This window comes from Canis lupus, chromosome 34, assembly GCF_011100685.1.
Source record: "Canis lupus familiaris isolate Mischka breed German Shepherd chromosome 34, alternate assembly UU_Cfam_GSD_1.0, whole genome shotgun sequence".
NCBI lineage: Eukaryota > Metazoa > Chordata > Mammalia > Carnivora > Canidae > Canis > Canis lupus.
In genome coordinates this window covers 11286751-11350248 of record NC_049255.1, presented here as the reverse complement: position 1 = coordinate 11350248, position 63498 = coordinate 11286751, and the positions used below count along the sequence as shown (strand labels likewise).

At 54.4% G+C, this 63498-nt stretch overlaps 1 protein-coding gene across 3 annotated transcripts; it reads right to left on the bottom strand.

Annotated features, from left to right (window-relative positions):
• Window positions 1-13178: 13178 nt before the first annotated feature.
• Window positions 13179-59563, bottom strand: LPCAT1 (lysophosphatidylcholine acyltransferase 1). Of its 3 annotated transcripts, none has more exons than XM_038583355.1 (14): window positions 59417-59563; window positions 41968-42110; window positions 35887-36101; window positions 31267-31379; window positions 30119-30179; window positions 29741-29799; window positions 27737-27771; window positions 26637-26691; window positions 24052-24134; window positions 20908-21033; window positions 20171-20324; window positions 18342-18440; window positions 17249-17387; window positions 13179-15364 (listed from the first exon to the last, which is right to left on the bottom strand). In XM_038583355.1, the coding sequence occupies exons 1-14, from the start codon at window positions 59561-59563 to the stop codon at window positions 15180-15182; spliced, it is 1614 nt and encodes a 537-aa protein (XP_038439283.1). In that variant the 3' UTR covers window positions 13179-15179. The 3 variants fall into 3 exon arrangements, with proteins under 3 accessions (XP_038439283.1, XP_038439285.1, XP_038439284.1); XM_038583357.1 differs by lacking the exon at window positions 59417-59563 and adding an exon at window positions 45573-45745; XM_038583356.1 differs by lacking the exon at window positions 59417-59563 and adding an exon at window positions 43597-43706.
• Window positions 59564-63498: the final 3935 nt, after the last annotated feature.

Genomic DNA, 63498 nt, shown 5'->3' with positions numbered 1-63498 from the left:
CCGGGGCGCGGGGGCGCTGCGGGGAAAGGGTTTCGGGACCAGCCCGGGAAGCCGCGGCGGTCCGGACAGGCAAGACCACGTCCCGAGTCCTCGGCCCCCACGCGAGGCCAGGGCCCCGCCCGAGATGTGCAGCGGCCTCGAGGTGAGTGAGTGGCGCGGGGCCTCGCGCTGGGGGGCCCAGTCTCGGGCGGTTCCTCCCTCCGGTGCACCCTTTCCTTTTCCCACTGCATGTGCTGTGGCCGGCGGTCCACACCTGCCCCCAGCACGGGGCCAAGGAAACAGAGGGCCACCAAAGATGTTCTTCTAAATAAAGGAGGCAAGGTAGAACCGAGGGGTCAGACATGTGTATTAAATACACTTTCACACATTTATTTCCCTCAGTTCCGGAGGCTGGAAGTCTGAGATCTGGTGCTGGAGCCGGCTGGGTCTGCTGAGCGCCCCGGCTCCCCTCCCGGCTGGTCCTCACACCAAGGGGCAGGGCTGCTGGGGAGGAGATCACTGGGGCGGGGGTGGGAGGTAGAGCGCACTGCCTGGGCTTTCCTTTTAAGGGCACGAATCCCATCTTGGGGCCCCACCCACAAGACTTCCTCTCAACCTAATTGCCTCCCACCTTCTAATGCATGTCTCAGGGGTCAAGGTTTCCACGCAGAATTTCAGAGGAGCTCAGACATTCAGTGTATGTAATAGTTCCAGACTGAGGTGTTTGTGTTCTTTAAATTGAGCTGTAGTTCTAGGATTTCATTTCCTTTCTTGGGATTTTGTTGTTGTTGTTGTTGTTTGTCCCTTGAGTTAATTATTGCCTGTTTTTTTTTCTCATTAATTTTCCACGTTCCTATCATTAATTCAACTCCAAACTCTCCAACAAATGTACAGATCTCCTTTAGATTTGTTAAAACAGGGGAGGCAGTGGTGATTTAGAGCCTCTGCCTCTGCTCCCTTATGGACAGCTGGCCCTCCAGTCTCACCGCCCAGCCTGTGTCCTGGCATTTCCCATGACCGTGACTCTGGGAACTCCTGCAAATGCTTTCCTGAACCGTATCCTGGTTTCTAGGATGTATGTGTGCTGCATTGTATTTTATCATCTTGGCCTCACCACCACCAGCGTCTCAGATCTCCTCCGCACCACGAAGGACAAGCTAGGAATTCTATCTTCTAAAATCCCTGCCCCATATAGTACCAGGTTAGAATTTGCCGACAAGAGACAATCATACCTGATAAGGTAGTTGGAAGAGAAGTAGAAGCCATTATTCCCCAGAGGCATCCTGTCAGCTCTGATGGGAGGTGAGAAATTCTTAGCAGCTTCCCGGAGAGCTTTTCAGAACCACCTGCTTTGCCTGAGGCAGTTGCTGGTCATGGCTGCGCTCCAGCCTCAGGTGTTGATCTCTTAACTGGAGTAACTCAACTCAAATCTTGGTCTATGCAGCTATTGGTGCAGCGAATGCCTCCCACCTCAACAATTAGTGGGAAAGACTATTAAGACCAGATTCCTTTCACCTGGCAGAGACAGCAGCAGCACACCGCCCCCCTACTCTCCACCCCCCTGCCCCCCCACCATCTTATCTCAGAGCTAAATCAACTCTCCAGGTCACTGTCATGTCTAATCCAGAGATATTTATTGTCTGCCACTTCACAGCATATGACATTGTCTATACTACACCACTGACTTCATGCTGAATCAACTTGGTGAGCAAGAAATAAAAAATATCAAGATGCATTGGTAAGACATGTGCTTGCTAGAGATTGGGAAAAAAATATAAATCTACACATAAATATAATATATAATGTATAATAATATATAATATACATATAAATCTATACATAAATATATAACATATATATAAATTCCAAAACTTGCCATCTTGGTGAAGTTTCTTTCTATGGGTTCGTAGAGATTTGGGACTGGTCAAGATACAAATCCAAAGTGAAAGATAGCTTGTTGCATCTGGCTGTTCTACTTTTTTTTTTTTTTTTTTTAAAGATTTTATTTATCCATCTGAGAGAGATAGTGAGGGAGGGCATGAGCAGGAAGGCAGGGAGAGGGAGAAGCAGACTCCCTGCTGAGCAGAGAGCCTGATGCAGGGCTTGATCCCAGGACCTTGGGATCATGACCTGAGCCAGCTGAAGGCAGACGATTAACCCACTGAGCCACCCAGGTGCCCTGGCTGTCTTACTCCTAAGGAAGAATCACCATATGTGGCGAGCATCTTTGGGTTTGGGGGCTTCTAATTGGGAATGCTTCTATGAACCATTTACCGAATTATCCATAATGTGTTCAATTTTAGCCCAGAGCAAGAAAAGTTTGTAAAAGAGTCTGGATTATTCTCAAACTTGAGCATGCATCTAAATCACCAATATAAACTTTATTGTGCATTAAACACAGATCCCTGGGTCTCACCCTCAGAGATTCAGATTCAGTAGGTCTAAGGTGGAACCTGAGAACTTTCATTTCTAAGAAGTTCCCAGGTGCTAATGCTACTGGTTCAGGGACCCCACTCTAAGCAATATGGATCTAGCAGAATCAGTGGGGGTGTGGAAGATCTCTGGAAGATAGGGATGCTGGGTGTAGCCTCTGGCATGCCTCTGCAGGGGACCCAAAGTGCAGACACTTAGAGTTTTGGAAAATAGCCAACTATTCTTCTGAAAATACTTATTCTCCTTGTGAATAAGTAAGCTCCTGAGCCATAATAGAAACTCTCCGAACTCCTCCTAGTTAACCACATAACTTGAGCAGCCCATCATAAACTAACCCACAAACCCATAAAGCTTGGTATTGACAGCAACTTGCCATCATGAAATGGAATCAATATATACAAAATCAGGCTCAAGTAGGTGCTGAAGACACACTAGACTGCATGAACAAGTGCCCACTCTTGTTGCACAAATACCACCCTTTAACCCCCACCTCTAGCTTCATAGCTGCCTGAGGAAGCATATGGATCCCATATGTTGTACGCTGTATACTGACCCCACCAGGGGGTAGCAGGCTGTAGCCTTTCAGGGGCACTCAGAAGGCACAGGTAGGGGAAATGTTCTCAGTGGGCAGATAATCAAGCAGTGCATCAGGCTATTACTTAGCTAAGAGGGAGAGAGGTCTCAATGGACTCACAGGCATTGGCTAATGGTTTGGCTATATAGTAAGAGACTTCAAAGAAAATTAAGAAATTGATGAGAAAATCTTAATTGAAAGCATAATTATGCAAAAAATCTTAAGGAATCCTCAAAACAATTACTAGAATTAATAAGTGAATTTGTCAAGGTCATAGGATGTAACAAAATTCAATTATATTTCTCTATATACCAGCAGCAATCAACTATAAAATACAATTTAATTTCATTTATAGTACACCTGAAACAAAATGCTTAGGCATAAAATATGTGCAAGACGTGTGCGTGGAAAACTAGAATACATTGATGGAGAAACTACAAAGGCCTAAATAAGTGGAGAGGTATACTATATTCATGGTTGAAAGGCTCACTATTAAGATGTTATTTCTTCTCAAATTGATATACAGATTCAACTCAATCCTAACTAGAATTCTAACTTGCTTTTTTAAAAAACATTTTTTTTCTTAGAGAGATAGCAAGTGTGCATGCACGAGTGGGAGGGGCAGAAGGAGAGGGAGAGAGAAAATCTTAGGCAGGTTCCAGACCCAGCATGGAGCCCAATGTGGGGCTTGATCTCACAACCCTGAGATCATGACCTGAGCCAAAATCAAGAGTTGGACACCTAACTGGCTGAGCCACCCAAGTGCCCTGATGTGTTCTCTTTTTAAAGATGGCTTTATTGAACTATAAATGACCTACAACACATATTTCAGGTGTACAGTTTAATGCATTATTTGTGTGGCTGTGGAAACGTGCATAAACAGGATGATGAATATATTCATCCTTCTCAAACTGCCCCCTGCTCCTTGGTGATCCATCTTTACCCCACCCCATCCCCACATAGCCGTTGATGTGGTAGCTATATATTCATTTATTTTCCTAGAATCTTATATACGTGGAACTATACAGTAAGTATTGTTTTTTTGAATCTGTTCTCTTTCACTCAGCATATCTGAGATGACTGTGTCTTTCTGTGAACCATTAGTTAATTCCTTTTATTGCTGAGTAGTGTGCGGTGTATACTTAGAACATCATCCATTCATCCTTCGCTTGTTGATGGACATTTGGCTGTTACAGATAAAACCACTATGAACATTTGTGAACAAGTCTATGTAGGGACATATGCTTTCATGTCTCTTGGGTAAATACTTAGTCATGGAATGGCCGAGTCATCTGGTAAACTGTGTTTAACTTTTTAAAAACTGACAGTGTTGAAGTGGTCATACCATTTTATGTTCCCATGAACAGTGTATGAGTTTCCATTGCTCCACAGCCTTGCAACACTTGGTATAGCCAGTCATTTTCATTTTGGCCATTCTAATAGGTGCGTACTGGCATCTCATATCATTTCTCTAGTGGCGGAGATGCTTTAGCAGTCTTCCCAGGGTGGTTGCCATCAAGGTTCTTGTCTGTGTCTGTTCAAGTATTTTGCATGCTGGATTGTTACATTATTCTTGAGTTTTGAGAGTTCTTTACATGCTTCAAATGTTCTTTGAGTTCTTTATCGGATGGGTACTTTGCACATACTTCCCCATCTTGGATTGTGTTTTCATTCTCTTTTGTAGGCTTCCAAAGAACAAGTCATTAATTTTGATGAACCCTGTCATCACTTTTTTTCTTTTTAGATCTTGCTCTTTAGTGCTGAGTTTGAGAAATCTTTACTAACCCAAGATCACAAAATTTTCTACCAAGTTCTCCTTTAAAATGTTTACAATTTCAGGTTGTGCATTTGGGAATATGACACATTTTAAGTTAACATGGTCTGAGGTATGGACCGAAGTTCATCATTTTACAGGTGGACACCCAGCTGTTTCTGCTCCATTGTGGAAAAGGCATCTTTTCTCCACTGCACCTTTGTTGAAGAATCAGTTGACCTATATGTGTGGGTTTATTTCTGGGCTGTTTCCTTGATCTGTTCCTCTATTTTTTTTTTTAAAAGATTTATTTATTTGAGAGAGACAGAGAGAAAGCATGAGCAGGGGGAGGGGCAGAGGGAGTAGCAGACTCCTTGCTGAGCAGGGAGCCCAGTGCGGGACTCAGTCCCAGGACCCTGAGATCACGACCTGAGCCGAGGGCAGACACTCCACTGACGGAGCCACCCAGGTGACCCTATACCTCTATTTTGATGTCGGTTCCACTCTTGCTATGGATGAATTGTGTCCCCCTTCCCCGCCCCCACCCCTGCCAAAAATGCCCTAACTGCAGGGTGACTGTATCAGAGATGGGGTCTTTGGGAGGCAAAGCTAAATGAGGTCATCAGGGTAGGGCCCTAATCTGGTAGGACTGTGGCCTCATGGGAAGGGGATGCTCCCTCTCCCCGCCTGCCATGTGAAGATATGGCCAAATAGCGGCCCTCTGTGAGCCACCAAGAGAGCTCCCACCAGGGACCGAATTGCATGACACTATGGTCTTGGACTTTCCAGCCTCCAGAGCCAGGAGAAGATAATTTGCTGTAGTTTGACCCATGCAGTCTATGGTATTTTTGTTATGGTGGCTCAGCTGATTAGTGTAGTGCTATCTTGCTTACTGTTGTCCTGTAATGCATTTTTAAGTCAGGTGATGTAAGTCATATAACTTTGTTCTTTTTCAAAGTTGTTTTGTCTATTCTAGGTCCTTTGCATTTTTATATGAATTTTAGAATCAAGTTTCCAATTTCTATAAAAAGCCTGCTGGGGTGCTTTAGGTGGAAGCTGTCATTGATTTGTGGCCTTTATTCTTTTCAAATCTAGGCATTCAGGGCTGTAAATTTCCTTCTAGGTTCTACCTTAGTTGAATTTCCTAAAGTTTCACATGTTTTTGTTTACATTCAGTTCACAATATATCCTCATTTCCCTTTTGATTTCCTTTTTGAACCATTATTTTTATACCATGTCCATTAGTTTCTAAATATTTGAGGATTTTCTGTATATGTTTTATTCTTTTCTGGGTATATTTCTTGTATTGGTACCTAATTTACTTGCTTCCTCATTGGAGAACAAGCTTGAATCCCAAGTATATTAGGATTTGAATCCCAATTTATATTCCAGAATATGGTTGACCTTGTGGGTGTTTCACGTGCGTTTGAAAAGAGTACGTATTCTGCTATGACTGGGTGATATGTCAACGTCAAATAGGTCAAGTTAGTTGTACTGTTTTCAGGTTGTCTGTATCCTTATGCACTTTGGCGCCCTTGTCCAATCAGGGTTGGGAGACAGGTGCCGAGAATCCCCGGTGTGATAGTGTGAACCGGCCCATTTTTCTTGGGGCTCCATGCGTCTTTGCTGCATGGATTGTGGAGCTCAGTGTGGGGTGCACTCACACATAGGACTCGTCTGTCCTCCTGGAGAGCTGAATCCTAATAACCCATGCTCTGAAATCGACTTTGATGTTAGAACCACCAGTCCACCTTCTCTCGTGTGGAGTTGGCATCCATCCTTTCCCCTCTAACTCGTTATTTCAAGGGTGTTTCTTATAGGCATCATGTTGGGTCACACCTTTGTACCCGATCTGGTGGTCTCTGCTGTTATGGTGGGGAGGGGTGTTTAGATCATTTACATTTAATGTGAATGCTGCTATGGTCCTCTGCCGTCTGTTTTCTATTTTCTTTTTCTTTCTTTTTTTTTTAAAGATTTTATTTTTTCATGAGACACATACACACACAGAGAGACAGAGAGACAGAGAGAGAGGCAGAGACATAGGTAGAGGAGAAGCAGGCTCCATGCAGGGAGCCCGACGTGGGACTCGATCCCGGGTCTCCAGGATCACACCCTGGGCTGAAGGCGGCACTAAACTGCTGAGCCACCCGGGCTGCCCTGTTTTCTATTTTCCCTGTGTATTCTCTGTTCCCTATTTCTTCCTGGATTGAGTAGTTCTGTGAAATTCAGTTTCCCCCTATTTGGTTGGATCATTAGCTACATCTTGCTGCTGTGTCACTTTAGTTGTTGCTTTAGTGCTTGTCGTCTGCACCTTGCACCTGACTTGGTCTGCCCTCAGCGACTTGCTGCCACCGGCCACATCTTATGAGGACTCTACCCTCCTCTTGCTGTGGTGGTGCTGCCTCTGCATGCTGTGAACCCAAGAATCTGGAATCAATTTTGCTTTAGACAGCCAGTCACCTTTTACAAAGATTTCAATAATAGGAAGGTATTTCCCATTTCTGGTCCTCCCTCTCTGTGTAGATTGTCTTTCAAAAATGGTACTGTTTTCCTTCTGTTGTAAGTACTTATTTTGGGTGCCTGGGAGGCTCAGCGGTTGAGTGTCTGCCTTAAGCTCAGGGCGTGATCCTGGGGTCCTGGGATTGAGTCCTGCATTGGGCTCCCTGTGAGGAACCTGCTTCTCACTCTGCCTGTGTCTCTGCCCCTCTGTCTCTCATGAATAAATGAAATCTTTTTTAAAAAGTACTTATTTTAATATTTCTTGGAGTTAGGGTCTGCCAGTGATGAATTCTTTCAGCTTTTGTAAACCTAAAGGCATCTTTATTTCTGTTTTGAAGGATATTTTTGCTGAGTAAAGAATTCTAGGTTGGCAGTCTTCTGTTTCTTTCTCTATTTTAAAGATGTTGCTCCACTGTCTTTTAGCTTGTATTGTTTTTAACGAGAAATCTGCTCTTCTGCATATCTTTGCTCCTTTGTATGAAATGTATCTCCCCACCCCTTTGGCTGCTGACTTTCTCTTTATCACTCGTGTTTAGCATTTGATTATGAGGCGCCTGGTATGGTTTCCATCATGGTTCCGGTGCTGAGAGCTCACTGGGCACGTTGGATCTGTGGGTTTATGGTTTGTATCAAATCTGGGAAGTTATTACTTAGAATATTTTTTCTTTGCCGTTTCCTTTGGGGACCCCAGGGCATGTATGTCAGGCAGCTTGAGGTCCCACTGCTCACTGATGCAAAGTTCAATTTTTTCTTTTCTATTTCATTTTGAAGAATTTGCATGGTTTTACCTTCAAGATCACTTGCCATGTCTTCTGCCCGTGTCAAATCCACCCTAATCCCAACTTGTGCATTTGCACTTTAAACCCTGTAGTTTTCATCTCTAGAGATCAGATGCGTGTCTTTTAAAAGATATTTTTCATTTCTCTGCCGGGCACATTGCACGTTGGCTCTGCAGTTTCTGAGCAGGTGATACAGCTGTGTCCTGAAACAAACTGTCAACTCCTGGTCTACAGGTTCCCTCACTCCAGTCATGGCCGGGACTGGCCCTGCTGATCGGAGATCTCTTTCTGCCTTCTTGCATCCTGGTGATTTATGATTGGGTGCCAGGCATTGTGAATTTTACCCTGTTGGGTGCTGGATAGTTTTGCATTCCTGAGACTATTCTGGAACTTTGGGGCTACCGGTAACTAATGTAAACCCGTCTGGTCATTCTTCCAGGTGTCGGTTTTGAGCTGTGTTTGGCTGGATAAGAGCAGTGTTTTGTCCGGGGCTGAGATTCCTCACTGCTGAGGCCAAACCCGTCAGTGTTTCCTACTTGATGGCCTGTTCCAGGACGGAGGGTAACCCCAGTCTCCGTTTCTTCTGACTAGAAGCAAAATTATGGACTCATTAACTTCCATTAAGTTTAAAATAATGAGAACCTAACCGGCTGTTGACAGCATCACAGGCAGAGCCTGGCCCGGCTTATCGTGCAGGAGCTCCTGCTCGGCTCTGCGGTGGACGCTGGTCTCTGGTGCAGGCAGGTGGGCTCCCGAGCCCAGTTCTGCTCCCACAACGTGGGCAGAGTTCACGTTACGCCGCTTCATTTTGATGAGGGTACAAACTCCGTGCGATTTAAATATTTTGAAGTTTCCTGAGATGTACTCTGTAGCCGAGGGTGTAGTCTATTTTGTTAACTGCTTCTTGTGCACTTGAAAGAGCAATTAAGTCAATTTGGTAAATGGGGTTCAAATTTTCTACATAATTATGTTTCTTTTCCTGCTGGCTCTATTGATTACCCAGAGAACTGTGTTAAAATCTCCACCTGTAGTTGCTGATTTGTTTATATCTCCTTTTAATTGTCAGTGCTTGTGAAATACACTTTACGCTGTGTCATCAGGTTCCTATACTCTGGGACTCTCTTGTCTTCCAGTGGAACGGAGCCGTCGGTGGTCGTGCGAGGGGATCCCCTCGTCTCTATGTTCATCAGTGGACGTCCTCATGGTCATGTTTGCATGTTGTGTATATGTCCCATTTAAAAATTTTTCAATAGGATTTTAAACAGCAGTATAGTTAGTTTTCTAAAAAAATTCAGTCTAGTAACTTACTAAGTTTTTTAGTCTCTATTTGGTGAAATTACTAGGATGGTTGGATTGAAATTTACTATGGGCTACTCATTTTCTGTGATGCCTGTCCTTTGTTGCTTTTTCTCACTTTCCTGCTTACTTTGGATACATTTTTTATTCTATTTTATTTTATTATTTTTTTAAAGATTTCATTTATTCATGAGAGAGAGAGAGAGAGAATGAGAGAGAGAGAGACAGGCAGAGCTCCAAGCAGGCTCCATGCAGGGAGCCCAATGTGGGACCGGATTCCTGGACTCCAGGATCACACCCTGAGCTGAAGGCAGATGGTCAATCGCTGAGCTACCCAGGCATCCCACTTTGGATAAATTATTACCTAAAAAATATCATATTTTGTTTCTTGTATTGGCTGCTTATTTCGATGTTGTGTTTTCTGTGGGGGGCTTTCTGCACCTGTCAGAGTCTCCTTCACATCCCCCGGACCTTGTGCAGAGCATCTCCATGTGTACGGTTCTCTGTTCCATGATGATGTTTCCTTTTTCTCTGGCTGCTTATAGGGCCGTCTCTTTAGAAGTGGCTCTCAGAGTTTGTGTTTTTATAATGTGCCTTGCCGTCTCTTCGTTATGGTTAATTTGCTTGTGGCTTATTGAGTTCTCGGATGTCTGAGTTTATAGATTTGTCCTGACCTTACCCTTTCTGGGGCCTGGTCATGTGTGAGGGACACAGAATCTCTCCTCCGGTCAAGTCTCCTTCCGGCCTGGGTTTCACCGGGACCACACACGGCCGTTTCCTTGTGGACACATTCCTCGAAGCGCCTGGTCTCTGGAGCCCGGTCTGGGGCAGGACGCACGGGCTGGAGGTCAGCCGCCTCTGCTTCCAGCCAGCCCAGCGCGTGCTGGAGGATGCTGGTTCCCGGGGCGCTGGAGGGGGGTGTGAGCTGAGGCTCACAGGTCACCACCGCAGGAGTGCCCCAGGCCGGGGGGTCACCCTGGGTCCCCCCTCGACAGAAGCAGGTCGGGGACGCAGCCCCCCGGGCGGTGCCGATCCCCGGGTGTTGGGATGATTATGCTGGATCCTCCCTCACCGAGGGGGGATGTGTCCTCGTTTTCATTTGCTCCTTCTAGAAATGGACTTGTCTCCCCTGCCCTCGGCAACTCTGCCAGCACCATCTGCAGACTTAATGAGGGGTTCCTTCCCCGCTGCCCGTCGTGCATGACACTGCGAAGGGCCGTGACAGGCATGCGCTGGAGTCGGCCGCTCTTAGCGAGCTCCCCCGGCCCCGGGGCGGCACCTGCGCGCGCGGCGTGTCCGAGGGTGGTGCCCGCTGCGGCAGGCTGGGCTTTGAGCTGTGCACCAACACGTGCGGGAGGTCCCACAGCGCAGCGCACGTCTGACACGGGCTGGCTCTGCTGACACCCGGTAGTTACTGCCGGGCGGCCGGTGCTGCTGTCTTTAAAACGTTCCCTGGCTTCCGGGCGGTCCCTCCTCTGCAGGACACATCTCCCTGTCTGTTGAGCCCAGCTGCCCGCGGTCCCCTCGCTGAACCGGGAGCAGGGCTGCTGTTATTTCCGTGGACCCTCAGCCCCTAGCACGCGGTGTCACCACCCTCCCGGGGGGAGGGGAGGGCTGAGCTCTGGGGGCAGCGCCAAGAGGATGCCCTGGGTGGCGCGGCGAGGACCTGCCCCAGGTCAGCCTGCTGCCCCTGCATCTGAGCAGCTCCCCCTCCTCATCAGGAGCCCATTTCTGCTTCTCTATGAAGCTTCGGGTTTTCCCACATTAAGTCATGACTCCCAAGGGTGGACCCTACCCATGTGGGGACACAACTGGCCCCTTGTTCTGAAGCCCTGATGGTCAGCGGCTATTTGGGACTGCCCCTGCTGCTGACCCACAGGACGTGGAGAGAAGGCGGGAAACAATGCTGTTCTCTTTGGAGCCTGGTGAGTCCCCCGGGCACTCCGTCACTAAGGTTGTGGCTCATAAAGGTCCAGACTCCTCGGAACGAAAATCCTCCACTAGGTGCAGAGCCCTCAGATCCCAGGGCCTGGCTGGAGCTGTGGACACCTGCAGCGGGGGACAGGGAGGGAAGTTGTACGGGTCCCAGGCCCATAGGCAGGTGTAAGGGGAGGCTGGTGACATGCATGGGATGGCTTCCTGGCTTGTGCATGTGGCGTCTGCACACGAGAGTGCACACATCAGCTGTCGACTGTTCACCCGCCTGCCCGCATCTTGCCTCCCCCTCATCCTGTGCAGGAATACCAGCAGGGGCCAGTGGTGACTGTGGCTTACTCTCCACATTGGAGAACAGTCAGCAGGGTGTGTGGCCGTAGTGGCATTAACTCTGTCCAGGATGGATGCGAAGATCCATGGGACAGCATGTTCTTGGGGAGAGGGTGAAGCACATGTTTGGAGCAGGGTGGGAACCAGAGGGGATGGGCGGTGCCCTCGCTTGTCTGGGGCCCTGCTCAAGAGCCAAGGGTTAGGGACACGTTCCTACTGGGGCTCCTGGGTTGGATGAGCGCAGGCAAGGGCGCAGCAGGGCCTGGTCGGGGGTGGGGGGGTGGGGGGGGTGGGCAGGGATGCCTCTTCCGCCTCCAGCCTCTGAGGGAATCCCAGGAGCACCTGGGGGGCCCTCCTCCTCCTCCCTGCATGTGTCCTATGCATGCCTGTTCCCACCCGGATGCAGGGGAGCTGAGCAGGCCCAGAAGCCACCGCCGCGGGCGTGGTAGGCACGTACCTCATACCTCGTTACTGCACAGTGTGGCTGCAGTCCCCACACCGCCCCAAGCCCGTGGCGGCCGCCACCGCCTCCAGCCCCACTGGGAAGCAGGTCCAGCTCTGAATGTCCCTGCGACCCCTGCAGAGGCGATGTCCAATTAGGGCATCAAACAGCCAATACAAGCACAAAGCAAGAAGTAAAAAACCGCTGTGACGGTGGAACGTCCTTTGGGGGGCACCCTCCTCTCTGAGCGGCCGGCCAGGCCGTGCTCACAGGGCCTCTGCTCTCCCCGTGCTTCCCGACCAGCCAGTGGTGCTCCATCCTTGGAGGGAGCAGCTATGTCACTGCTTTGTTTCCTTTAGTTTGGGGGATTTTAATACTTCAACTCTATTTCTTCTAATTCTGGGCCTTTTACTGTCCTGTTGAGAGAAGTGCATGCAAGATCCTGTCTCATCTCTGCTTCACAAAGTGTGTTAAGGTGTTTGATAGAGAAATTCTAGAAATCAGCCCACCAGGCAGGCAAACAGCCACACACGTCTGAGCTCCTTAATGTCAGCCACTGTCCTGATAATGCGGAACTGCTCTAGACCTTCCCTGAGATCAAGGAAGCCTTTTTTTTTTTTTTTTTTTTTAAGGAAGCCTTTTCTATAGAATTACAATTATTGTGTTTCCCAGACAAGCTGGACAAGTGCTGGAAACCGAATATATTTTTTTAAGATTTTATTTATTAATAAGAGACACAGAGAGAGGCAGAGACACAGGCAGAGGGAGAAGCAGGCTCCCTGTGGAGAGCCCGATGTGGGACTCGATCCCAGAACCTGGGATCATGACCTGTGCCGAAGGCAGACTCTGCTCAACCCCTGAGCCACCAGGGGCCCCCAAGAAACTCCATCCTGACTGGTTCTGTGTCACGGCCTAAGAGAGGTCTGCTGCGGTCTTCTTTCCTTTTCTTTTTTATTTTATTTGTATTTTATTTTATTATTTACTTTGTATATTTATATTTTTTAAGGCCCCAACATGCGGCTGAACTCATGACCCTGAGATCTCAAGATTGGAGCTGAGACCGAGTCAGTGCTTACCCGATTGAACCTCCCAGACGCGCTTGCTGTTGTCGTTCTAATAAAAAGCCACACGTAACAGAACACGCGTGTGAGACGGTAAGGTGTGTAAGACTATGTTTTATTCATTCCACTGAAAATCCAAAGCTGTTTCATGACGTGCAGCCTGGACCCTCAGTCCCCGTGGGGCCCTCCCGTCCCACCTCACACAAAGGGGACTGAACTCTAAGTCTATGTACATTCACAGTTCTGAGTGCCGCTGATGCTACGTCACGATGCAGAGAAGAGGGTCAGGAGGAACAAACATCCATTCCAAGTCTGCTTATCAGAGATTTTTTTTCCTGAAAATGCACAGCAGCATTTCATTCAAAAAGCCCTTCATCCACAGACACAGAGGGCGGGAGCCGTGTGCCCAGGACCCCTCCCTCAGAATATCTTAGTTTATTTACCTCCTTCATTGGTCACTTGTACGTTTTCTCTTTTAAATGAATCTTTCAAAAATGAATCTTTACGCATTCTGCAGTGAAGAGCCGATCACGGTGAGCTACAAGGCTGCGTCTGGGCTGCACGTCTGCCAACCCCGAGCCGAGAGGCCATTGGAATGGAGGCCATTGGAATGGAGGCCGGGGCTGGCCTTTACTACCGGCCATCGGCGGAGACGCACAGCAAGAACACCAGGAAGTCAGTAAACATTTTTTTCCCTGGACTTCTGGCCCTGGCGGTCACCTTTTATGGAGATGCCCAAGTATAAAATCAAATTCATTTCGAAATTCCCAGGAATTTCTTTCCCAAGCAAACCCGGAGGCCTTGCTTCAGGATGCATGAGAGCCTGTGCTTGTTGTGCTTTAGCAGCAGACAGACCTCTAACCATGTGGCAAGGACGCACTGATGCAGGCTGAGCTCGGGCCAGGGGGCAACAGCACAGTGTCCCTTTCCTGGGCTCGGAGGCCTGGATGCCTTCCCGGATGCCAGGCGGGTGCCATGCTTGTGCTGGAGCGCGGGGAGGCCACAGGGCCGGCGGGGGTCCACACACGTGGCCCCGGAGCCCTTCGCAGCCGTTCCCCGCTGTCTGCATGTGGGTCCGGGCTACCTGGTCCCGCGCCCCGCAGGTGCAGGTCAGAGAAGGGCTATGCCTGCCTCTCTGGGTGTCCGCCTCCTGGAGGCTCAGCACACCAGCCAGGGCCTCCCTGCTTCGAGCTCCTGCCTGACTTACCCACCTCACCTACACTCAGCGCTTCGGCTGGAGTTTGCGCTGCAGGGAAGGAGATCACGTCACGTTAAACAAATACCAAGCCGGTAACGTTTATAAAAGAGGGGGATTTGAAAAGGATTAATGAAGCAGAAAAGGCGCTCTGGGCCGGGTGCGTGTGGCGGACCCAGACGGAGGAATGTACCTGGTAGAGAGAGGCCGGGAAGAGATGTCGCTCAAAGCCCCAGACAGCCTCGGATTCTATCAAAAAAGGGCCTGTAAATAAATATCCTCTGGCCCTCAAAGGAAAGATGAAGTAGAAAAGAATTTTTTGTTTTTTTAAAAAAATGCTGAATGCTTCCTGGAGTATCTAAATGAAGTTTATAAAATACTCATGAGTTCCCACAAATATAGAAATGTTTAAAAATCAGACAGCGCTCTATCACGCCGTGACTCCACAGAGGTCAGCAGAGAATTTGTGCTGGAATCAGAACACCTGTGACACATCTCAGTCTCATGCGTGTGTGGTGTGTGTGCGTGTGGAGGCTGGTCCACCGTGCGAGCCGCCGAGAGCAGACCCACAGAAGGGGACTCGGGGAAAGACCACGGGGGAAAGTGAGCCCAGGGCAGTGCAGGTGGCCCTGGCCCGAGCGCCATGGGAGGAACAGCCCCCACCCCCTGGCCATGCGGTGTGGGTGCAAGCGTCACCCCCCCCTACACACACACACACTGGGCTCTCCACAAAGGAACAGAGTGAAATGACCCCGGGTGTTCAGGACTCGGCCTGAGGCCGGTGCATGCACAGCACACGCAGGAGCGAGGCCCAGGAGCGCCACAGCAAACAGGCTCGCAGCCCCGTGGAGGTGGGTGGCAGCAAGGCCACAGGGAGGCTGCGTCTCTCCCGCACCGCCTGTCCTAGTCCAGTTTCTTACGAAACGGTTTCCTTCCAATGTCCGAGTTTTCAGGGCTGAAGTCGGCACAGAAGCCGTTGGGGGTCGGGGCAGGCGGCGTCTGTGCGCAGGTGTCCGGGTGTGTCTGCTTGGGGTACAGATACTCCTCTGCGAAGTTGGGGAACGCTTCTGCAAACCTGCAGAAGTCAGCTGGAAAGACAGAGGCACCTGGGTCACCAGGGGGCAGATGTCTGGAATGTGGGGGCTCCTGTCCCTGGGCCTGTGTGGGGGACCCTGGATACCACCTGGACAGAGGGAAGGAGAGGAGAGGAGAGGGGGAGGGGAGAAGGAAGAGAGAGGGATGGGAAGGGAGAGGTGGGGAGGAGGGGAGATGGGAAGGTGGCAGGGGGAGGGCAGAGAGGAGGGAGGGGAGGGGAGGGGGGAGAGAAGAGGGCAGCAGGGAGGAGGGGGAGAGGAGAGGGGGAGGGGAGAAGGAGGGAGGAGGGGAGAGTGATGGGGAGGAGGAGGGGAAGGGAAGGAGAAGGGAGAGTGAGCCTGGAGGGGAGAGAGAGAAGGGGGAGGGGAGGAAGGGGGAGGGGAGAGCTAGCCTGGAGGGCAGATGGGAGGGTGGTAGGGGGAGGTGGAAGGGAGAGGAGGAGGGGGAAGGGGAGAGTGACTTGGGAGGGTGAGAGGAGAGGGAGGAGGGATGAGGAGAAGGGGAGAGAAGGATGGGAGGGTGAGAGGTGGGGGCGGGCGAGGGGAGGGGGAAGGAGTAGGGGGAGGGGACAGTGAGCTTGGAGAAGAGATGGGAGGGGGAAGGGAGAGGCGGAGGGGAGAGGGTGGCAGGGGACAGGGGCCACCCTCCTGTGTTCTCTCTTGTGCATAAACCACTCGGCGGCGCACAAAGCTGAGCCTTCTCAGCTATCCTTGTTTTGGGGAAATCTACAGAAAACAGGATTCTGAATTCAGTGGTGCACTCTGGGTACACATCGTGTGGGAAGGAGATGCTGTTCATCAGGGGTCAAAGCCCCAGACAGCTTCGGATTCTGGTTTGGGGACGGGACAGAGTGTCCAGGTGGGGACCTGATGTCAGCCAGGCAGGTGCTGTCCAGGGATGCGCCCACGCTCTGGAGAGACCAGGTGTGCACACGGGAGGCAGGGCCACCCTCCGACTGGTCACAGGCCCTGAGTGGCTGCGAGCCCTGCATCTCCCAATGGCCCTGCGACCAGGTCCTGGGGTGGAGAGCGCCCTCCAAAAGCCCGGCAGCACCTATGGGCCGGGGTGCAGGAGGCCATGCTCCTCTGCGGTACACAGAGCAACCATGTGTGCAGCTGGTCCCTGCTCACCGTGAGCATCCCCGCCCTCCTGGACGCACAGTCTCCTCTGAGCGTGGGCGGACACACACACACACATACACTAAACCAACACACACACTCGTGTCTGACATTTGGATGCAATTTTAAAAATACATCCAAACAAGACATGAACAATGACCTTTCCTGAGCAAATGTCTACTGTTTTTTAGCGATAATACATTCATTTCCCGATGTGCCCGCTGGCTGGCCCGCCGAGGGGTTGGCCGTCCTGGGATCCCACTGCCCCAACCCCCTCACCTCAGCCTGCAGGGGCTGCAGGTCCGAGTCCCTGAGCATCGGGGCTGTCCCACACTGCCTGGAGGTGAGGAGCCGCCCCCACCCTGCACCCCCAGGAGGACACACCCACGGAGGCCGGCCCTGGTGGGGCAGGTTTCACCTTTCCAGGGGCACCTGAATCATGGACCCCATGGAGTCCTGTCCAGCTGCAGCACACACTGCCCGCAGCCCCGGGGGACAGCGCTGAACCGGGGCTCCAAGGTCGGCTTGGGAACTGGCTTGACAAATTAATTCCCTGTTCAAATCAGGTTCAAAATCCCGTAACCTGTCCCTGCCCAGCCTGGGAAAGAATCTTCCTCCCGAGAACTTCATATTGTAGGAGACAACAGGGTGCCCTGGGGGTCATGGATGGCAGGGCTCCTGCTGGAGTCCCCGTGCCCATCTCCTGGGCACATCCCTGCTCACCGGGGCCCTCCATCCCCCTGCCCCAAGGCCACTCACCAAACGTGATCCTCCCTGTCCCCTCCTGGTCAATGGCCTGGAAGAGGCTGGTCACACTGAGCTCTGTCACCCCCAAGGCAGTCTTGAGGATGCTGGACAGGGTTCCCTCGTGGATGTAGCCGTCGTGTGACCCATACATCTGCAAGCAGAGGCCGGTGTCACCCCATGACCCCCTGGCTGTGCAGCCGTCCCCTCTCCTGCTCACCGGGTCCCGGGCGTCTGAGCATGCCCTGACCCCTCCGGTTTAGGACGGCCAGATCTCAGCTCACAAACCGACCCCTGAGGCCTACTGAAGTCTGAGCGCACACCCTGCTCTCCCACGGGAGGGGCTCCAGGCAGCAGAAGTGTGTCCCTACAACGTCAGGGAGGGAGCCCTTATCCTGGGCCTTGCCTGGCACATGGGGGTGCATCAATGAAACGATGAGCCACCACCTTGCTCGACCTTCAGGAGGTGGCTGACCCACTGACCCTCTTCCTAACAGCTTATGCTTAGGTTCTGGCAAGTGACTGAGTCACTGAAGAGTTGGTGAGTGCTGTTACCCTGTTATGTGGTGTGAGTCCACGTAAGGCACTGTGCACCAACAGGGGTTCCCATGGTTGCTATGGAGAGGGTCTGCTGGGGTCATAAACAAGAAAAGGGAGATTCTCCAAGCAGTGAGAGAAAAGCAGCTGACTGGCTTATCCATCACGTTCTCATGAGTCCAGCCAATGTGAGTTGCACCTGCAGGAAGGACCCCTCCTGAGACCCTGACAAAACTGTGTTTCTAGGTGAATAGAGCCAGCCCGGCTCTATCCTAGCTGAAATGTCATAGTGAGGCCGGCCAGGTGAATCTGCAGGTGAGTGAGGGTCCTATTATGGGCACCCTGGACCTCACAACGACCCTACTCTGTGCCCTTGTGAGTGTGGATCTGAACTACAGGCAGAAAGTGGTCCAAGGAGGTTCTGGAGCATTTATACAAATGATAGCTGATAGAAGCTTGTGAGGAGATAGGCACAAAGGAAGTCTGACCATATGATAATGTCCGACAGGCCTGATGTGACCCCATGCCTCCTGGATCCTACAGATTAAACTCCTGTAAATGCCACACTTGCCTTGAACGCCAGCTGGATGGTATCCAGAGTCTGGGACGGCCGGCAGACAACAGACAGGGCGACCACATACTCCCGAGGGTCCATCTTGCCGTCTCCACCCTGGGAAAGAGACAAGCCCTCAGGGGACTGCTCAGCCCCACAGACGGCAATGGGAGCTGGCTTTTAACGCCAATCGCTGGGTGGCATCTGCCTCCATGAAATGAGTATCGTAAAAGAACACTTGTAACCAACTGGCTTATGCAAGGGGACCACGCCACACCCCTTTGTAGGCCATTACGACCAATTTTCAAAGTCAACGAGAGCAGCGCAGCACAACACTTCTCAAGAAAGTTCATGCCCCGCGAGGGTGGTCACCGGCTACGGCCTTACTTCGAGAAAACCCCTGGCAAACGGCAAGGTTCACATTGTGCTGAGAACCTAGTCGGCCTGTGGCAGAGCAGCGTGCTCAGCACGGAGGTGCATCCTGAGCTCCCATGTGGTGGGCACGCACGCCCAGCCCACCGCACCCTCCCCGCGGCATTTCCTCAGGGGTGCTGGGGTTCGCCACGGGGCAGGCTGCTGCTTCCAGCGAGCCGGGCACCACAGTGAGCGGGACAAGCCAGGGGGCCGACTGGGAGATTTCTGGCACAGGGGGCGCCTGGGCATCGTCTGAGAGCAAGTGACAGGTGTCCCGCAGTTGTGCCTAGCCGGCCGTCGAGGTGTCCAGTGCACATGGTGGTTGGTCTCTGGAGGGAGGGTGAGCGCTGGGCAGGTGGGTTCTCATCAGGCCCCTGCACCTACGTGCTCCTGGCTCTGGGAGGGTGTGTGGCCTCGGGGTCCAAGGCTGTGTGTCTGAACGGGGAGTGTCTGCCTCATGTACTTAAAGTGGTAAACCGACCCTAACGACCCACGTGCGGCAGTGAGAGGTCTGGTGCCCGTGAGTACTGCCTGGTTATGCCCAGGCCATGCTCGCTGCTCCCCATCTCACACATGACACTTGTCAAAACACCTGTGTGAAGACACAGCGGCGCCAGGGCTCTGACAACAGGACCATGCGGCCTAGACACAGGCTCAAGCAGCCTCTACAAAGGGCTTGTCTCCCGGTCAGCCCACCCGGTTTGAGCGGGAAGCACACGTGTCACTTGCGGAACACAAGATCCATGAGTCCACAAACGCACAGTCTCTCGTGTGTCTCAGTCACTTGGTTCTCCCTGGTTCTCCCACTCGCCAGACCACGACTACCCTGTTGCCACACACAACACGCCACACTGTCACAGGAAACATGAACATGCTATGTTCACGCACAACATTCATGTCTGACAGAGCCCTTTGAGCCGCAGCCTGCCAGGTGCACACAGGCGCCCACGCTGCTGCATGAACATCCAGGGAACGGCAGGTATGGCAGGTATGGCGCACAGTCTCCTGCCTCCCACGCCCCCCATAGGGCCGTCCATTTCCAGGCTGCCCAGGAGCAAACATGACCCCTTGTCCCGCCGTGGCGGGTGACCGATTCTAACGCATGGTTGGCGCTGCACGGGGAGAAGGCTGGTGGTGACCCTGCATGCCGACCGTCAGGAAAGAGGCCCCGGGTCAGGAATTCTGGATTTCACTGGTATCACTAGGCTCTTTAGTGATCCCATTTTAAAACCCTAAACTACAGCTACGTTTATTAGCAAATGTTAACTTAAATGTCAAATTTCTATGTGCATTTGAAAGCACGGGAGAAGGCACCCAAGAGATGAGGGGGGCGGGCTGGGGCTGTTTTCTGTCTCTCCTTCCCAAATCCCCAAACGATGCTTTTAATGAGAATATACACTGAAAAGCTGGAGGTTCTGCTGAGGAGGCCACACCTCATCAAACAGGGAGAACATGTCCTCCAGCGTGTCCGAGACGGGGACGCCCAGGTACTCCGCGAACTCTGGGAGGCCCATCCTTCCTCCCCTCTGCATCCTGGCGCTCTCGGAGTACTTATCCAGATCTTTCTCAAGTGTTTCTGGCTTTAACCTACACAAAAAGAGGAAAAGATATTTTTCTTTTACAGAAGATTTTACAGAAGATTTTCTTTTACAGAAAATTACAGAAGGCTAGAAACCGGGTACCTGCTGTTTTAAGACTCAAGTTACTTACATAACATAACAAGGAGCAAGTTCATTTTCAAAAAAAGGTGTTCTAATAATTTGAAGGCACGCCACGTACTTTGCCTGAGCACCTACACAGGAGGAACGCGCTGTGTGCCCCTTTGGCTGGACCGACCCCTGGGGTGGCACCTACAGAGACTGCAGTGCTGAGCACTGAGGGTCATGAGACAGAGAACTGTGGACTCAGGCTGATACTTGCAAAAGTCTCAGAAAAACCTAAGAACAAGCACTCTGATTGGCCAGATAGCCCCCACTGGCCCTCGGCACCCATTGCCATCTCCAGCTTGGTCACTGACAACTGCGGGGGTGGGGGCCCTGGGAGGGCCTGACGGAAGTTTCCAGAAGCTCCCTATTTTAGAAGCAGCATCTCAGCAGTGCTCTTCGGAATTCCCTGTTCCTGAGCAGACCATTGGACTGCGAGAGGCCCCAGGAAGAAGCCTGGAACTCACCCCAGTGCCCTCACCAGCCTGGCAAATTCTAGAAGGCAGGTATCTGCGGGGAGGCGGAGCTGTCCTTCTGCCAGGGCCAGCTGGCAGTCCTCAAACGTATAGTCGGTGACAGAGATGCCCAAGGCCCTGCAAAGAGAGGAGGGTACCAGGTCAGTGTCCCTGGGGCAGCAGAGCGAGGAGGATGGCTCAGGATAACCAGGGAACGGCGAGGCCCCCTCACCCAGCCCCGCCCCTCGGAGTCCTGACCTGGCCCACACAGTGGTGGCACCAGCCCACCTACCCGCCCACGTCCCATGGAGACCCCATGCATCTGGGGGTTACAGGGGCCGTGTGCATGGGGACATGCACTGTGGTCGGCAAACCCCACCCCCACTGCCACCTCCGGGGTCCACAAGGCTCATCTCAAGTCATGCTGTTGCTGATGTGTCTGCATGTTCATTCTGTGGCCCCCGTAAAACGCATTTTAGTTAAAGAGGAAGAAGAAATCACTATGAATACAGGGGTGTCCAAGACAGAAGGGATGGCCGGCGGCAAAGCGGGACAGCCCCAGGGTGTGGCCAGAGCTCCAGGAAGCAAGGTGGACCGGACAGCACCAAGGGAACCCAATATTTAAAACCTTTAAAACTGGATGAAAGCCCATGAATCTGGGACAGGGTCTGCAGAGGAGACCCTTCTCGAGCCGGCGTTCAGGGGCTTGTCAGGAGATGCGGCCTGTCCCTTCGGCTCCCGTGGGCACAGCAAGGCCACCCCATCCATTCCAGCAGAGACAGCACCAGGTGATGGTACAGGCCCGCGCCGCAGCCCGTGTTCTGGGACGTGAAGCCAGGGAAGGCCCCGTGGGACAGACACGCTGAGAACATTGGTGTAAACCTGACTCCAAACTTCCCCTGGGTCCCAACATGAGGAGGACGGGCTTCATCTCCCCAGGCTGCCTACAGACAGGAAAAGCCCCGTCCACTCCCACGTGTCCCTCCTGCGTGGCCCGTGCAGGACAGAATGACTGCCAGGGACCCGGAGAATGGCGGGGGAGGCGATGGGGGTGGAAGCAGGGGTGGGGTGGCCCTTGCCCCGGGTGCTTGCCCAGCACCCTCCCACAAGCCCATAGGCACCCTGCTGCACAGAAGCCCGGAACCACAGCCACTGGATGGTGAGGCCTCTGAATGCAGATGTGCAGAGGAAGGCGACGTTTCAGGTCCACTCTGGCACCAAACAGAAAGGCTTCCTAGTGGACCCCAAATCCCAGTGATGTGTAACCTGGGCTGCCCCAAGCTGGGCAGTTAGCTGAGCATTACAGAGGTTTGCAACCTGCGAGGATGTGAGGATGCAGCCTTGAGAACACCGCCTCACCGGGTGCCTCATCCACAAGCTCAACTTGTCCTACGGGGCCAGGGTGGCTTTCGTCAGGGTGGGCAGCGCCCTCGGATCCCACGGTCAGAGCTCAGCCGTGATGCAGAGCTGCATCACATTTCATGTAGGGTGACCTTCTTCTATTAAAGGAAACTCATATGTGACGGGCTGAGCACTGGCTGTTATACTACATGATGGACAACTGAATTTAAATTTAAAGAATGTAAAAAAAAAAATAAGGAAACTTGGTAGAATTTGCCATATATTTCAAAGGAAGCCCTCTCCCCTCCCCACCCCCCATAACTGAAGGGAATTCCTTGTTGCCACGACGACATAGCATGCAAAGGTGGACAGGAAACAGGGGCTTCCGAGTCTGTCTCCCACAGCGATGACAATCCCCATGGCAAACATGGGCACAGTCGTGTGGGGACAGAGCGAGGCTGTCCCAGGAGTGCCCAGGGTTACCCCACAGGGAGGCGGGAGGAGGCGTGCTCAGGGGCGTGGGTGACACTCTCCGTGGGTCCAAGGACCCACGTCCACGGTTCTGGGCTCTCCTGTGGCTGCTGGGGCAGGGGCTGCCCAAGGATGTATCTGTCATTTTCTGTTTGGGGTGTGATGCTTCTCCTCCACTAACAGGAAGTTCACAATATGTATGTTCTTAAATGTTATTAGCTAATTTATTTGACCGTGCACTAAAAAAACCCCTTACACCTAACCTGTTAAGCCCTTGATTCTGTGATTGTTCTGTATGGAAAGGTTGAACAAGGAGTCACTGAACACCTCGACTTCCCCAAAATTAGGAGTCAGCCACATCCTGATGGCCGAGTGCGGGATGCCGAGGGCAAGCAGGTGCCCTAGGAGGTGGCAGTGACCCACTGGACTGTGTCCCTAGTGCCTCCTTGCCTAAGGGCCATGTGTGCACGGTGTGAACACCTTGCAGGCTTCTAACTGACGTACTGAGGTTATGGTTTTGCTTAGTTTGGTCTCCCAGAGGACACGAATGTGGGGGGTCTGATCCGCCATGGCCAGGGGATGGGGTCTGTGTCACATCTTGGTCATGTGAGCCCTGCCACAGCGCCTGGGAAAACCGCTCCGAAGCCACACGAGCTGCCCACAGGGGGTGCCTCAGAGCCACAGGGCTGCCCAGACCCCTCCCACCACAGCAGCCGCAGCCCCTGCTGCCTGGGAGCAGAAGACAGGAGAGAAGACGGGACACAGCGGGTAAGGGCACGGGCTGACATCACCGCATCCAAGACAGCCGACACACCACCCAAGTGCTCCCATGCTTGTCATGGAGTCGTGCCCATTATCTTAGAAGATCAGGTGTGTGGTTCCCACAGTGAACTGGAAAGAGGACAGAAACGCTAGCAAACACCACACAAGCACTCCAACAGGGTGAGGAAGATGAGCAAACGGTCCGCTAGCTGGATCCCATGGGTGGCCCGGCACAGCTGCCCCACCAGTGGCCCACGTCCCACACCGTGGTTACTGGTTCCTACCTACACGTGGGCGATGTATAAAGTGAAGCAGTGATGAAGCAGGTCCAGAAGTACGACCCAATAGAGACAGCGCATGCAGAGCGCGTGGCCACACACAATCCTGCCCACATGCTGTCAACACTTACTCATCACTTCCACAAAGCCCTGTTTCCTGAATGCTGGTGACTATGTTTTGTGTGATGCTAAGAAGGAACCAGCAGGTGCACAGGAGCCCTGAGTAACACTCGCGGGATCACAGAGGGTCGGGAGTCCCAGCAGATGCCTCTGACTCCCTTATGGCAAGACGAAGGGTACTCACTCTGCCATGACGCGCCGTACGTTGCTGGCGTACAACGCAGGGTCCTTCTTCTCCTCTTCCGAAGGGCTGTACACGGGGAGGAACTGAGAGTAGAGAAAGAGCTGCGTTACTTCCACATGTATTACCAGGCCCCATAGTGACAGCGACACGTCTGACACAATTAACAACTGTCAGAGCACTTTCCGTTAGAACCACCTTCGATGTCGCAGCACACATGCACACGCACATACACGTCCGTGTGTGACTAGAACCCACGATGCCCGGCGAGAATAACCACTCCCCTGACACAGAGCTCCTGCTGCAAGTGCATCGTATTTCCCACAGACGCTTACTCTTTGGATACTTCCCTTTCTAAAGGTCTCAGCCTGCATTGGGGATAATACATCACTTCCACATGACGGAAAGGCTGCTAGATGTGACACTCACTGCTGTGAGATCATAAGTTGTCCTGTGACCGTGTGTCTTTGCATGTGCGACACTTATGCAGCATTTTAAGTCCTGCAAGTCCCACACCCTGCTGCCAACTTGGCTGTGCAGACGAGGTAAAGACCGCTGAGCTTTCTCTCAGTACAGACACGTAATACACAGGCACACCCTGGAGCCGTATGAGTGCCCATCATGTGCTTTCACTCACCCACTACCCTATTCTTAACACTACGGAAACCACAGTGACGGTTTACTCTACCACCGGCACCTGTTGGCACAGCACATGCAAAGACGTTCCGAGTGACTTCAAAAAGTCAGGGTTTCTTTTCAACCCTTACAATGGGGAACGAGGCCCGAGATAGAGCAGTGCAGCCTGGAGGCGTCCTCCTCCTAAGCCCCACTGCACAACTGCTTCCTGGCCGCCCGCAGGCGAGCCACATGCAACATTGTGCGTGGACAGCCTGCCACCCTTGGACCCCGGCCAGGGACCTCTTGGCTCAGTGTGTTGTAATTAAGCAGCTTATGTTCTACTGAAGTGAAAAACCTGGAACCTGGCTGATGGCCAGGCTCATTTGTAAATTCAGTGCAACTCGGCAACTTTCATCGGAAGGTAGCGAATTGCCTCATTAAACGCTTTGTATGTTGTGTCTGGGCTCACTCTACTTTTCAGGTGCCGGACCAGCCAATGATTCCCTTTTTTAAGGAAAGAAACTCTATTCCTCGTCCACTTGGATAAAATGTACACGCTGCACGAATGTGGATGATCCAGCTGAGAGAATGGGTGTCCTGACTTTGACACGTCCAGGGGGCCAAGCTGGAGGCCGGTTATGTGATCTGACCACAGATTAAACAGAAAGTCAGGATGACAGATCTGCCATCCAATTTCAGCAGCACTGGTACCATGGAAAGATGCCAAAAACGAATTCACTGCATAGGTGCCAATTATAAATGCCTTTAAGCTACGCTGACCCTAATAAAAGAAAGGTTTAACTTCCCTGTAGATTTCTAAAAACCCATCTGAATCTTGCAAAATCACTCAAGACACGCATGCCTGGTGAAAAACCATGGGGAGGAACCTCTAAAGAGCAGAGGAGGAGAAAAGACTTCAAAGCAAGGCAGATGACCTATTGTATCTGCAGACACCAATGTGACATTGTACGACAGGTGCCTGCGGACAGCAGCGTGACACTGTGGAGGTCATGTGTGCAGATACCAACATGGCATCTCTATGGACACCAACTACCTAACGACGCACCTGCAGACACCAGTACCATATCATGTCTGCACAGATAACATTATGCTGCACTCATACAGTGCATCCTGGGGACAAGGCAACACCGCATCCTGCTTGGTGTAGACACCAGCACAATATCCTATAACGTGTCTGTGCAGACCCCAGGGAAGGCAGCCTAACACTGTGCTGCTCAGTCCATAACACACTAGGTCACATCATATCTACAGAGACCCCTATATGACCTGCATCACACTGAAACCCGCAGATGACCTGCATCACACTGAGACCCCTGATGACCTGCATCACACCGAGACCCCTGATGACCTGCATCACACTGAGACCCCTGATGACCTGCATCACACCGAGACCCGATGACCTGCATCACACTGAAACCCCCAGATGACCTGCATCACACTGAGACCCCGGATGACTTGCATCACACTGAAACCCCCAGATGACCTGCATCACACTGAGACCCCTGATGACCTGCATCACACTGAGACCCCTGATGACCTGCATCACACCGAGACCCCTGATGACCTGCATCACACCGAGACCCCTGATGACCTGCAATGACCTGCATCACACTGAGACCCCTGATGACCTGCATCACACGGAGACCCCCAGTGACCTGCATCACACCAAGACCCCCGATGACCTGCATCACACTGAGACCCCCAGTGACCTGCATCACACCGAGACCCCCAGTGACCTGCATCACATCGACCCCCATATGACCTGCATCACATTGAGACCCCTGGATGACCTGCATCACACCGAGACCCCTGATGACCTGCATCACGAGACCCCATATGACCTGCATCACATCAAGACCCCAGTAGGACTCCGCAGCACGTGGCATCTATGCACTCACACCACACCCGCACACTCGGATAGGACACTGTAACGCTGCATCCATACAAACCTCAATTTCCACTCGGTTGTGAAACTGACACAGCGTGAGCCACAAAATTTTCAACCTTAAAAACGAAAAAAACCGAACAGATTTAAAACATTTAGGTTAAAAGATTCTCAATGTCTTTAATTAAATGACTTCTAATTTGGGAGCCAACACTGCAGACGCCCTTCCCCTGCAGAGGGCACTACAGGCAGTTATTTCTCACGGGGATGCTGTGCCTCCCTCAACCTACAGCGGAACCCAACACCACAGTGACGAGGACAGGGCTACCTTTACCACATGGGGTTCTTCACTGTCCCTCCCCCGCTCCCACAGCCTTCCTCTGTCCTGTGGGTGCCCCTACTTCCTCATTGTATCCTCCACGCCGGAAACCTCACCCACGGGACACTGCCTGTGACCCAGCCGTCCCCAGTGATGCAGACTCAACAGACCCTAAGTCATGCCAACCCCAAGGCCGGCCCCAGCACTCCTGACCTCAGAACCAGCATCACCACCCTTCTATTTACAGAAGTTGGAGAGAGGGTGCCACCTAGAGTCCCTGGTCCTTGGTCCATCGCTCCTCTCGGCCAGGGATAACTGCCTGCTTAACTGTATACTGAACACTGCTTAACTGTACCTGGCTTCTGCTCCGTGACAGCCACCCCGAGCCTAGCCACCATGCCCTACAGGCTCCAGCCTCCGCCACGCTAACACCACACCCACACATGCTGCCCTCAGGGCCCCTCCCCAGCATCCACTCCCTATGCCTGGCCCAGGGGCCTTGGGAAGGCCGTCCAGCCCCACCAGCCACCCTCTGCTGTGAACGCCAGGTGCCCGGAGCCCCCGAGCCATCCCCACAGCCCTTTCTCTCCCGGGAGCTGTGGCTGCGGATGTGACAGTGGTCACTGAGCTGGCAACAGCTCCAGGTCACCCTCCCACTGGAGCTGACGATAACTGACTTAGTCCTGGAATCCGGGAGCATGAGAACAGGCTGGGTTTGTACACGCGGTTCTCAAAGGGGGTGTAACTTGACTATGGGAGGAATCAGTGTGTAGGGCAGTCACCCAAGTGGCCCCTGAGCTTTCCAGGAGGATGGGACACACAAGACAGCGCAGTGTATGACTTACGCCCCAGGTCCTTGCCATGTCCATGTGATAGTGTCCTGGGGACAGAAAAGGAGCAAAATGAGTCACAACCAGATGTGGGGCGTCCTTCCCTCCACAGCTGTGCCCACCCTCAGGCTGGCCCTGGACCTGGTCCACCTCCGACCCCAGACATGCCAGTACCACCCCAAGTCCACTGTGGGACAAGGAGGCAGGTGGGTGCCTGCTGCCTACAGGCCATCCAGACACACTCACCCCCTCCCTCTGCTCCAAGTCAGCAATTCTGGCACTGCCTGAGAGGACACCCCAGGCCCATTTCCTGCCCCACCTCCACCCCCAACCCCATTCAAGGGGCCACTGGCAACTTCAGTCTACAACACAGGAGCCTGCTCAGTGCAGGCGTTGTGAGCAGTCCCGTGACACCAGCCCTGCTGTCAGCATCACTTGCACGTGAGGCTTGTCCCCACCCATATCCGCCTGCACCCCTGGGGCTCTGGCCTCAACGCCTGGCCACAGATGCCCAGCAGATGAGCCCAGGCTAGGGAGGGGGCAGCAGGACCCCTGGAGGCCGTGTGTGTGCCCCGAGCCCTGAGCGCAGGGGACGCTCCCGTTCGCAGTTCTGGCAGCTGCGTCAGCCCCCCAGGTGTGGACGCCAGAGGACACATGACCTGTTTCTGCCCTGAGCCGGTCCCCCGAGGGAGTTTCTTTCTTCTGTACCCACCTGCTCGCTTCCCACGGGCCCCTGGGAGCCCCCCCCCACCTGGCCCCACCCACTCCTCCTCCGCACAGGCCTGCACGCGGAGCCGTCAGTGGCAGTTCTTCCTGGAACGAGGCAGCCGACGGCTGCAACAGACCCGGGAAGAGAGCCCAGAGCAGCCGCTCTGCTTCTCTGACAATGAAGCTGAACGCTTCTGGAACCCACTAAGGGCAACTTGATCAAGGTAAGTTGACGAGTCAAATTTAAAAAATGGAGAAGCTAGAATGCCACAGATGACAGACTCTCTCATCCCCAGACACTGGCTAACGAACGCACGTCTTCAGATGGACTTATGTGCTGAGAGGATAATTCCACCCGTCAGTTTGTGTGGCTACTGGTTCTGACTGACGTTCGTTTCCTGACTGTCCTGAGGGGTCTGCACCTGTAGGTACCGGGTCCGGTGTGTGGGCCCGGCCCAGAAACGGGGCCAGCCCCTCAGGACCACAGACATCACACAGAATCTGCTGCGTCTATATGAGCAACTCCAGACCCACTGTGTGTGACCATGGAGCTTCTGTCTTGCCGTCACAGACACACTGTGACAGGGAGAAAACTCAGCGCAACGAGCAAATCCAACCCGTGTCCTGACCAAGGAACAGTGCGGTGCACCCAGTGCCCACGGACACGAGTGCCTGGACCAGTCTCGGCTGCGCAAGCCCAACACCCGTCAAGGTGCAAGGACATCCACCCCAGGTGGCTTCCAGCAGAAATGAGATGCAGCCGGCACCGAAGAGCACCCATGGGAGCTTGGTGTGGCCCCGAGGAAGGCGGCCGACCACGGCTGCTTCTACAGACACATATGCAGAGGCCACAGCAGGGCTCCGACCAGACCCCGCAGTGTCTTCATCCGGGCTTCCTGCCTCTCCCGCACGGGGGTCTGTCAAGATCGCCCAGGTGCTCGGGCCCCAAATGCCCTTCCCTACTTTGCTTGGTTACCACAGGTGAAGAGCCCTGCGCAGAGCAGGTGTACAGTGAAGGCACATTAAACACAGTCACCCAATACCTCTCACTGCCTCCAGCCTCAGACCCTCAACACTCTTGACATCTCCCAGGTAGATGGGTGGCTGAGGACACGGGGGACGTCTCGCGTCGACACGTCAGGACTGATCGGCCAGGAAGAAGGGCCGACGCTCCATGACCCATGATGATGGGACTTTGTGCACAAACACTGAGCTGTTCTGAACAGTGGGACTGACCAGAAGCTGCCCGCTGAAACAAGTGGAAATCCTCATGCCCAGGCAATTCGCAGAATCCCAGGAAAACACTCTTACCAGTTTATTTGGGTATCGTAAAACCACAGGCTGGACGGGAACCCCGGGGATGAAGGCGCCTGCACGGAAAGGGGCATCAGGTTATTTTAGGGCCACGGGTCATCCACTGGCAGTTCCCACACTGGCCCTAGGGCAGGACAAGCTTTCCTGCCATGCCCTCCAGGCCCAGGGTCACTGGGTACCTGGGAGGCTTCCTCACATGGATGCTGGCTGTACCATCTCAGGGAAACCACAGGCCCCGCCTGCCCCGCAGTAGACAGACCAGGACCATCTCTAGCCTGAGTGGCACTTGTGTGGGAATCCGGCCTTGCCACTGGAGCAATGGTCTCCACCGCTTGCTCATGGAGAAAAAACAAAGAATTTAAGAAAAGCACATACCGGGCTTGAAGGTAATTAGGCAGGTCCTGTTGGTACATGTTCCTTCTGGAAAAATCATCATCTTGGAATGAAAAGAAAAAAAAAAGTTAGCCTTAAACAAACGAAATCCTGAATAAGTCTATTTTCTGCACTGCTGACGTGCTTAAAATGCTTTAATGACATTCGATTGAAACAGTTACGGTGCCTGATGGAAGCATGAACGGATTTCCTCTCTAACTACAGGTTCTATCAAATTCTGGAAGCAACGCAAAGATGCAAACAGCACGCATCTCAGAGAGTGCAAGGGGTGCCCACGGCCCCACAAGGCCAGCCACAGCTGCATGGGCGCAGCATTAGCTCAGGGCAGCCACCACGGGGGCAGAGTGGAGGGGACAGTGGATGCCCCTCACTGAAGGCATCGGGATCAGGGCTAGAGCCTGGCACAGATGCGCCAGCAGCCAGAAACACCACAGGACCTGTGGAGAAATGCTCCCCTGGAACTTCCAAACTGCTCTGACTCACACTGACCTCCAGCAACATAATGTAAAATGAACATTCCCTCACGTGTTGGAAAATACAGCCCACGCTTTTGCTCCCAGCTGTGGGGCAGCAGCCAGGGTACTGTAGACGTCCCAGTTGCCAAGGGGCTGCCCACAGGCAGGGTGCCTGGGACTCAGGCCTTACACTGTCCCTGAACCAGAACGGATGGTCCATGGGTCTCCTCTTTTCAATGTTGCCTCAAAAGAAACAGAGCTGACGTTGGCTGAGGGGTCCTGGCAATCCCTCAGGAGCTAGACAGTCGTGGGCGATGCCCATCCAGGGCTCTCAGGAGCAAATGGCTACACTGTAGGCACTGGCATGCGATTCAGGTGGGACACTGTGCCAACCCCAAGGGCAGCTTAGCCAACTTCCGCCCGGGGAGAACTCGAGATACATAGGAGGATACTTTCCTCATCTCTTTCCATTTTAGAACTTTAGGGCCAGATGTACCTGACACTTAGTGTAATCCTGAATTCATGCTCATCATAGAATGAAGGAAAAGGACCCAGCCCTCAGGGAAGGAAAGCCAGCTCTGGCCCCATGGGTCCCTGCGGCCCGGCCCCCACCTCTAGGTCCCCACCACGGCTCCCGGCATCAGTCTGCTCAGAGTGCAAGCAGGACTGCATTACCTGTGGCCACTTCCCATTTGACTGTGCCCGCCTTCTGATCTGCTCCACGGTCTTCCTGCGGGAATCCTGGTCCGACCGCGACACAAACACTGGCCGTATGTACTTTATCAGCGCTGGAAAGGAAGGAGAGGCATTTGCGTGGGGCAGCAGGACGAGGGGCTGCCCCTGGCACAGGGCGGAGGGGAGCCCCCTGAGATGCTCCAAGGGCAGCACCGTCATGAAGGGCAGGTGGTGGGTCAGTGATCATCAAAGCTCCCTCCCACGACGGCACAAAGCCACGCGATCTGCAAGGCCTGAAGTACCAACATCGGTGCCCCTAGCCTGTAAACCAGGAGAGAGGGAAAAGAGTAAGGCTGACCCCGTGCCCCCTGTGCTGACAGAGGAAGGGCTGGGGGGTCAAATGCTCAGAGTCAGAGAGTTCAAGGTACGTGGCCTAAACCTCAGCAGCCTGTCCCGGGCAGCCTGTGTCCCCCAAAGACACCGGTGGATGGTCTGACCCCAGATACCCAGGACCATGACTTTATTTGGAAATATGGTGCTTGGAGGTGTGAGTGATTTAGGATGATGTGGTGGTGGACTAGGGAGGGCCTGACCATGTGCCCAGCATCCTCTCCGGGGGCGGGAGACAGGACACACATGCCGGGAGGAGGCCCCGGGATGACAGAGGCCGAGATTGCAGTGCTGTGCCCACAGCCTGGGGACACGTCCACTCCAGGAGTTGGGGACCCGCCAGAGGCTGCGGTCGCCTGCACTGACTCCCTCTGAGCCTGCCCTGCTCACACCTCGATCCCAACGTCCGGCCCCAGCAGAGTGAGAGAATCAGCATCTGTGGTCTTCAGCCACCCAGGTCGCGGCCTTCAGTCACAGGCGCCCCAGGACACACACAGGACACACACGGCGGTAGTCCCAACCAGCACGGCACACATGCCACGCACGGCACATGGCACATGCCCCTGAGACCAAAGCTGCTGGCAACAGCAGCCTGGTTCTCTCGCAAGAGCATCTAAAGGTGGGAAAGTACTTCTTAGAGGAGAAACCCCAAATTGACACGACGACTGTCCTCTCCTGGGGAGGATGTGTGGGGGACCGAGACAGCCGGGCACATCCCTGCGGGGTCCAGGTTCAGCTCCAGGCTTCTCTTCTGAGTGTTTTTATCACTCATAAGGAATAATATGTCGTGACTTTTCTTTCTGGGAGGTCTTCCAAAAGGGAAAAGAAAATTCACTTAAAAGAACAGAACAAAATTCTATGCAGTCAGGTCCATGGGGGCTCATAAAATCTAAGCCTCATGTGGCCTCAGTGATGTTTTTTTCCCCAGCATGTGGAAACTTCTCTCCCTGTTCCCTCATTCCTCGCCAACTCCTCCTGACTCTGCTGTGATGATGCACGGCGGGGAAGGACGAGGGGGTCACCCGCAGGCCCCCCGCAGTGAAGCTGGCAGGCCCCATGTCTGCAGCAGCCCTGCCATCTTCTCAGGGCTGGGAGGGAAGGCTGGTGTCACAGAGCACAGTCGGGCTCACAGGTCCCTCTTCCGGTGACAATGGACGAGGATGGCTCTTCACGACGTCGGGATGAACCTGACACAGAAGCTGGGGGGAAGCTCCCCAGACTCCGAGGATGACAGGGCTTCGTCCTCTGCGTGAAATCTCAGACCCCACCTCCTCCGGGGGACCTCCAGGTGAACCCCACAGTGGAGACCCCAGAACTGAACAGCCCACTCTCGAGGACACAGGAGACATGGCTGTGTGTCTAGTGAGCCCGGTGCGAGGTTTGCAAAAAGGCCCGGGCTGCCCATCCCGCCAGAATGTGAGAAGGCCCTGTCCTCTCGTAGTCCATGCAGGTTCATAAACGCCCAGGTGTCCACATCAAGGATGCAGAATGTAAACCGACAATGTAAGAATGAAGAATCACTGGGCTCATCACCCCCACTGGTGTTTGTAAATCCAAAGGTGAAAATATTTTGAATATTTTTAACAATCATCTCTTCACCAAAGCTGTGAGCTGTCAAAGGGTCCAAAGGCATCGTGTTTTAAACCACACATATGAGAGGAGCCAGAAGTCAGGGCCAGCGACAGCCCACTGGCCACGTGCTGCTCTCGGGAATCCAGATTTACCTTCAAAATCAGGGAGTAGGGGATGCAATTTGGGATGTGCCATGTTTGAGTTTTAATTAAAATCTGTAATAAATTAATTAAAATCTGTAATAAAATCTGTAAGGTCCATCATCCCCCCACATGTATCTCTGTAAGGCATCTCTGACATGACTGCGAATGTACAGTCTATGTGAAGGCGCCTGCACACGGAGGGCATGTTGGTGGTCCTCCCTCCGACACCCCGAGGTGGAGGTCAGGGGGGAGGGTACGGTATGGGGCTCAGCTCCCTGACCTTGGGAGGTGGATGAGCAGATGCAACCATGAGCTTCTACAACTGACTTGTGATGTGAGCCATAATTGAAGGCAAGACTTGGAGAGGCGGCTTCATGTAATTTGTGCGTGAATGAGGGGAGATGACATGCCCCCAACCCCAGAACTTCCCCAGAATGCTGACATTCCACAGCCTGAAGCTTAAAAGTGAAAAGAAGAAATCAGAACATGTGACATTTCCACAAAACTGAAAGTTTCCTGCACCCTTCACCAGGGACCACACCGCCTCACGCTCAGGAGCCTGTGAGGACCCTTCGGCATTACTAAAGTGGAATCCATATCTGCTAATTACCAGTCTCTGCCTGGGCTTCAGAAAATACTCAGTTTAACTCCACTCTCCAGACAGGACGTATAGTCCTTTATTTGGACGAGGCTCACAGTTACTAGCCCAATGTGCCCAGGGCTGGCTTCCCCAAGCACCTGCACGCCTTCCTGCAGGAAGTTCCTGTAAGAGGAGGGTTGTCCTGCTTCCTCTGGAGGAGCTGTGCCTTCATTTCATTTTTGTTCTGTAACCACCTTGGATGACACGGTTCTGTCTTCACAGAGGACCTGCGTCACCGTTCCCAAGGGCAAGACCACGGAGGGTCCTAACCAACAGCTCAGCACCTCTCTCGGCTTTGTACCGTGTGAGCATACAGCGAGCAGGTGGCTGTCTGCAATCCAGCAGATGCCCTTGCCGGGACCCTGGCCTGCTGGTACCCTGATCCCAGACTTCTAGCTTCCAGGGGTGTGAGAAATATACGTGTTGTTTAAAAGACAGTCTGTGGTGCTTTGTGGCAGCGGCCTAAGCAGACGCCATCTGATCCGCAATCAAGTAAATGCCAGTTAGCAGCTATTTTGCCAAAGCACACAACATGCTAGACCCTCTCAAAATGCCCCACTTGCTAGAAAAACGACATAACACGTACACAATGTTCTCTCATCAGCATCACCTGAACACTAACACTCATTCATGAGGATTCAGAGAATTCTCTAGAATTCAGAGAAGTCAGGTGGAGTGAGGACCCTGGGGCCCCAGCACCATGCACCTCCCGCCAGACCAGCCCTGCTCCATCCACCACAGACATGCTCAGCACGACACACACGTGGTCTGAACACTGAGGCGGGCAGAGCGCAGCAGGAACGGTGGGGCGGAGCAGCGTGAGGAGGAGCAGAGCCGGGCTGACCCTGCAGGGCCCCCCTGGCAGCTCCAGGCTGGACCGGGCATAGGAAGGCGCCTTCCTCTATAAAGGGAAAGCCCCCGCATTCCCATTCCCTAAGATTCCCACAGGAATGGTACAGAGCCCCCAAAAGATGTACCCCTAGAACCTGCGGACAAAACCCTCTTTGGGAAAAGTCTTTGCACATATAATTAGTTAGGGATCTGGAAACGACCCTAGAGTATCCAAGGACCAGGGTCCTTGTAAAAAAACCCATAGAGACACATGGGGGAGGCCTGAGATGAGGGAGGCAGAGGTTGGAGGGACAAGGCCATGAGCCCAGGATGACCTGGCATCAGGAATAGGAAGGGGCAGGAAGGAGCTTCCCTGAAGGACCCTCAGAGGACCACGGCCCCGGACGCTCTGGCTTGGCCTTGGAGCTCCAGAACCGTGTCAGAACACGTTCCTGCTCTTTGAAGCCGCCTGCCTGGGAATCTGACACAAGGCCTCAGGACACCTGGGCGCTGGGGCTTTGGGTCCACTAAGCAGCGTACTGAGCTATCCCTGGACTTGGAGGATGCTGTTGTAATACAGGCCCTGCATCCTGGACGGACAAACACAAGGAAGCACTTCAGCACCTCAGGACGTCTGGAGCACGTGTGCGTGAGCCAAAAATAAAACCCACAGCGATTAACATTCCAGAAGAAACCACAACAAAGGATACAGAACAGACTCCAGGACAAGTGTATATTTCACGTGGGTGTGACCTGAACTGACCCACAGGATAGGGGTCTCATCCACACCTGGGGGGGATGTGGAAGGGGGATGTGGGTGTGACCTGCACTGACCTGCAGGATAGGGTCTCGTCCACACCTGGGGGGGATGTGGAGGTGGGGGACATGGGTATGACCTGCACTGATCCGCAGGATGAGGTCTGGTCCACACACAGGAGGGGGACAGTGGTGGGGAGCTCCTTGCTTACTCCTGGGGTGGGGAGAAATCTCATTCACTCCCTGGGTGGGGGGGCTCACTCCCTCTCAGGGGAGGTGCTCACTCACTTCCCCATATTGGGATATCTCTGCTCTCTGCCTTCATCACGATGGACGACATCGTCAGGGTGACAGCAATGGCATCGAAGTAGGAAGAGTGTGGCGCCAGGGTGAGGATGGCTGCCTCTGGTGGCGAGGCCTGCTGCCCCTTCACAACAACCCAGTGGAAGCCGCCGGCAAACCACATGGTGCGCATGATGGCCTTGAGCAGGATGTCCACAACCCTGCAAAAGAAAGTGCTGCAGTCAAACTGGGCACAAGCAGGGGCATCAAGGGCTCTGTGCTGGCGCAACTCACTGGCACCAGGCTGACCGCTGGGAGAGGGTGCCGGAAGCTCAGTGCTGACCTCTGGGGGTCATCCAGGCCACACTCCAGGCCCTTCCAAACCCTGCAAGAGCCGCGACTGTGTCATCCGGAAGAGAGGAGGCAAAAACCATGCTGTGCCCCCCGAAGCCCCATATTAAGCGTGGACCGAGATGCCTTTTTGTTAATTTATTCAAGAAAACAGAAGTGTGGTCTCTGCTCCATGATGCAGCAGCACAAACACTGACTCCTGAGTGCAGTAAGTAGAGCAAGGACACAGGCGCTGTTGAAGACACAGGTACCTTATGTGCTAGAAGGTGGTTTAGTAGCATTCTAAATATGTAGATTTTAAACGAATAAAAAAACACCAACTCACTAAAATATCTAAATGCAATTAATATTGGAAGTGAAGTCAGGCTGAGACCAGAGCAGAGACCAATGGAGATGGTCTCCCATCTCATGGCCCTCAGGCTGCCGAGCTCCCAGAATCAGAAGTCACGCTATTAACACAAGCCTCTTCTGGATGAAACTAGATGGACGATAAATTTGGAAAAGAAAGTAATAATCAGCTGAATTGGTTTCCTATTTGTTTTTTAAACATACGGGAGTTTGGACATTTAAATTTGCACATCCCCTCCAGTGTTGCCCGTGACCAGCTGCAGCTAGATGAAGACCTGTATCGCTGAAACTGCTTGGGAGTGGAGGGCTCAGCATGCAAGTGGCCAAGGGCTGCATGCACCGTGGTCCACGGGGAGAAGGTGTCACCTCTCACTTGGTTGCAGATGATCAGACTACATACAGCCTGAAACCTCACTGGACAGATCCCTAAGGGGGTTGGAAACCCCTCAAGAGAATTCTGGAAGGTGAGGCCCAGAGCTCCGAGTGGCAGCCAGTCCCTGGGAGAGAACTGGGCCTCCTGGAGCCACCCTGAGAAGACCCTTGCTGGATGGTGAACATCAGCACGTGGCTGCATACCAAGGTGCTGGGGGCCGGGCCACCACGGAACCGAGTGGGCAAGATGGGCACCTGTCCTTACTTGTCCAACTGTGTGCTTTAAATGCACTTGTCTGCATGTGTGCCACGTATCATCAGGACACATGCACATACGTGAGGAGATGGATCAAATCGAGGCTTGGGGGAGGCTGCCGTGGGAGCAGGAGCCAGCCCCAGGAAGTGGGGACCAAACCCCCACCACCCCTCAGGTCAAAGGGCCAAACATCTCTAAGCAGAAACGGTGGGAGTGGATGCGCCACAGCTAAGGATTCCCTCAAGATCCCGGACAGATTCCCGCCCCAGCAAGGCCGCCCACAGGGAAGAGCCAGCCTGTGGATGCGGTCTCTCAGCAAAGCCCTGCATGTGCATCGCAGCCCTGTGCAACCCTAAGGCCTTTCACCCTTGGACAGGCCACCCGCGATGAGCCTGAGGTGCCTATGGAGCGCCTCCCGGGAGCGCTGAGCTGGGCGCCAGGACAGGGATGCCCTCCTTTGCCGTGTCCTGGCATTCAGTGCCCAGGTGGGAACCCAAGAACCTAGGTCATGAGCAGAAGCAGCCACTTGGTAGAGAAGGGACTCTGACCCCAGGACACACACAGCGTGGGTGTCAGAGTCCCCGCAGGCAGGGAGTCTGCACTCGTCAGGCTGCCCTGGGACAAGGCAGGGTGCTGTGAAGGCAGCAAGAGGGAGTGTGCGCCCTCGGAAATCCTGGCTCCCCCCGGCACAGACAGCTGGTTCCCTGGGACGCAGGAGGAGGAGAGGTGTGTCCCGAGCACACACTACATGCGGGAGGAGACTCGTTTCTCAGGGTGGCAGGAAGACCTAGATCTTCAGAACCAGGGCACGGGGCACAGTGAATGTAAGTAAGACTCCTACAATTTCTTTCTAGAATTTTTAAATTCCTGAGGACACAGAGAAGAGCCCACAAGTCAGAGAAGCACATGCAGGCTCCTTGAGCTCCGAGGCTGAAGTGCTAGGGCTATAGATCTGAGGCCTGTGGCTCCGAGCCCCCAACTGCTAGCCATCAACGGTGAGGGCAGAACCAAGGCACTTTCAGACGTGAAATGCACCCGTTTTCTTTTTGAGAAAAAAACCTACACGCCAGAAAATCTGGGAGGAAAAAATAAGGAAAAAGAAAAACCCCAAAACCAGGCCCAGGAGACAGATCGTGCCCAGAAGATTTGCAGAAGAGCACTGTACCCAGCAGATGAGCCACTCGTTGTGGGGACCAGGGGCTCTGGGACCCTCTGGGAAGCATAAACCCAGTAGGCAGCGAGACCATGAGAGAGCAGAATCGGAAGGCTATGCTCAGGGCTCATTCTTCTTTTAGTAACAGGCAACATTAGAGTCTGGCTGTGACTCGAAATAAGGTTAAACGAAATCATGAGGGCAGGGCTGTGATGTGACGGGACTGGTGTCCTGGCAGGAGAGAGACCAGAGCTCTCCACTGGGGAGCACAGCAGAGGGCACTGTCTGCAGGCCCGGAACCCAATCAGCTGGTGCGCTGATTCCCGACTTCCAGCTTCCGGAACTTTCTGTGTTTAAGCCCCCAGGTGCACGTGGTTACAGCAGTCGGAGCCAACTACGACACCCTGTCTAACCAGGTGAGCTGGCCGAGGGTAGGCCCCTGAGGACCAACCATCACTGTTAGCCTGCCCGGAGGTTTCGCAAGAAGATGCTTCAGTTTTTACATTACTTTGTGGTTTGAAAGTAACTTTAAGTAAAATGTCTTCTGTGAAATTCTGTCCTTCCTCTTTTCATTGAAAACCCAAGGCTTTTATTTTATGAAGTTTCAAGGACACTAATGTATATTTAGCAAAAATCCTCCCTGACGAAACATCCATTTACTGGAATCCGCACAGTTCTGCACAGTGTGGAACTCTGCACCTGCCAGCTGACTCTTGAGCCCTCAATCAGGCACTTTGTCACCGTGCTCTCCTGTAGGGAGCTGAGTGGTGACTGTTCTTAGTCTCCCCCTGAGCACCAGACCCAGCTCAGGGCTGTGCACGGAGTTCCTGAAAAATACTGCTGCGTGGAGACCCTGAGGGCTGTGTATGGCTCGTACACACACATGCGTGCACACATGCACATGTGCGTGCATGCATATACATGCACACACAAATACGTGCATACTCATGCACATGCTCACACATGCCCATACTCATACACATGCACACATGTGCATATGCTCACATAGACACAGACACATGCCCCCACAGACATATGTGCATATACGTGGTTGTATAGACACAGTGCACATATATATGCATGCAATGCTCACATACACATGCCTGCACACATGCATATATACATGCACATATTTAGACACACATCCTTGCCCACATGTACACACATACATATGTGCATGCTCACAGTGCATATATATGTATACACACGCATTACACACGTGCACACGCTCACACATATTCATACACATACATATGTGCATGCTCACACTATGCACATATACTCACATATGCACATTCATCTACACATATACACATAAGCACATGCTTGGACACAAATACACACATGTACACATGCACATGTCTGCACACCCTCATAGGCACATATACATGATTGCACAACATACACACGTACACACTCATACAGATATGCACACAGTGATGTGCAGTCTCCATGGACACAGACACCCAGAGCTCTCACGAAACCTCAGACATCTACATCTTGCCGCCGAGGGCCACTTCTCAGACACGCTACAGACACACGAGGCACCTGGGAGCAGTGCTGCTGGGGCCAGGCTGCTGTGGCCCATGTGTCATCCAACGAGCCAAGCAGAGTTGCATGGAGCTGGCACGGGGAAACGCAGAACAGCCCAGAGTCCTGCACTTTGGAAAGATGGAATCTGCAGTTGGGTGAGTGAACAGAAGAGGGGAGCCCAGCTCAAGAAGAGAGCAGAAGAAATAAGGAATTAAGAGAAAAAGTGCCAGGAGGCAGTGCTACCCTATGGCTAAACCCCAAACTTTTAATCAAATCACTTGCCACTTGTTAAAAACTGTAAAATCTGCTTTTATAGCTATGGATTCTCAACCTAACAAAATTGAAATTCTGATTCCTATCTGCTCTAGATTTAATTTTGTATGACTATATATTTGATATTAAATTCGTATTTTAAGGCTAAAACATTAAAAAAAAACGCTTACAGTAAAACATGCTCTTCAAAGAGAGTTAAGATAAGAAATTCATAAAGGCAGAAGGAGGACTGGAACACCAGTGATGACCTCAGTGCCTGCAGGTGACCACGGCTGACAGGATGCCAAGCAGCCTTCCCCGGGTGCTCCTACACTCACTCCCTCACAGCCCCCGCCTCCCAGGGCCTATGTCCTAGCACCCCCAGGCCATGCACTGTGCTGGGGACAGAACGGGAACAGATCATGGCCTGTCTTCGGGTCTTGGGAGGAAGAGGACTATGGTTCCTCTGACACTGAAGTGGTCTAGGAACGTGAACACTGTAAACAGCACACATGGAGACCTCACGTGAGGGGTCCCTGGTTACCTGGACTGTCCCCAAGCATGGCCACATCACACTCCCATGGGCTCAGCAAACCCATGAATGGACATGCCCTGCATACCTGTCATGTATGCCTGTGGCAGGCACACATCGGGAGATTCCCACCTGTCTCTCATGGGCATTGTGTTCCTGCAGGTCAGGGACTTCCTAGGGGAAGGAGGACTGAGCTGGTCTGCTAAACCCATAAAGGGCCAGGAGCAAATATTTTAGGCTTTGTGGGCCACACAGCCTCCGCCATAAACTACCCCACCCTCCGTGAAAGCCGTCCTGGATGGTACCTAAATGAGTGGGTGTAGCTCAGTTCCAGTAAAACTATTTATAAAAACAGGTAGTGGCTGGATTTGGCCTGGGTTTAGCAGACCCCCCTGCACTAGCCTGATGATATTTCTGCTGCTGCATCAACTGTCCAAGGACCCTGTGGTTGAGGACAGGTGTTAAGGTGTGGACAACCACAGAACTCTTGGTTTACAACAGAAACGACAGCTTCGAGATGCTGCAAGTACTTCTCAAAGTCCTCACGGTATCTCGGCATTCTCGTTTACTAATGGTACATACTTTAAGAACAGCTTTCGGAAGAAACAAGAAACTATTCTGATTTAACTTTTTGAGGTCCACGTTGGGTCTCTAGTTAAGATATATTCGTAACATGGGGCACCTGAGTGACTCTGGATTCGGGCTCAGGTCATGATCTCTGGATCCTGGGATTGAGCCCATATCCGGCTCTGGGCTCTGAGGGAAGTCTGCTTGGGATTCTTTCTCTCCCCCTCACTCCTCCCTCCCCCCTCCCCCCTCCCCCTGCTTGTGTGCAATCACGTGTTCTCTCTCTTTCTCAAATAAATTTTCAGAAAAACATATTCAAAACACATCTGTCTGTAGATGGCTATGCTTTATGAATATTCAACAAGTAGATGCAAGGGAATTTCTAGATCTATGAAGCAAGGAGAGACATTCGACCCTGCAGAGAGTAGACCGGCAAACAGAACAGATGCTGGCTGATACTCAGCCTTGCAGGGCCGGGGTGGTGCAAACATGTGGGGAGCCTCTGTGCTGAGGTCATGCTCACAGTGGCCCCATGGCTTGCAGGACCAGGACAGAAGTGTGCAGGGAATGGAAGCAACCATCCCAGTGTCCTGGCCAGGGGAGGACACCTTGGGGTGCTCTGGGCCCAGGAAGGGGAAGATGGACGGGACAAGCCATGGGCATGAGCAAGAGCAAGGGGCTCCATGACCCTGCATGTCAGAGCACCTGCACACAGGGACTTACTTCCGCCACATGGCCGGGGGCTGTTCGGGTTCCCTCTCTGAGGATCCCAGCGTAGCGAAGAACGTGAAGGGCCACGCAAGCAGCATCATCGTAACAGCGAGCAGCAGCCGGATGGGGAAGAGCGTCAGAGTCATGAAGGCAATCTGGGAAGAAAGAGGTGAGGTCGTCGTTAGATCAGTCTCCAGGGCACCAGTCCTCTGGACTCTGCATGCAAGGCCAGCCCCAGGTCCTTGTGTGGAACGCCGTGCCCACCCCAGGTCCAGGGCACTGCCCTCCCACGATGGTGGGGTGAGTGGCCAGGATGTCCCACTGAGGGTCTGAGGCCGTGATGCTGGGACCCTTCCTTCCCACTCAGCCTCAAGTCCCCTGTGTGGGGATGGCAAACGGATGGTGGAACTTGCCCTGATCCCGGCGCCTGCTTCCCATACCCGAGCTCCTCTGGCACGAGCTCCCTGCTCCTGGCTTCTGAGTCTCCACAGAGCACAGGGCTGCCATGCAGTGAGATAGCACGTACAGAGCTGGTGAGATGGACTTTGGACCCCAGGGATGACCAGGGACTCCAGGTGACTCCGCAGCCCCAGGAAGTCATGGGCAGGAGCCCAGCAGAGAAGATGGTACAGCCCCCACGGGTCTGGTTGGGATGGGGCCATGGGAGGGCCTCTGTGGGGATTGGGTGGGCCCACGGTGAGGGTGGCGGCTCCAAACATGGGGTGGGGGCAGGATAGACATGTGGGTCTACCAGAGGGGCCATGGCAGGGAGCGTCGTGGGGTACAGATGGCTGAGTCTTATGCACAAAGCCACGTTCTGGCCCTGACCTGGGGGCACATGCTCAGGAATGGTGCTTCTCAGATGAACTCAATCTCAGGTAGTCAATAAGGAAATGCGGCAGGGGGCGGACGACAAAACTTAAAATTTACAAGGGATTTATGAACAACAGATGCAATTTATAACTATTTGCAGTAATACATACTTCAAATATGCAGGTTTTGGTGCAGAGAAGACAGAAAAGATAGGCTGGGAGATGGTGCACGGTGAGTCTCCCAGTGGCTTGGCTGACCAGGCCATGGCACCCCATGGCCGCTCACCTGGCTGGGTCCCTGTTACCCACACCTGAGCCGTGCTGACTGGCCCCACAGAGCCTCTGCAGCTTCTCCTGTTCCTCTACTAAGACCAGCACTGCCCAAGAGGTACACGATGAGAGCCATGGACCTAATTTTAAGCTACCGGCCACATTTAAAACATAGAAAGCTGATTAAATTAATGTAAGATCATTTGTGTACCTGAAATACTACCATTTCAGCATGACTCAATACAAAAATGATGAATGAACATGCCACACTTTTTCCCAACATCTTGTAAACCTGGCGTTCACCTTGCACTCCAGCTCATCCCAAGTCCCAACCGCTCCCCACAGCGTGCAGCTGCCCAGGGCCCCTCGCAGCTCTGCATAACCACAGGTCCTGCGGGCGACGGCATACAGAGCGGCCCTGGTGCCGGCCTTGTCCTCCCAGCCCCCATCCCAGGCATCGCCCTGGCCAGAACCTGCAGGCAGAGCAGGAACAGCCTCATCAGATCTGCATGTGGTGGCTGACGCTGGTCACGGTGTTTCTTAATAGGAGCCTACTCACTAGAGGTCGTAGCAAATATTCTCTGACGGCAACGTCCCTTCCCGCCCCTGGGGTTCTGAGAGCTGCATGCGTCCAAGTCACAGATGTGCCAAATCTCACCGCCATCCTTCCTGCACCAAGGGGGGAGATGAGGGAGATAACGTGTTTTGCTCACTCAGCCCACGTATGCGATGCACTGCTCCCATGGCCTTTCCAACACGAAAACCTCAGTGCCCATGCTGGGTGGCCTTTGCTGGCGTTTGTTTTCTCTGGAGCGGCGGAGTCTGCTGGCTGGCATGTGTCTGGGGCTGGGCTGGGGCGTCCTGACCCACAGCTTCCGGGCACGCCCCGTGCTCACGTCCACACACCAGCCAGCAGCTCTTTAGGGGAATTGCAACTAAAATAAACATCTCTTCATTGTTTGAAATATACATATATACACACACACACATATATGTATATATATGTATATTTTTAATTTAAAAAAATGTTAATGCATATATATATTTTTAAATATATATATTTTTTACTGTTTATCTAGATTCTCTACTTTTGCTTGAACTCACTTCAGGGGTTTCATCAGAGAAAATCTCTGAAAGTCCCCAGCAGATTTGTTTCTCTCCCAAATACTTCCCCAGCATGTGTGTGTTTACAGGATGAATGAAGCCGCCTCTGCACACGTAATGCGGTTTGTGCCTCTGCAAGTCTTCAGCCTGTTGACAGATGTTCTTCTAGCTCATGCCTCTGTTTACTGAGCCCAGTCTGGGTGTGTTTACAATTCCTACTGTGACCACTCAGTCACGTTCATTTCAGCTCCTACAGACTTCTCTCTCTCTCTCTCTGAAAACTCCGTTACCGTTAACCTCCTGAGGTCAAAACCCCACAGTTATCTTCAGGTATGTTGTCTTTCTCAATATTCACACCTAAAACACAGCTTTGTCTACGTGACATTTTAACCCCACAGTGAAGTCACCAAATGGTTCGCTGCTTATGGCCATGGACGGCTAGTAGGGCCTTGGGCCCACGCCCTCAGAGAACATGGACAGGTGGCAAATATGCTAACAGAGCATCTCAGAAAGCCCATCATGTGCAGCAGGTGTGGCCACGAGGCTGCTCACCATGTGTTGTGACCCCACACACCCTCTTTGCAGCCGACTTCACTCCCAGGCAGTTCCTATGACACAGAACATATCTCCAGGGTTCCAGGGGAGCACATGATGTCCAGCCCGACCCCACGTATCGGAGAACCACAGATGGTGATGGGGCTCAAGGGGTCCCAGAGGGGGGGCAGCGCCAGAAGTGCTGATGGGCCACACAGTGTGACCAGGCCCTGCCCAGTGCCCTGAGTGCCACTCTTTACGCTGCTTACTTAGCAGCATGGGTTCCTGCGGCTGGCCACCAGCTGCGGGGTTCGCTTGGCCACTCCACATGGGACACAGCAGGCGACGCATTCACACACCTGCTCATCTCTACTCCTGGGAGAGCACACTCTGGTTTCTGAGCCTCACAGTAAGTGGGGAAAGGACCTGTGAGCGACCAACACAGCCTTCCACCCTCTGCAAATGGACAAGCCTCCCAGGATGTGATGAGCAGGCAGGTGGAGACAACGTGGACGTGGCTTGAGAGGGAGCCACAGAGCTGCAGTGACTCGGCCTGGCATGCAGGCACACACCCACGGAGTGCTGTGTGAACTGCTGGGGGGAGGCAAGCGTGCCCAGGAGCCCACAGAGGATGGGAGGGACCGGCTGCCAGGGCTAAGACCCCATGTGTTTCAGGGCTGCTCCCTGGGACCCCAGGACTTTGCCCTCACCTTGCCCAGCCAGGGGGCCTGCGTGCTTTCCACCAGGCTCGGCCCCACCCTGGAGCGGAGAGAAACTGTCCCTAGGAGGACAGGACTTGGAAGGCTTCTTGCAGCTCCTTCCAGAACCTTCTTGGGTTCTGGCCCCTTGTCCTGGGCTCTAGGCTGCTCCCCACTCAGACCCTCCTGTTCTCCTCACCTTCTGGCCCACTTGTCTTCACGGGCTCTGTTGCCTGTGTCCACCCCTGCCAGGCCTCTGGCCTTCCGGCATCCACACTTCCACCACGCTCTGTGCAAACCGGCCCAAGTGCCTCAGCCTGTCCGAGAAGACTCAGTGCTTCCAGCCACAGGACAACAACCAGGGCAGCCGGGTCAGCTGCATGGGCGTTCTCATGTGTGCTGGGACCACAGGAAAGACCACGATCACCGAAGAGATGTTTGTACAAAGTCTTGGCTGGACTGGAAAACAAAGCAGACGAAAGGGAGTGTTGTGCTGTCTCTAGGCCACTGTGGCTGGGAGCTCGGAAGGCATGGTAACCGGCGGCAAGGCTGGACATGCTGTCTTTTGTCCCTCTGGGAAGCTCCGATGGCTGCAGCTTGATGGTCCCTGTCAGGAACCCCATCTCCCTCAAAAGCATCAGGTCACATAAACTGTGTGGCTGCCCCTCCTGTGAGCCGAAGGTTTATAACCCGCTTCCAGGAGAACCTGTATCTCACCCAGCTGAGTGAGGTTTCATGCTCCTTGAAGTTGGCTACGACACACTGTCCCTCAGGAAGGGGTTACCGTGAACAGATGTGGACACACAACCTCACGGTTCCTGAGTTGTGGAGCAGACCTCCTAACCTGGCACATGCCATCTAGGGTCTCTGGTGCAGCAGGCCGAGTGGTGAACCACCTAAGTGCAGGGGGAACGTCACAACTGCCCAGTGTCTCTAAACGTTGTTTCCTGCCTGAAGGAACCAGGGCTCTTGAGCAAAACCAATACCAGGCAGGTGGCAGAAAATGGGGAAGAGAGCCTGGGACAGTTGTGGTACAGCTAAGCCCAGGAAAAGGCAGCAGAGGCCCCTGGGCTCAGGAGCCCCCACGGTGGACAGCGATCTGAGTGCCAACAAGAACAATGAATGCACAGGTGGGAACTTCACATGAGCTCCCACCATGCGTCCACCATCCCGACCACACATCCAGCATCCCAACCACGTGTCCATCATCCTGACCATGTGTCCATCATCTCAGGCAAACCACGCATCCATCATCCCGACCATGCGTCCATCATCCTGGGCACACAATGTGTCTACCATCCCAGCCATGCGTCTTTCATCCCGACAATGCATCCGTCAACTTAACCATGTGTCCCATGTCCTCATCATTCCAATGATGAGTCCATCATCCCAGGCACACCACGTGTCCATCATCCCAACCATGTGTCCACCATCTCAGGCACATGCACACATCTGCACGCACCCACCTCACTGGTCACCTTTGGAGGGATGTAGGCTCCTGAGTGTGACTCTGGCCAATGGGGAAATCAGGTATCATGCTGTCCTATGAGACTGTCCTTGGGGCAGCCAAGGGGTGGACATAGGAGCGTTCCCACAGGCCCCCAGAACCTCACCACTCACGCACACCCACATGATGAGGGGCCTGTGCACTTGGGAACACACACACATGCTGGAACCTGTATGGAGGTGCTGCACGACAACCCAACAAATGGAAGCTCTTGAGTTCTGGGTCAAGGACCACTTTCCAGAAAACATGGAAGACAGTGGGGGGTGGGGAGCAATTAGCAAAATGCAGACCAGAAGCCTCTCCAGGACAAACACCCCAAATACAGTGTAAGGAAAAGTAAATAATCAAGAGCTGGAAGGGGCCCTGCAGCGGAGCATGTGAGGGTGTGTGGCTCGCTGGGATCGATGCAGATGCACATGGCTAAGAGCCCGTGTAGAGGCTCCAGCGGGTGTGGGGCAAGCATGATCCGTCCTCCACCTTGGGATGCAGACACCCTCTGGAGCGTTTCAGTGTGAAATGGTGAAGCTTGGGCTTCACTTCCACATGACCGGGGGTGGGAGGGGCATGGGTGTCTATGAGACGAGGGTGGCCTCGCCAAAGCCGGTGACTGCTGCGGCGGTGGGGGGCAGGCACAGTCATTACAGCTTCTCTGCTTTGGTATTAGGAGCCAACCTGTGTGTCCCCCAGGACTTCAGAATGTGGCTGTATTTGAAGACAGGCCCTTTAAAAGGTGATTAAGGTAAAGTAAGTCTGTAGAGTGGACCCTAATTCCCCACAGCAGGTGTCTTCTTAAGAAGAGATTAGGTTGCAGACACACGGGGGGGGGGGGGGGGGGGGGGGGGGGGGGGTAGATATGCATGTGTGAAGGCTCAGGGAAGGATTCCCCACACCGAAGTGGGAGGACTGGGTAGAGGGAGGCGCCTGGGTCTCCAATGTCCAGCCTCGGGGTCCGGGAGAAATAAATGCCTGTGGCTAAAGCTGCTGCCTGTGGTATCAGTAAGCCCATCAGATACACGGTGTGTCTCCGCTCTGCCATGACAAGATGTGTGAAAGACAATTCCGGTTCTTGTGAGAAACATTCACCGACTTGCAGGTGTGCACATGGGCCCTAATTCACCATCTGCAACTCTCCACAGAAGGCACCTCTGGTCACAGTGCCCCAGCCTACGCTCACCTGGCAGCTGCTCCTCTCCACCAAGGCCACTGACATCATCATCACACAAGCTGGTCCAGGACCTTGTTTCACAACAACACACAACTGCCGACATGCCATTTAAGAGACAAAGGACCTAAGTGCACTTGCACTCATGCTGTCCCCGAGCCTAGCTAGTCACTGTGTGGAACGTGGCCTTGCTGGGAGTAGACGGGCTGGCCATGAGCTGAGATGCCCTGCATGCCAGGATGCACACTGGAAAGGTGACGTGCAAGGGACCCCAGGCAGCCATATGAGCTGCTGACACAGCACCTGCAGGCAGGAGATGCACACAGGAAGCTTGAGGGGGTCAGTGTGATAGCTCTGAAAGAAAAGGTGTCCATGGCCTGAAGGACACAGGGGCTGAGTGACAGCACACAGTGAGCAATGGGCTGCGCAGTGGGTGCTGTCATCACTGCATGGGGCACAGTGGCGGGCAGGCTGCAGGGACAATGCTCCCGAGGCTGGGTTCCAATGCCAGTGCGCTTTAATTGTGGAAAAGAATAATTATCACGATTCCAAAGGCTATGGAAACACTGACAGACACATTGAAGAGAAATGCACTCCCCATGCAACTAGAGAAAACAGGAGCGCATAGGGAGCACCTTCTGCCGTGGATGCAGGTGCATAAAGCCCAGGCCAGCCTCTGAAAACCACGCTCACAGGAACAGAGACACATCATGCTCACATATGTGGAGTGCCCAGTCGACCCTCAGTCTGCAAACCACTCCTGGCGCTCGGGGAGGAGACAGTGGACGGCCAGAGGCACCAGCCCTGTGTGTCTGTGGCCAGTGCTTGGCCCCATTGCCACAAGGAGGCAGAAAGCCAAGCCCAGGATCCCCCCGGTTCTGGCAGAGGCCAGGTCTCCCAAGACTCTGGGAGCCACTGCAGCTCGGGGCTGGCCCCACAAAGCTGTGTGACAACACTGCTATACGCTACGCACTGTGGTGACACCTCAATTTTGGCCTGTGTGCGCCTGGCCAGCTGGCAGGCCCAGGTCCAGCTCCCCGGGGAGCTGCTTGCGCGGGCGTTGCTGGTAGCAGCCAAGCTGGATATCACCCAGGGGTGGCACCAGGGAACAGTGAGCCAAAGGTCGCCTGTGTGACAGGTGCCAGCAGCCAGCCAGAGGGAGAAGCCTTCAGGGCCTCGGGGCATGGAGACAGATTCCCAAGGTGACCATCACTCACAGAGAGAAGACACAAAACAAGACAAAACTCTTATCTTCCCGTCAGTTAGATTTCTATGTTGTAAAGGAACAATTTTCAAGGATGGCTGGCCTGACCGCGTGTATGCAAGGTTGACAGTCATTCACGGGTGTGGGGCCGGGGGCGAGTGGACCCTGGTTAACGGGGGGCTGTGGAGGGAGCACAGGCACCAAGTGTGAGGACAAGCGTCTGCACGCTGGCCTGCAGGTCTGCCCGCTGCCACCAGGACGGGTTCTCAGGGCCGAGGAGCACAAGTGCCAGACCTGGCGGTGCTCCCAGCCTGACACCCAAAGCAGCTGAAGGGACGCCCCAGGATCGCAGTCCTCCAGGGCTGTTGTTCTGGGGGAGACATGACAAGGGAATCCATGTGTCCCAATCAGCACGCAGACCCTGTGGGAGCCCCATGGCAGGCCCAGCCGAGCAAGATGCAGATGGGGCTGTAGTAGGGCCTCGTCTCCTGAGACCAGCCTACACTGCAGCTCAGGGGTGGATGGAGGGCACCCTGTTTCCAGGGCTGGGTGATTTCCTCCAACAGTACCCTAGAAGGCTGGTCTGGTCCTCCCTGGATCCCCCCATGAGGAGAGGAGAGATGGGATGCACAGGTCCTGCAGAAAGATGGCCAGGGCAACGAGGGGTAAACGGACGAAAACCTGACCTGGGGAATCCTCTCTTCTCTTGCAACTTATTTTAAAAACCTAAAGCAAATTCCTTTGGAGAATCCTGATTTAGAACAGGTAGAAATATCCTGAAGCTGGGAAGTGAAGGCCCCTGACCCTCAGCCTGGCTCGAGCGAGATGCGGCCACATGGTGCAGATTCAAGCTACTGGGGCCACTTCCTGACATGGCGACAAAATAGGTACGTGCACTTGTTTCCTTTCTAGAGAACTTAGAAAATGAACAGCAGCTGTCCCAGGAGTGCTGTCGGCTAGCACAGACCCTGGCCTCAGAGCCTGGGAAGGGCCCCGGGAGCACCTGCGCTGGACCCAACACTTCTCAGGTGCAAACCCCACCAACCAACCCGTGAACACGTCCCCACTGCTCCCCCCAACCTGTGCTAAACATGGAGCACATAGAGACCCAAACCACACGCCGCCTGGGACGTGGGACATAGGAGAGCCGTGTTCTGAACTGTGGTGGTCACACGCGGCCGCTCCGCAACAAGATGGAGCAGAGCGAGGCTAGAGCTCTGGTGCAGGTGGCGCGGGGAGGGATAAGCACAGTCGTGTCCCCGGGGCAGCCCCACCTTCACTGGTACCAGCCTTCCTCTGTGTGATCTGTCCTTCTAATTGATCCTGTGCCAAATCCACACCAGGCTCCCTTGTCTTTCTCTCACTCACAGGTGAACATCGAGGGGCATCCTGCTCCTGGGTTGCCAGCATTCCCCGCGTTCCCCGCTCTGAAGTCACATGTGCCCCTGTGCCCTGTGGGACTGAGGACCCTGTCCTGCTAGGACCAGGCTCACTGCAACATACCGGCTATTTCTTCTTGGCTCTCTCCTCAAATCTAAAATTAAATACAGCGTTGCTAAAACAGCTATTTTTTCTTTCAACCCACAAGCGGCCCACCTTCCCCAGCACCCTGGGCCCCTCTGCTAAGGAGCTCTCAGACCCCACCTCGGCTCACCCGGCCCGGGCTCTTGTGCAGAAGGAGAACGTCTTTCAGTAACTCGCTCTGAATTTACGAATCTGCCGTGCAGTCCAACAGCAGTTGTTCCAGACATCCGCACTTAGTGTTTGTCACACGCCTGGTGGCACAGTCTGGTTGGGCAGCCACCAACACCTACACAGCTCCATCTGGGGTCAGAACTGCCCGGTCAGAGGCAGCCCAATGCCAGCACCCCACATCCAAGGATCCCCAGTGACAGCCCTTCCTGCCTGCTAGCTGGCCAGCATCTGAGCGTCCTCTGGCTCGGGCCCAAGTCCAGGCCTGTCTTCCAGCCCCTAGGCTTTCATGGGCCCCACAGGCACATGGTCACAAGCACACACAGGGGTCAGTGTGGAGGGCAGCTCAGGACCCCAGGTGAATCTAACAGAGATCTTGGCCCTGGGGACCTGGGGCTGGGCAGGGCCCTCCGTCAATGCTTACAGGCATCGTCAGACAAGTGAAGGAGCCTCCGCGTGGGGGCCAGGGAAGTGCAACACCTGCCATATAGACTCTGGGTCTCCAGGCAGGACCGCAGGTAGTATACTGACCACCAGAGGCTGGGCCCCAAGGCAGGGAAGGGGCAGGGGTGTGAGGCTGCTGGCAGGTGCTGTGGGCCAGGCATAGAAAAGGCTCAGGGAAGCACTGGGCCTAGCGAGCACCGAGTCCCTGCTGCTCAGACAAGTGCATGAGGGAGTGGACAGGCCTGGGGGCAGAGAGGAGGCTTCCCGAATGCCTGCTGCATCCATCCCTGTCACCACTGCAACCCTTCAGCCATCCCGGCTCTGCTGTAGGAGCTCAGCCCTAGCACATGGCCAGCCAGGGCAGGGTGGGGGACACGATGCTCTGTCCACTGAACACCTTGCTCCACCCGAGCACCTCGGCTTCCAGGGCCACCCCAGAGCCCTGTGCTCCTAGGACAAGAACGCAGGTCCCCCAGCAGCTGGCCTGTGCTTCCCCAACCTGCCATGTTAGGGTCTCAGGCTTCTGCATCATGGGAAACAGTTCTGGGCTCACGCAGGGCTATCTGTAAGCAGCTGAACAAAACCCGCAGGATAGAAAACAAGTTTACTAGGTCAGCGAACGCGTGCCAAGTGCCTATCACCAGCCAAGGCCGGCACTGCTCCAGATGTGGGGACAGGACACCATGGACCCATGGGGACCTGCAGCCCTGTCTGGCTCAGGGCCCCGGAGGGCAGGGCTGTGGGATAGGAGGCGGCCTGTCTGAGGCCGGGGTGGGGGTGGGGGGGCATCCTTCCTCCAGGGAGCTGAGAAAGATCCCTGCTACCTGCTGGGATTTTAGCAAAGATAAGGACATGCCCATGGGGTGCTGTAGGAGGCGTTGAGGGCGCCCACAGCTGATGCCCTTCTCAGCTAGCGGCCAGCACACACCAGCCCACCCAGGGTCTCTCCTCACCCCTCCTGCCCACTCAGTTTCACACAAAATCGCACTTCCTCAGGGTTTTCAGGACCCTCTGGCGGGAGACTAGAGCTCTGTCCCGTGGTCTCTGTGATTCCAGGCGGCCACTCCTGCAGCCTCCAGAAGTGGAATCCACAGTAAAGCAAACCGCAGGCCAGAGGCCCTTCCGTGGCTGCCCACTCACCCCTGAGAGCTTAGAGCCCAGCAGGGCAGGTGCTGAGAACGGGCGGATAGGCAGAAACACTGCAGAGTGAGTTCTGGCCTGGATGTTCCACTCCAGGGACGAGGCTTAGATCCAAAGCAGGAGCTGCCTCCAAACCCTCATTCACAGGCTGCAGAAACTCAGCAACCCCAGACCCGTTCCTCCAGGCATCTCACCTGTGAGCCAGGAGATCCAGGAATTACAGCTGCCCAGAAAGGGAGCTTTCCAGGCACAGACCTCCCACATGCAGAGACCCAGGAGCCGGAGGGCCCCACAGACAGGAAGAGAAGCTTGGGTGCTGAGCAAGGCCAGAGGGCAGCTCTGGGGCGGGGTGGGGGGGCAGGTACAGGGCTCACAGCATAAGCACCCAGCTGAGGGGCTGGGACAGGAGGCACTGACTTTTTCTTGAGAACATCCCCACCCCAGGGGGTAAGAAATGGAAGAAGTGAGAGCAGGGAAAGGTCACAGACCATGCAGACGCCGCACCATCCTGGTCCACTGAGCAAATCATGCCCAGTCGCAGCACCAGGCTCAGAAGGCCAGGGGTGCCAGCTCTGCACGTGGAGGGACCCACACCTGGACGTGGAGGGACCTGGACCTGGAGGGACCCACACCTGGAGGGATGCCTGGAGTCGCTGTGCTCAGGGGAGCACCAGAGGGCTGTGAGCTCCTCTGTTTGCTCCTGGGCTGCTAGGAGTCCCTGGCCACGGCCCAGGACAGAGCAGGTCCCTGCCCCTGGGGCTCAGGGCTTGCTCCCTCCTCCAAATGGCATATTGCTTCACATTTTAATCGTCTCAGGTTGGGCTGCGTTCTAGCACAGAAAGTGGGCACAGGGTAGCGGGCAGCAGTTTACTTTCATTGGCCTCTTCGGCAGGGGATTAGGAGAACCCCAACAAGAACTTCCTCCCCTCCTCAGACAGACCTGAGAAGCATGGGCCCTCCCCCACCCCCCTGCTTTGTGGCCCTAGGAAATCCCTTAACTCCAGGGCCTTTGGCTGCAGAGTAGAAGAATCTTGAAATTCAAGTGCTTTAGCATTTCCAGCTGTGTCCATTTGTTGAGCAAATACAGCAAAGCGCCTGTGGGGTCCAGCGGGGTGGGGGAGGGGGGCTCTCCAGCTGCAGACACTCCCACCTGCACACCTCCTACTCCACTCTGCTCTCAGATGGAGCACCTCTGGAGCATCCTGGCCCAACCCCACCAACTGCTGGCTTCACTAAAACTCTGGCTCCAGACCCCCACCTGTGGGAAGCTCCAGGGAACATCCAGGTCCTGCCCCCCAACTATAGGGAGCCCCCTAACCATTTCCTGTCTCTAGCACCCATCTGAGAGTCCCCTCCAGCTGCAGGAGGATCCAAAAGTATATTCTGTACTTCCCCAGGTGCAGGGGGCTCCCCGGAGCATCCTGGCTCCATCCCCCCAGGTGCAGGGGGCTCCCTGGAGCATCCTTCCTACTGGTAGAAAAGACCTACCACTCCAGGGAGGCGTTCTGCTCAGCTGTTGGCCCTGTATGCAGCACCATTCAGGGCCTGACCCAAACCAGACCCTCAGCCATGGCCTCCTGGCTGTCGTCAGCACCAAGGTCGCTCCTGGATGTGCTCTGCATGAAGCAGCAGGGCCCCACCTCCAGACCTCAGGAACCCCGTGTGAGCCACCTCTGCGTCCCCTTCCTCAGGGTTTACAATAGTGAAAGATGTTTTTAAAAAAGATTTCACATCACAAGTAGTTTTTTTTAGAGAAAAATCAATCAAAATATGACTGAGAGTAAAGTACAGGCATCTGCAGCACATCCCTGACATAAGCATGGAGGATGCCAGGGGTTCCACCCAGGACCCTCTGTGGCAGCTTTGGGGAGCGTCAGCAAATCCAAGAGGCTGGCGGTGTAGCGCCTGGCCTGAGAGCCGCTGGGAGCGTTGCCGTGTGCATATTTAGGGACAGCATTTAACAAGCTTGAAAACGCCTAAGCTTGTGAGGCTGGAGCGTGGGGCAAACACCAGGAACAAGCCAATTAGTTATAATACTGCAAAACGTGGCACACAGGGCTGCAGCATGGAGACCGGGCTTGAGAAGGACAACACTGCAATCACACGTAGACACACGCTCTACTCTGGGCTCATCTTCAAAATATTCACAACTTTCCTCCAGGTTTATCAAACACTAGAAATGTGAGAAACAAGAACCCAAGAAGGGTCAGGGTCACCCTGACACATCATGGTAAACCCATGAGACCTGGCATTTTGTCCTCCTGGGCTGGGTGAAGGCCCCAGGGCAGGAAGGTGACAGCAAAGTGGTCAGTAAGGCACGGGTCTCTGGTCGGGCGGGCGTGAGGCTCTGTGAATCATGATGTGTGGGAGCCTTGATCAGATCCATAGGAGCAGAAAGAGCGCAGGGTGCCTCCGTGGACTTTCTCCAACATGTGTGCCGTGCCCGCAGTGCATGGATGCCTGTGGGGACAAGAGCAGGGCAAATGCCCAGCTCCTGCAACAGGGCTCCTGAGTGGCCACTTCCAGGGACAAAATCCTGATTTTGTAAAATAAGACTGGCAGTGCTTTGCTCCATACCAAGAGAAATCAAAAGAAATAAAACACAAGAATGTGTGTATAGACACACGTACACCAGACCTGTGTAGAGACGTACCCATTAAAAATCCATATTCCAGGACGTAAGAGCACAGAGTATGTAAAGTCAAGTCTTTCCAACCCTGACCCCCCTTCCCTACTCCTTGACATCAGCCACATGTAAGTTTTATGTGTGTACCTGAACACAGGATGTTCTTGGTGTGTTAGAGGAAAAAGCTAGTCCCCTGAAGTCTCACCTGCCCTGAGCCTGCCTGGGCGCCTGGGCTCACCTGCCCCGAGCCCACCCAGGGACCTGAGCTCACCTGCCTTGAGCCTGCCCAGGGACCTGGGGGCTGCAGAGTCCCTGGACCTAAGTCTCCTCACCTCATGACACATGACCTTGAACCCACTGGGCTACAGGCGCACCAACAGAAGTGGTACCAGCAGGCTCCCAGGTTGCCTTGTTGAAAGGTGGCCCTGCTGCAGCCAGCCCTGTCTTTCCGTGGGACACATGATCTCCTGGAAATCCTCCCCACATCCCCCACCCCCGGTTTCTACTGCCACCAGACCCTTCCAGTCATCTCCCCATGTACCCCTCCCTCCCACCCCTTGGCAGCGTGCCGGGCTTGATCATCATGCATGAAGTACCTGATCCAAGGAGCAGTAGGAGGGTCGGAGTGGGAGCCCAGGAGCTGGCAGGTCAGAGGAGTGGGGGCGGCGGGGAGGGGTGGGTGGGTGGAAGTATGTAGGTGTGGGAGTCCCAGTTCTAGAAGGGCCACACCTGACTCAGCATCCAGGCTGAAACTGGGGGCGCCCTCACTTTTTTTTTTTTTTTTTTCCAATCAAAACTCACACATTTGGACAGGAACTCAGAGAAAAAGATCATTCATTTCTGGGTGATTACACCGCACAGAGGCCACTTTGCAGGTCTGCTGGGCTGGAGCCTGTCCCTGCATTCAACCTTCACAGTAATCCTCTCTGTGGGCTTAACCAGGAAAGGGGAGCACTTAGCAGTGTCTCCCACAGAGGACTCACTTCCAACGTGTGCAGGAAGCTAGACTACTTTCCAGGAAGGAAATTCTCTCTGGCACTAGTCACTGGGAGTTCAGGAATGGGGAACTATCTGAGCTGCAAGTGGGATGTATTCATACCCGGGGTTCCAACCGAAGTACCCAAAAAGCCCCGGTGACAGGACCACTTTATGACTCCAAGAACAGCAAACTACCACATGACTACCCAATGTTATATTCTTCCGTTTTTCAGATCTTCACAAGTTATCTTCTGGCCAAAGAGATGCTTAAGCTCCTTGCTAAATCTGCAGTTAAAAGACAGATGGACTGGTCATTAATCTGTGGACACAAGGCAGCTCCTCCCCAGCAGCAGAAGCTAACAGGTGAACGTAGGCACCCTCACTGGTGTATCCCAACTCGGAATTCAGGTGAGCTTCTGCACAGCCCTTGGGAGTCTCAGTCATCGCTGGACCCGTTTGTAGATCTGGGGAAGAAGGCGAGCTCCCTCAGTGGAAACCTTAACGGAGTGTAGTAAAGAGCTTCACAGAGGACTGCTTGTGAAAAGCCAAACTTTCCTGCAGAGCGGAACTTGGAACTTGGAACTTAGCGTTTACAAGCTACATATCCCGGACCACACACTGCAGGTTTCTGAGCAGAAACCACAGGTCGTTAGGAGCACATAAATACATCACAATTAGTCTGATGAGTATCTGACAGGCCTCTGAAAGAGGCAACAAGGTGTACACAAAGTATCCTTCCCCTTCTGAGAGGCTAAAACATTCCACCCACCTGTCCTTTTCCTGAATGTCTTCCAGAAGCTGCCCTCAAACATCTAAAACCAGAATCTCCGCCTCCCGCTGAAGAACAGTCCACAGGAGCTGCTCCCTAATCTATAACCCTGTGTCCCCTGCCCGAGGAGGTGCTGGGGATTTCTGGCTCTGCTCGGACATCTGTCCCTTTTGCATGTTTATTCACTCAACAACTAGCTAAGTCTCTACAGTGGACCCCACTCGGACAATGAGCACACAGTTTGGGGCAGGACAGATCTGGCCTCCATCCATCCACAGTAATGCGGCAGGGGAGCTGCAAATGTGACAGGGATGCAGAGGTGGCCCTCCAGGGAGGAGGAGGCTTCCTCCTGGAGGCGATAATTCACCCAAGACCTGAATGAGGGGTAGAGAGGCCAAGAGCAAGAAGGCAGAGGCAGGAAGACAGCACTGCAGCAGCCAGTGCCAAGGGTGACAAGCCTGGAGGTGGGGTGGGGCCTTGGAAGCCGCCTGGAAGAGTCGGGGCTCGGCCACAGGATCAGCCTCAGAGGGTTCAGAGCAGTGAGTAGACCACAGGAGTGACGGGGTGGGGGCTGGTGGGGGCCCATTCAGGAGCCCAGAGGCAGTGCTCTTAGCCCCTCACAAGCTGGATACAGCACCTGGCAGGAACACAGCAGGGGGAGGTGCCGGCCAACCACACAGGTGGGCACATGGTGTCTGTCTCCAGACAGGGATGGGGACAACACTCTTCCCCTCTCTCCCTCCATCCTCAGTCTGGTGCCCGCCCTTTCCCACAGTGACAACCAAGCCAACCTACAAGATGCTTCAAGAAAAAGCACAAAACCCAGGACAACAACATCAGATTTCAAGAACTTTTCACTGTAATATTATTTCAGAAAGATAACTTTATGCATTAAAGAAAAATCTCAGTGTCACCCCAAAATGTTTTGTCACACTTGGAAATATGTTCTCCACCAACTGGACAACTGTTAAAGTCCTAAAATTGTACCTGCTTTTATTACAGTTCTGGAGTTAAAAGAAAGGCTGTGTTGTGAGCAATCATACAGAAATGCAAACACAATGTACAACCAGAGAGCAGGAATATCCCCAGCACTGCTGGGGATTTACTCGAACGCCAGGGAATGGATCCCACCAGGCCAGGGAATGGGTCCCACCGGCTCAGGGAATGGGTCCCATCAGCTCAGGGAACAGGTCCCACCAGGCCAGGGAGTGGGTCCCACCAGCTCAGGGAATGGATCCCACCAGGCCAGGGAATGGCTCCCACCAGCTCAGGGAATGGATCCTACTAGGCCAGGGAATGGGTCCCACCAGCTCAGGGAATGGATCCCACCAGGCCAGGGAATGGGTCCCACCAGCTCAGGGAATGGATCCCACCAGGCCAGGGAATGGATCCCACCAGCTCAGGGAATGGATCCCACCAGGCCAGGGAATGGATCCCACCAGGCCAGGGAATGGGTCCCACCAGCTCAGGGAATGGATCCCACCAGGCCAGGGGACGGATCCCACCAGCTCAGGGAATGGATCCCACCAGGCCAGGGAATGGCTCCCACCAGGCCAGGGAATGGCTCCCACCAGCTCAGGGAATGGATCCTACTAGGCCAGGGAATGGGTCCCACCAGCTCAGGGAATGGATCCCACCAGGCCAGGGAATGGATCCCACCAGCTCAGAGAATGGATCCTACTAGGCCAGGGAATGTATCCCACCAGCTCAGGGATTGGGTCCCACCAGCTCAGGGAATGGATCCCACCAGGCCAGGGAACGGATCCCACCAGCTCAGGGAATAGATCCCTTCAGCTCAGGGAATGGATCCCACCAGGCCAGGGAATGGCTCCCACCAGCTCAGAGAATGGATCCTACTAGGCCAGGGAATGTATCCCACCAGCTCAGGGATTGGGTCCCACCAGCTCAGGGAATGGATCCTACTAAGCCAGGAAATGGATCCCCCCTGGAAGCACTAGAAGCTGTGTAAAGAGAAAGGACGAGCGTGGGGCCCCGCTGCTTCCCGCAGGCGTCCATCCCTCAGCCAGGACCAGGGGACTCCACAGATAAAACGTGATGGAAACCAACTGCACACCGTCGCCTCTCTCGCTGGAACCAGGGATGCGTAAAATCGATTCCGTTACAGACTGACCCCGAGGGAGCTTCCCCTGCTCGCTCCCCAGAACACAACTTGCAAACAGAGGCGGAAATCCTGCCGCCACCTTCAGAGGACCTCGCAGGGCTCGCCCCGCCGCCGCCGGCCCTGCCTCAAGTGCCCAACGAGGTCCCCACGCAGGAAGCTCCAGGGTCCGGGTCACATCCAGGGCGGCCGCGCCGGCACCTCGCGGCGGGAACGGGGAAGCGGGCGCGGAGATCCGGGGATCGGGGCGGGAACCAGGGGGCGGGGCGGGGCGGGACGGGGCGGCGGGGGTCGCAGGGCGCGGGGGGCAGCCGGGCGGCCGCGGGGCCGGGCCCGCGAGGTCCCTCCCCGGACGCGCATCCCCCCCGCCCCCCGGCGGCCCGGGCTCGGGCGGGCACCCACCTGGGCCTTCCGCAGGGCGCTGAGGCGCAGCTCGTGCACGAAGGGGTTCCGCCCCGGGGGCGCCCGTCGCCGCGCGTCGCCGGCCCCCACGCTGGCCGCGGCGCTGGAGGCGGGGAAGGCCCGGGGACCGCGCGCCCGCAGCCTCATGGCCGCCGCCCGCCGCAGGAAGCGCGGCGCGGGCGCAGAGCGGGTGCGGAGCGGGGCGCGGAGCCGGCGCGGGGCGCGGGGCGCGGGCCGAGGATGCGCGGCGGCCGGGCGGGGGGCGGGCGGGGGGGGCCGGGCGGGCGGGCGGGCGCGCAGGCGCGGGAGGCCGGCGGCGTGACGCGAGGGGCGGGGCGGGGCGGCCGGGCGGTGGGGCGCCGCGGGGCGAGGCCGGGGCGTGCCGGGGGCGGGGCTCTCGGGGGCGGGGCTCCCGGGGGCGGGGCGTCGGCAGAGCCCGCCCCCCGCAGCCCGCGCGGCTGGCCCCGCCCCCCGCGCCCCCCGCGGCTAGCCCCGCCCCCCGCCCCGCGCCCGGCGGCCTGACCTCGGCCCCCCCGGGGGCGCCGGCCACCGGCCCGCAGTGGCGGGAGCGCGGGGGACCCTCGGGCGGGGGCCGGTCGGCGGCGCAGCGAGGCCGCCAGGCCGCCCCTCCAGCTCAGAGGGCCGGGATCCCGAGGGACACGAGCGGGGGCTCCCCCCGAAATGCCGCGTTCGCGCGGTGCCTGTTCCGGCTGGGACCTCACCTCGGGCGCGCGGAGGGCAGGGCGGAAGGGGAAGGAGGTGCTCCCTGGGCGCGGCTGGGCTGGCTGCGAGCTCCGGGCCGGGGTCCACCGCGATGCGATTCCCGGGGCCGCCCAGATGCTGGGGCCGGCGGGAGGGGGTGCACCGAGCCAGCTGCGCCCGGGACCCGGTGTTCTCGCCCGGCGGGAGTCGGAGGATTCCCGGGGCCGTTACTCCGGCTCATGGACTTCCTCCCCTGCATCAAGGGGAGACATTTGAGGATGGCTAATGTGTGGCGCAGTATTAACTTGGACAAAAGTGAAATAGGACCCTTATCCAAATTTATGAATTTCAAACATTTGCCACCAGCTGTATGTAGCGAGAACAGCTAGATTTTGTGGCCCTGACAGGCAGGAAGTGGGGCCACCAGTAGGCAGTGGGCATGGGTGAGGAAGGACGGCTTGGACACAACCCAGCAGGCCCTTGGCTCACCCGCGGTTGCCTGAAATCATGAGGAAGTAGCCCAAACTCTTTGTGCATCGCTCTGGGGTTAGGGGAAGGCCAGACGGTGCTGTGGGACTGCCTGGTCCTGGGGTCCTGAGGACATCCGTGCCCTGTGAGGCTCCTCTGCCTTGTCCCTGCTCGGGCAGCTGGTCAGGAGGTGGTCGACCCTCTGATAACCTGGCTGATGTGAAGTGTCACCTTGCTGAGGGCCCTTCTGTGTTTTGATGGGAAGGGAAAGGCTGGGGAACCAGAGGGGGGGCCGGTGTTTCAGCAGGGGTCCACATCATCTTACACAGCCTCATCGATACAGAAAGGGAAAGAGCAGGGTTTGGTCCCAAAGCCCTTTCTAAGCCTCATGGTGGCCTGGGGCGGGGACGTCTCCTCTGAACCGGGGTTATGAAATCTAGAAGGCAACTAGCCCAGTGCCTACACTCAGCTGTGCGTGATGACAAGATAGACCTTGGGGACTACCGTGGATCTTATTTGCTGGCAGACAGAGGTGGGGGCTGCCTCCATTGCCTGCGTGGCCATCAATACACTGCTGATCTGTGAACATTCAGTTGCCAATTGCTCTGAAGAACCCAGCTAGGACAGTGGGACAGTGTGAAGAGCTATTCAGGGTGAGAGCAAAGAAGGATGGGCTGCAAGGGGAGGGGTTCCCCACTCCTTCTCAACAAGCAGATCTGTGGAGAACCCAAAAGACCGACAAAGGCAGAGAGCAGCCAGGAGAGCAGGAGTGAGGAGTGGAGGGCCCAGAAGGGTGGGTCCCCCTGGAGAGTAGAAGTGACGAGTGGAGGGCCTGGACAGTGGATCCAGGGGAAGTTGGTTGGCTTGCACTGCTTCATACTTTCTTCACTTCAATTTTAGTGCTGTGATGGAATATTCTAGAAGTCATAGAGTGTTCTGGAAGCTTCCCTAGGAGAAGTTGGTCTTGGGCAAGGAGTTATAAGCAGTTGTCTTTCAGCAACAGGAAGAAGACTTTCATTGTCTCTAGGAGTTAGTGCCTTGCTTTAGAGAAAGTACCAGCTGGGCCCTTAAACCTCTAAGGCAAACCCCCATGGTTCTCCAGGAATCTTCTGGAATGCAGACCCTGGTGCACAGCGTGGCTGGCCAGGCTCTGGGAAGCACTTCTGCATGGCTCCTTGTTCTCACTCCGGACGGCGGAGTGTCCGCTTTTCCAGGGGGGCTGAGAACACAAGGTGCCTGCTTGCTGGTGTGGGGCTGTGTGTTTTGGTGTTTGTTGAATTTTAGCTATCTACAGATTCACAAAGAAGGCGAGGGCTCCATTTTTCTCCTAATCCTTATTTTTCCTCCTGCCTTACCTGTTGTATTTAATCTGTGCAGTTTTCTTCTCTACACTGTGACCCCGTATTCTCAACACCATCTATCACCCCCTCCCCAGCTTGTGGCTTTGCTTCAGGCATGAGCACAAGGATTTATGAAGCTATTTCTGGATGCTCTATTTTATCCCATTGGTTTATTTCTTCCTGCTGGCCCTGCACTGTTCTAACTGCTGTACCTTTGGAATCATGTGCCTTAGTAAGCAGTGGGGCGAATTCCTGTTGCTGCTTCTCTTTAAGAATTGTCTTCATGAGGGACACCTGGGTGGCTCAGCGGTTGAGCATCTGCCTTTGGCTCAGGGTGTGGTCCTGGAGTCCCACATCGGGCTCCCTGCATGGAGCCTGCCTCTCCCTCTGCCTATGTCTCTGCCTCTCTCTCTCTCTCTCTCTCTGTGTCTCTCATGAATAAATAAATAAAATGTTTTAAAAAAAGAGAATCGTCTTCGTGATTCATGGAAGTTTACTTGCCCGTCAGAACTATGGAATGAGTTTTTTCTATTGCTAAAAATTCCAGTGGGAGTTTTGCTTTGGAGTGTGTTAAGTGTACACTTTCCTACGAGTGTGTTGTAAGGGTGCCTGGAATTAGTTTTCACGTGGTGCAGTAAGCACATACACATGTGGACATGTCACAAAGGATGCAATTTTGCTCACAGTTCCCTAGGAACAGGAGGCATGTGCGCCGTGGGCTTGGGGGTGTACATGGGAACAACTAGGGTCTGTCAGGAGGCAGCAGGACCGGGTGGAAAATGTGGCAAGACCCTTTACTGTGGTTTCCACGGGAGGAGCAGAGGAAGCAGGTGAGCAGGCTTAGAATTGGCTAATGTGAGTAATTTCAGTGGCTGGTGGGTGTGGGGCTGTCCCTGGTTGTCTGGTACCCGCCGGGGTGCTTAGGGCTGGAGAGTAGTGGCTGTAGAGAAGAGGGGTGGGCGTGGGCTCTGGATGGGGTGCTTTGCACGGGAGAGGTGAGTTAGCTAGCTCGGGGGCGGTGGGAGGCATCGCTGCAGGATTAGCAAGCCCCAGTGTGAAAGCTAGAATAAAATGACTTGCTTAAGGTGGGCCTTCAGAGCCTTGCAGCCAGGGGGTCCCTCCCCCAGGTCACCAGGCTGGACCAGGCCCCTGGCTCTCTGGCAACACCCACCCCATCAAAGAGAAAGCTGGAGCCCTTCCAGCACCCCTCCCCAAGCGGCCTTCCAACCTGTGGGCAGGTGGCCTCAGGTCTCTGGCATCTGCTGTTCCCTCTGCCTGGACATCTGCATTTCTGCCTCCTCGTCTTCTTCAGTTTTGACCCAAAAGTCAGGGTGGTAAGGCCTGGGGTATCCCGTTACCCTCACCCCTGGCACGTGCATGGTTCTCAGGGTGCTGTGTGTTCTGTATGCATTCTGTGTGAAGTTTAATTTGTCAGGAACTTCACCCTACGTGATTGAAATAGGGCCGTTTTATAGATAGGGACATCAAGGCACAAGACACTGACTGAATGACCCAGATCATCTCTGGGGCCGGTGAAGGCTTTGACCTCCTTGCAGAGAGTCTTTCTTTCTG

Bases quoted from the DNA above. Each gene is read 5' to 3' on its own strand.
- LPCAT1 (XM_038583355.1), bottom strand. From the start codon at position 59,563: ATGAGGCTGCGGGCGCGCGGTCCCCGGGCCTTCCCCGCCTCCAGCGCC. The intron at 31,380-35,886 runs GTGAGTGAGCAC...CTTCCTTTCCAG, and splicing joins AGATATCCCAATATGGGGAA to CGCTGATAAAGTACATACGG. The intron at 20,325-20,907 runs GTGAGTTCCAGG...CTTTTTGTGTAG, and splicing joins AGGCTGGTGAGGGCACTGGG to GTTAAAGCCAGAAACACTTG.